At 49.0% G+C, this 72,089-nt stretch overlaps 5 non-coding genes across 5 annotated transcripts; all 5 read right to left on the bottom strand.

The window, feature by feature from the left end:
- Positions 1–2,428: 2,428 nt before the first annotated feature.
- Trnaa-ggc (transfer RNA alanine (anticodon GGC)) lies at positions 2,429–2,501 on the bottom strand. Its single transcript has one exon. It is a non-coding gene; the product is annotated as a tRNA-Ala (tRNA).
- A 20,376-nt stretch (positions 2,502–22,877) lies between these two features.
- Trnaa-ggc (transfer RNA alanine (anticodon GGC)) lies at positions 22,878–22,950 on the bottom strand. Its single transcript has one exon. It is a non-coding gene; the product is annotated as a tRNA-Ala (tRNA).
- Positions 22,951–33,127: 10,177 nt separating this feature from the next.
- On the bottom strand, positions 33,128–33,201 carry Trnat-ugu (transfer RNA threonine (anticodon UGU)). The gene has a single exon. It is a non-coding gene; the product is annotated as a tRNA-Thr (tRNA).
- Positions 33,202–36,083: 2,882 nt separating this feature from the next.
- Positions 36,084–36,156, bottom strand: Trnaa-ggc (transfer RNA alanine (anticodon GGC)). Its single transcript has one exon. It is a non-coding gene; the product is annotated as a tRNA-Ala (tRNA).
- A 15,075-nt stretch (positions 36,157–51,231) lies between these two features.
- Positions 51,232–51,304, bottom strand: Trnaa-ggc (transfer RNA alanine (anticodon GGC)). Its single transcript has one exon. It is a non-coding gene; the product is annotated as a tRNA-Ala (tRNA).
- Positions 51,305–72,089: the final 20,785 nt, after the last annotated feature.

Raw genomic sequence — 72,089 nt, 5'->3', positions numbered from 1 at the left:
AACTCACTCCATGAATTGATTGCTACGGCATCTGTTATCAGCAGTCACAACTAGCAACACCAGTAGCAGCTGACTGCACGCAAAGAATAGGAATGTGCAGTGGGATTTACGTGAACTCAGCGCAAGGCAGATCTTTCCGACATAGGCTTGAGAATCTTACGGGAACACTTGTACTGTTTCTAAATTAAGTGTAGGCGTGGGAGGAGGGTGCTTCCTGCGCACTAATAACAGCACGCTTGTCTATTGTGGCTGCTAATCATTCGCTTGTATATTCCTAGACACATCTGCTGGTTTTGAATTATTCCACTTGCATGGCAAGGTGCGCATGTAGGTGTGTTAAAAATTCTGGAGGCACTGGGTATAGATCCCAGTACCTCTCGCATACTAAGCGAGCGCTCTACCATCTGAGCTACGCCCGCCTCCCAGAAGACTGATGGTGCTACATACAGCCTTATAGACGACACAGACCCTTGCACTTCCATTATTCAGCAGACAAACACTACTCTCTATGTATCCGTTAGGGTGTCTTTCAGGTTTCGTGCATTCTGTATCGAATCGTAGTTGGCCACAATGAAAGTGGCACGTATAACGTCGAAAATAGAATTCGGACACCGCTCTGAGTAAGACCAACGTGTTGTCCACCCTCTGGACTTCAATGAGGTTAAGCCGCGATACCTAAGACAGATCTGCACTCGATGACACCTCGATAACAGCCGGTCCCCACACTTACATCTTGCTCTCCTTACGTCAGTATACATCATGTCAGTCTGTGACGCTGGCTTTGCAACATCTTGCGTGCCTTTAGGTTCGCCGCGACCAACACTTACCATGCACTGACCACAAAAAATGGAGGCGCCGCGGCTTGAACCCTGGACCTTTCACATGCGAAGCGAACGCTCTACCAACTGAGCTACGCCCCATGCACGAGTAAAATGCGCTATTCCCCATTCTTTGCGACTCAGATGCGCACGGACACGATGGTTGGTTGGTTTGTAGCGGTGAAGGGAGCAGAGTACAAAGGCGCGGACCCGTTCATATACACAAAACTTCCAAGTAGTTTCGATGCTCTGGCATTACAAATGCAAATTCCGTCTGTTTTTAACGTCTTAAATTGAAAGAGCCATCACAAATTGCATCGTTTTCACTCCTTGTCAACAATCATACAGCACCTGAGGTAACAAACACATCTCGAGCCCCATTGTGCACTCCATTATTCATGCCAACTCAGTGGCTCGCTCTTTACTACTGCGTACCAATCTTGTCGTCCAACTGCAAAACACTGGGCCACAACAAGTTTCCGCGTCTCCATTGCACTGCGCATACTACGAAACGCTCCCCAAACTTGGCACTCACCCTCGCAGCCGACTTTCCACGACGCTCACGCAACGCTCACGCTAGTGACAGCATTATGTATAGTTCGACGCCGCGCCAAAGCGAATGAGCACATTTCGCCTACGGCTTAGGCCGCCCTCCTAGTGTGGCTGCTCGGTGTCTGCAGGCAGCGAGGGTCTCCAAGCTTCCTGTGTTCGCACCTATGTCACCTGTGCTTGCTTGTCAGAGACAGACTATCGCAAAACATACAACTCACTCCATGAATTGATTGCTACGGCATCTGTTATCAGCAGTCACAACTAGCAACACCAGTAGCAGCTGACTGCACGCAAAGAATAGGAATGTGCAGTGGGATTTACGTGAACTCAGCGCAAGGCAGATCTTTCCGACATAGGCTTGAGAATCTTACGGGAGCACTTGTAGTGTTTCTAAATTAAGTGTATTCGTGGGAGGAGGGTGCTTCCTGCGCACTAATAACAGCACGCTTGTCTATTGTGGCTGCTAATCATTCGCTTGTATCTTCCTAGACACATCTGCTGGTTGTGAATTATTCCACTTGCATGGCAAGGTGCGCATGTAGGTGTGTTAAAAATTCTGGAGGCACTGGGTATAGATCCCAGTACCTCTCGCATACTAAGCGAGCGCTCTACCATCTGAGCTACGCCCGCCCCCCGGAAGACTGATGGTGCTACATACAGCCATATAGACGACACAGACCCTTGCACTCCCATTATTCAGCAGACAAACACTACTCTCTATGTATCCGTTAGGGTGTCTTTCAGGTTTCGTGCATTCTGTATCGAATCGTAGTTGGCCACAATGAAAGTCGCACGTATAACGTCGAAAATAGAATTCGGACACCGCTCTGAGTAAGACCAACGTGTTGTCCACCCTCTAGACTTCAATGAGGTTAAGCCGCGATACCTAAGACAGATCTGCACTCGATGACACCTCGATAACAGACGGTCCCCACACTTACATCTTGCTCTCCTTACGTCAGTATACATCATATCAGTCTGTGACGCTGGCTTTGCAACATCTTGCGTGCCTTTAGATTCGCCGCGACCAACACTTACCATGCACTGACCACAAAAAATTGAGGCGCCGCGGCTTGAACCCTGGACCTTTCACATGCCAAGCGAACGCTCTACCAACTGAGCTACGCCCCATGCACGAGCAAACGGCGCTATTCCCCATTCTTTGCGACTCATATGCGAACGGACACGATGGTTGTTGGTTTGTAGCGGTGAAGGGAGCAGAGTACAAAGGCGCGGACCCGTTCATATACACAAAAGTTCCAAGTAGTTTCGATGCTCTGGTATTACAAATGCAAATTCCGTCTGTTTTTATAGTCTTAAATTGAAAGAGCCGTCACAAATTGCTCCGTTTTCACTCCTTGACGACAATCATACAGCACCTGAGGTAACAAACACATCTCGAGCCCCATTGTGCACTCCATTATTCATGCCAACTCAGTGCCTCGCTCTTTACTACTGTGTACCAATCTTGTCGTCCAACTGCAAAACACTGGGCCACAACAAGTTTCCGCGTCTCCATTTCACTGCGCATACTACGAAACGCTCCCCAAACTTGGCACTCACCTTCGCAGCCGACTTTCCACGACGCTCACGCAACGCTCACGCTAGTGACAGCATTATTATTAGTTCGACGTCGCGCCAAAGCGAATGAGCACATTTCGCCTACGGCTTAGGCCGCCCTCCTCGTGTAGCTGCTCGGTGTCTTTAGGCAGCGAGGGTATGCAAGCTTCCTGTGTTCGCACCTATGTCACCTGTGCTTGCTTGTCAGAGACAGACTATCGCAAAACATACAACTCACTCCATGAATTGATTGCTACGGCATCTGTTATCAGCAGTCACAACTAGCAACACCAGTAGCAGCTGACTGCACGCAAAGAATAGGAATGTGCAGTGGGATTTACGTGAACTCAGCGCAAGGCAGATCTTTCCGACATAGGCTTGAGAATTTTACGGGAACACTTGTTGTGTTTCTAAATTAAGTGTAGGCGTGGGAGGAGTGTGCTTCCTGCGCACTAATAACAGCACGATTGTCAATTGTGGATGCTAATCAATCGCTTGTATCTTCCTAGACACATCTGCTGGTTGTGAATTATTCCACTTGCATGGCAAGGTGCGCATGTAGGTGTGTTAAAAATTCTGGAGGCACTGGGTATAGATCCCAGTACCTCTCGCATACTAAGCGAGGGCTCTACCATCTGAGCTACACCCGCCCCCCCCTCGAAGACTGATGGTGCTACATACAGCCATATAGACGACACAGACCTTTGCACTCCCATTATTCAGCAGACAAACACTACTCTCTATGTATCCGTTAGAGCGTCTTTCAGGTTTCGTGCATTCTGTATCGAATCGTAGTTGGCCACAATGAAAGTGGCACGTATAACGTCGAAAATAGAATTCGGACACCGCTCTGAGTAAGACCAACGTGTTGTCCACCCTCTAGACTTCAATGAGGTTAAGCCGCGATACCTAAGACAGATCTGCACTCGATGACACCTCGATAACAGCCGGTCCCCACACTTACATCTTGCTCTCCTTACGTCAGTATACATCATATCAGTCTGTGACGCTGGCTTTGCAACATCTTGCGTGCCTTTAGGTTCGCCGCGACCAACATTTACCATGCACTGACCACAAAAAATGGACACACCGCTGCATGAACGCTGGACCTTTCACATGCCAAGCGAACGCGCTACCAACTGAGCTACGCCCCATGCACGAGCAAACTGCGCTATTCCCCATTCTTTGCGACTCAGATGCGCACGGACACGATGGTTGGTTGGTTTGTAGCGGTGAAGGGAGCAGAGTACAAAGGCGCGGACCCGTTCATATACACAAAACTTCCAAGTAGTTTCGATGCTCTGGTATTACAAATGCAAATTCCGTCTGTTTTTAACGTCTTAAATTGAAAGAGCCATCACAAATTGCTCCGTTTTCACTCCTTGTCGACAATCATACAGCACCTGAGGTAACAAACACATCTCGAGCCCCATTGTGCACTCCATTATTCATGCCAACTCAGTGGCTCGCTCTTTACTACTGTGTACCAATCTTGTCGTCCAACAGCAAAACACTGGGCCACAACAAGTTTCCGCGTCTCCATTGCACTGCGCATACTACGAAACGCTCCCCAAACTTGGCACTCACCCTCGCAGCCGACTTTCCACGACGCTCACGCAACGCTCACGCTAGTGACAGCATTATTTATAGTTCGACGTCGCGCCAAAGCGATTGAGCACATTTCGCCTACGGCTTAGGCCGCCCTCCTAGTGTGGCTGCTCGGTGTCTGCAGGCAGCGAGGGTCTGCAAGCTTCCTGTGTTCGCACCTATGTCACCTGTGCTTGCTTGTCAGAGACAGACTATCGCAAAACATATAACTCACTCCATGAATTGATTGCTACGGCATCTGTTATCAGCAGTCGCAACTAGCAACACCAGTAGCAGCTGACTGCACGCAAAGAATAGGAATGTGCAGTGGGATTTACGTGAACTCAGCGCAAGGCAGATCTTTCCGACATAGGCTTGAGAATTTTACGGGAACACTTGTACTGTTTCTAAATTAAGTGTAGGCGTGGGAGGAGGGTGCTTCGTGCGCACTAATAACAGCACGCTTGTCAATTGTGGATGCTAATCATTCGCTTGTATCTTCCTAGACACATCAGCTGGTTGTGAATTATTCCACTTGCATGGAAAAGTGCGCATGAAGGTGTGTAAAAAATTCCGGAGGCACTGGGTACTGATCCCAGGACCTCTCGCATACTAAGCGAGCGCTCTACCATCTGAGCTACGCCCGCCCCCCCCGAAGACTAATGGTGCTACATACAGCCATATAGACGACACAGACCCTTGCACTCCCATTATTCAGCAGACAAACACTACTCTCTATGTATCCGTTAGGGTGTCTTTCAGGTTTCGTGCATTCTGTATCGAATCGTAGTTGGCCACAATGAAAGTGGCACGTATAACGTCGAAAATAGAATTCGGACACCGCTCTGAGTAAGACCAACGTGTTGTCCACCCTCTAGACTTCAATGAGGTTAAGCCGCGATACCTAAGACAGATCTGCACTCGATGACACCTCGATAACAGCCGGTCCCCACACTTACATCTTGCTCTCCTTACGTCAGTATACATCATATCAGTCTGTGACGCTGGCTTTGCAACATCTTGCGTGCCTTTAGGTTCGCCGCGACCAACACTTACCATGCACTGACCACAAAAAATGGAGACGCCGCGGCTTGAACCCTGGACCTTTCACATGCGAAGCGAACGCCCTACCAACTGAGCTACGCCCCATGCACGAGCAAACTGCGCTATTCCCCATTCTTTGCGACTCAGATGCGCACGGACACGATGGTTGGTTGGTTTGTAGCGGTGAAGGGAGCAGAGTACAAAGGCGCGGACCCGTTCATATACACAAAACTTCCAAGTAGTTTCGATGCTCTGGTATTACAAATGCAAATTCCGTCTGTTTTTAACGTCTTAAATTGAAAGAGCCATCACAAATTGCTCCGTTTTCACTCCTTGTCGACAATCATACAGCACCTGAGGTAACAAACACATCTCGAGCCCCATTGTGCACTCCATTATTCATGCCAACTCAGTGCCTCGCTCTTTACTACTGTGTACCAATCTTGTCGTCCAACTGCGAAACATTGGGCCACAACAAGTTTCCGCGTCTCCATTGCACTGTGCATACTACGAAACGCTCCCCAAACTTGGCACTCACCCTCGCAGCCGACTTTTCCGACTTTCCACGACTCTCACGCTAGTGACAGCATTATTTATAGTTCGACGTCGCGCCAAAGCGAATGAGCACATTTCGCCTACGGCTTAGGCCGCCCTCCTAGTGTGGCTGCTCGGTGTCTGCATGCAGCGAGGGTCTGCAAGCTTCCTGTGTTCGCACCTATGTCACCTGTGCTTGCTTGTCAGAGACAGACTATCGCAAAACATACAACTCACTCCATGAATTGATTGCTACGGCATCTGTTATCAGCAGTCACAACTAGCAACACCAGTAGCAGCTGACTGCACGCAAAGAATAGGAATGTGCAGTGGGATTTACGTGAACTCAGCGGAAGGCAGATCTTTCCGACATAGGCTTGAGAATCTTACGGGAACACTTGTACTGTTTCTAAATTATGTGTATTCGTGGGAGGAGGGTGCTTCCTGCGCACTAATAACAGCACGCTTGTCAATTGTGGATGCTAATCATTCGCTTGTATCTTCCTAGACACATCTGCTGGTTGTGAATTATTCCACTTGCATGGCAAGGTGCGCATGTAGGTGTGTTAAAAATTCTGGAGGCACTGGGTATAGATCCCAGTACCTCTCGCATACTAAGCGAGCGCCCTACCATCTGAGCTACGCCCGCCCCCCCCCCCCCCCCCCCCCCCGAAGACTAATGGTGCTACATACAGCCATATAGACGACACAGACCCTTGCACTCCCATTATTCAGCAGACAAACTCTACTCTCTATGTATCCGTTATGGTGTCTTTCAGGTTTCGTGCATTCTGTATCGAATCGTAGTTGGCCACAATGAAAGTGGCACGTATAACGTCGAAAATAGAATTCGGACACCGCTCTGAGTAAGACCAACGTGTTGTCCACCCTCTAGACTTCAATGAGGTTAAGCCGCGATACCTAAGACAGATCTGCACTCGATGACATCTCGATAACAGCCGGTCCCCACACTTACATCTTGCTCTCCTTACGTCAGTATACATCATATCAGTCTGTGACGCTGGCTTTGCAACATCTTGCGTGCCTTTAGGTTCGCCGCGACCAACACTTACCATGCACTGACCACAAAAAATGGAGGCGCAGCGGCTTGAACCCTGCACCTTTCACATGCCAAGCGACGCTCTACCAACTGAGCTACGCCCCATGCACGAGCAAACGGCGCTATTCCCCATTCTTTGCGAATCAGATGCGCAAGGACACGTTGGTTGTTGGTTTGTAGCGGTGAAGGGAGCAGAGTACAAAGGCGCGGACCCGTTCATATACACAAAAGTTCCAAGTAGTTTCGATGCTCTGGTATTACAAATGCAAATTCCGTCTGTTTTTAACGTCTTAAATTGAAAGAGCCGTCACAAATTGCTCCGTTTTCACTCCTTGACGACAATCATACAGCACCTGAGGTAACAAACACATCTCGAGCCCCATTGTGCACTCCATTATTCATGCCAACTCAGTGCCTCGCTCTTTACTACTGTGTACCAATCTTGTCGTCCAACTGCAAAACACTAGGCCACAACAAGTTTCCGCGTCTCCATTGCACTGCGCATACTACAAAACGCTCCCCAAACTTGGCACTCACCCTCGCAGGCGACTTTTCCGACATTCCACGACGCTCACGCAACGCTCACGCTAGTGACAGCATTATTTATAGTTCGACGTCGCGCCAAAGCGAATGAGCACATTTCGCCTACGGCTTAGGCCGCCCTCCTAGTGTGGCTGCTCGGTGTCTGCAGGCAGCGAGGGTCTGCAAGCTTCCTGTGTTCGCACCTATGTCACCTGTGCTTGCTTGTCGGAGACAGACTATCGCAAAACATACAACTCACTCCATGAATTGATTGCTACGGCATCTGTTATCAGCAGTCACAACTAGCAACACCAGTAGCAGCTGACTGCACGCAAAGAATAGGAATGTGCAGTGGGATTTACGTGAACTCAGCGCAAGGCAGATCTTTCCGACATAGGCTTGAGAATCTTACGGGAACACTTGTATTGTTTCTAAATTAAGTGTAGGCGTGGGAGGAGGGTGCTTCCTGCGCACTATTAACAGCACGCTTGTCAATTGTGGCTGCTAATCATTCGCTTGTATCTTCCTAGACACATCTGCTGGTTGTGAATTATTCCACTTGCATGGCAAGGTGCGCATGTAGGTGTGTTAAAAATTCTGGAGGCACTGGTTATTGATCCCAGTACCTTTCGCAAGACAGGTAAGACAGAGATTTAGGAACCAGGTTTTAAGTTGTAAGACATTTCCAGGGGCAGATGTGGACTCTGACCACAATCTATTGGTTATGACCTGTAGATTAAAACTGAAGAAACTGCAAAAATGTGGGAAATTAAGGAGATGGGACCTGGGTAAACTGAAAGAACCAGAGGTTGTACAGAGTTTCAGGGAGAGCATAAGGGAACAATTGACAGGAATAGGGGAAAGAAATACAGTAGAAGAAGAATGGGTAGCTCTGAGGGATGTAGTAGTGAAGGCAGCAGAGGATAAAGTAGGTACAAAGAAGAGGGCTGCTAGAAATCCTTGGGTAACAGAAGAAATATTGAATTTAATTGATGAAAGGAGAAAGTATAAAAATGCAGTAAATGAAGCAGGCAAAAAGGAATACAAACGTCTCAAAAATGAGATCGACAGGAAGTGCAAAATGGCTAAACAGGGATGGCTAGAGGACAAATGTAAGGATGTAGAAGCTTATCTCACTAGGGGAAAGATAGATACTGCCTACAGGAAAATTAAAGAGACCTTTGGAGAGAAGAGAACCACGTGTATGAATATCAAGAGCTCAGATGGCAGCCCAGTTCTAAGCAAAGAAGGGAAGGCAGAAAGGTGGAAGGAGTATATAGAAGGTTTATACAAGGGCGATGTACTTGAGGACAATATTATGGAAATGGAAGAGGATGTAGATGAAGACGAAATGGGAGATACGATACTGCGTGAAGAGTTTGACAGAGCACTGAAAGACCTGAGTCAAAACAAGGCCCCCGGAGTAGACAACATTCCATTAGAACTACTGACGGCCTTGGGACAACCAGTCCTGACAAAACTCTACCAGCTGGTGAGCAAGATGTATGAGACAGGCGAAATACCCTCAGACTTCAAGAAGAATATAATAATTCCAATCCCAAAGAAAGCAGGTGCTGACAGATGTGAAAATTACCGAACTATCAGTTTAATAAGCCACGGCTGCAAAATACTAACGCGAATTCTTTACAGACGAATGGAAAAACTGGTAGATGCAGACCTCGGGGAGGATCAGTTTGGATTCCGTAGAAATGTTGGAACACGTGAGGCAATACTGACCTTACGACTTATCTTAGAAGAAAGATTAAGAAAAGGCAAACCTACGTTTCTAGCATTTGTAGACTTAGAGAAAGCTTTTGACAATGTTGACTGGAATACTCTTTTTCAAATTCTAAAGGTGGCAGGGGTAAAATACAGGGAGCGAAAGGCTATTTATAATCTGTACAGAAACCAGATGGCAGTCATAAGAGTCGAGGGGCATGAAAGGGAAGCAGTGGTTGGGAAAGGAGTGAGACAGGGTTGTAGCCTCTCCCCGATGTTATTCAATCTGTATATTGAGCAAGCAGTAAAGGAAACAAATGAAAAATTTGGAGTAGGTATTAAAATTCATGGAGACGAAGTAAAAACTTTGAGGTTCGCCGATGACATTGTAATTCTGTCAGAGACGGCAAAGGACTTGGAAGAGCAGTTGAACGGAATGGACAGTGTCTTGAAAGGAGGATATAAGATGAACATTAACAAAAGCAAAACGAGGATAATGGAATGTAGTCAAATTAAATCAGGTGATGCTGAGGGAATTAGATTAGGAAATGAGACACTTAAAGTAGTAAAGGAGTTTTGCTATTTAGGAAGTAAAATAACTGATGATGGTCGAAGTAGAGAGGATATAAAATGTAGACTGGCAATGGCCAGGAAAGCGTTTCTGAAGAAGAGAAATTTGTTAACATCGAATATAGATTTATGCATCAGGAAGTCGTTTCTGAAAGTATTTGTTTGGAGTGTAGCCATGTATGGAAGTGAAACATGGACGATAACTAGTTTGGACAAGAAGAGAATACAAGCTTTCGAAATGTGGTGCTACAGAAGAATACTGAAGATAAGGTGGATAGATCACGTAACTAATGAGGAGGTATTGAATAGGATTGGGGAGAAGAGAAGTTTGTGGCACAACTTGACTAGAAGAAGGGATCGGTTGGTAGGACATGTTTTGAGGCATCAAGGGATCACAAATTTAGCATTGGAGGGCAGCGTGGAGGGTAAAAATCGTAGAGGGAGACCGAGAGATGAGTACACTAAGCAGATTCAGAAGGATGTAGGTTGCAGTAGGTACTGGGAGATGAAGCAGCTTGCACAGGATAGAGTAGCATGGAGAGCTGCATCAAACCAGTCTCAGGACTGAAGACAACAACAACAACAACCTCTCGCATACTAAGCGAGCGCTCTACCACCTGAGCTACGCCCGCCCCCCCCGAAGACTAATGGTGCTACATACAGCCATATAGACGACACAGACCCTTGCACTCCCATTATTCAGCAGACAAACACTACTCTCTATGTATCCGTTAGGGTGTCTTTCAGGTTTCGTGCATTCTGTATCGAATCGTAGTTGCCAAAATGAAAGTGGCACGTATAACGTCGAAAATAGAATTCGGACACCGCTCTGAGTAAGACCAACGTGTTGTCCACCCTCTAGACTTCAATGAGGTTAAGCCGCGATACCTAAGACAGATCTGCACTCGATGACACCTCGATAACAGCCGGTCCCCACACTTACATCTTGCTCTCCTTACGTCAGTATACATCATATCAGTCTGTGACGCTGGCTTTGCAACATCTTGCGTGCCTTTAGGTTCGCCGCGACCAACACTTACAAAAGATGGAGGCGCCGCGGCTTGAACCCTGGACCTTTCACATGCCAAGCGAACGCTCTACCAACTGAGCTACGCCCCATGAACGAGTAAACTGCGCTATTCCCCATTCTTTGCAACTCAGATGCGCACGGACACGATGGTTGGTTGGTTTGTAGCGGTGAAGGGAGCAGAGTACAAAGGCGCGGACCTGTTCATATACACAAAACTTCCAAGTAGTTTCGATGCTCTGGTATTACAAATGCAAATTCCGTCTGTTTTTAACGTCTTAAATTGAAAGAGCCATCACAAATTGCTCCGTTTTCACTCCTTGTCGACAATCATACAGCACCTGAGGTAACAAACACATCTCGAGCCCCATTGTGCACACCATTATTCATGCCAACTCAGAGCTCGCTCTTTACGACTGTGTACCAATCTTGTCGTCCAACTGCAAAACACTGGGCCACAACAAGTTTCCGCGTCTCCATTGCACTGCGCATACTACAAAACGCTCCCCAAACTTGGCACTCACCCTCGCAGCCGACTTTTCCGATTTTCCACGACGCTCACGCAACGCTCACGCTAGTGACAGCATTATTTATAGTTCGACGTCGCGCCAAAGCGAATGAGCACATTTCGCCTACGGCTTAGGCCGCCCTCCTAGTGTGGCTGCTCGGTGTCTGCAGGCAGCGAGGGTCTGCAAGCTTCCTGTGTTCGCACCTATGTCACCTGTGCTTGCTTGTCAGAGACAGACTATCGCAAAACATACAACTCACTCCATGAATTGATTGCTACGGCATCTGTTATCAGCAGTCACAACTAGCAACACCAGTAGCAGCTGACTGCACGCAAAGAATAGGAATGTGCAGTGGGATTTACGTGAACTCAGCGCAAGGCAGATCGTTCCGACATAGGCTTGAGAATCTTACGGGAACACTTGTACTGTTTCTAAATTAAGTGTAGGCGTGGGAGGAGGGTGCTTCCTGCGCACTAATAACAGCACGCTTGTCAATTGTGGCTGCTAATCATTCGCTTGTATCTTCCTAGACACATCTGCTGGTTGTGAATTATTCCACTTGCATGGCAAGGTGCGCATGTAGGTGTGTTAAAAATTCTGGAGGCACTGGGTATTGATCCCAGTACCTCTCGCATACTAATCGAGCGCTCTACCATCTGAGCTACGCCCGCCCTCCCGAAGACTAATGGTGCTACATACAGCCATATAGACGACGCAGACCCTTGCACTCCCATTATTCATCAGACAAACACTACTCTCTATGTATCCGTTAGGGTGTCTTTCAGGTTTCGTGCATTCTGTATCGAATCGTAGTTGGCCACAATGAAAGTGGCACGTATAACGTCGAAAATAGAATTCGGACACCGCTCTGAGTAAGACCAACGTGTTGTCCACCCTCTAGACTTCAATGAGGTTAAGCCGCGATACCTAAGACAGATCTGCACTCGATGACACCACGATAACAGCCGGTCCCCACACTTACGTCTAGCTCTCCTTTCGTCAGTATACATCATATCAGTCTGTGACGCTGGCTGTGCAACATCTTGCGTGCCTTTAGGTTCGCCGCGACCAACACTTACCATGCACTGACCACAAAAAATGGAGGCGCTGCGGCTTGAACCCTGGACTTTTCACATGCCAAGCGAACGCTCTAACAACTGAGCTACGCCCCATGCACGAGCAAACTGCGCTATTCCCCATTCTTTGCGACTCAGATGCGCACGGACACGATGGTTGGTTGGTTTGTAGCGGTGAAGGGAGCAGAGTACAAAGGCGCGGACCCGTTCATATACACAAAACTTCCAAGTAGTTTCGATGCTCTGGTATTACAAATGCAAATTCCGTCTGTTTTTAACGTCTTAAATTGAAAGAGCCATCACAAATTGCTCCGTTTTCACTCCTTGTCGACAATCATACAGCACCTGAGGTAACAAACGAATCTCGAGCCCCATTGTGCACTCCATTATTCATGCCAACTCAGTGCCTCGCTCTTTACTACTGTGTACCAATCTTGTCGTCCAACTGCAAAACACTGGGCCACAACAAGTTTCCGCGTCTCCATTGCACTGCGCATACTACGAAACGCTCCCCAAACTTGGCACTCACCCTCGCAGCCGACTTTCCACGACGCTCACGCAACGTTCACGCTAGTGACAGCATTATTTATAGTTCGACGTCGCGCCAAAGCGAATGAGCACATTTCGCCTACGGCTTAGGCCGCCCTCCTAGTGTGGCTGCTCGGTGTCTGCAGGCAGCGAGGGTCTGCAAGCTTCCTGTGTTCGCACCTATGTCACCTGTGCTTGCTTGTCAGAGACAGACTATCGCAAAACATACAACTCACTCCATGAATTGATTGCTACGGCATCTGTTATCAGCAATCACAACTAGCAACACCAGTAGCAGCTGACTGCACGCAAAGAATAGGAATGTGCAGTGGGATTTACGTGAACTCAGCGCAAGGCAGATCTTTCCGACATAGGCTTGAGAATCTTACGGGAACACTTGTACTGTTTCTAAATTAAGTGTAGGCGTGGGAGGAGGGTGCTTCCTGCGCACTAATAACAGCACGCTTGTCAATTGTGGATGCTAATCATTCGCTTGTATCTTCCTAGACACATCTGCTGGTTGTGAATTATTCCACTTGCATGGCAAGGTGCGCATGTAGGTGTGTTAAAAATTCTGGAGGCACTGCGTATTGATCCCAGTACCTCTCGCATACAAAGCGAGCGCTCTACCATCTGAGCTACGCCCGCCCCCCCGAAGACTAATGGTGCTACATACAGCCATATAGACGACACAGACCCTTGCACTCCCATTATTCAGCAGACAAACACTACTCTCTATGTATCCGTTAGGGTGTCTTTCAGGTTTCGTGCATTCTGTATCGAATCGTAGTTGGCCACAATGAAAGTGGCACGTATAACGTCGAAAATAGAATTCGGACGCCGCTCTGAGTAAGACCAACGTGTTGTCCACCCTCTAGACTTCAATGAGGTTAAGCCGCGATACCTAAGACAGATCTGCACTCGATGACACCTCGATAACAGCCGGTCCCCACACTTACATCTTGCTCTCCTTACGTCAGTATACATCATATCAGTCTGTGACGCTGGCTTTGCAACATCTTGCGTGCCTTTAGGTTCGCCGCGACCAACACTTACCATGCACTGACCACAAAAAATGGAGGCGCCGCGGCTTGAACCCTGGACCTTTCACATGCCAAGCGAACGCTCTACCAACTGAGCTACGCCCCATGCACGAGCAAACGGCGCTATTCCCCATTCTTTGCGACTCAGATGCGCACGGACACGATGGTTGTTGGTTTGTAGCGGTGAAGGGAGCAGAGTACAAAGGCGCGGACCCGTTCATATACACAAAAGTTCCAAGTAGTTTCGATGCTCTGGTATTACAAATGCAAATTGCGTCTGTTTTTAACGTCTTAAATTGAAAGAGCCGTCACAAATTGCTCCGTTCTCACTCCTTGTCGACCATCATACAGCACCTGAGGTAACAAACGCATCTCGAGCCCCATTGTGCACTCCATTATTCATGCCAACTCAGTGCCTCGCTCTTTACTACTGTGTACCAATCTTGTCGTCCAACTGCAAAACACTGGGCCACAACAAGTTTCCGCGTCTCCATTGCACTGCGCATACTACGAAACGCTCCCCAAACTTGGCACTCACCCTCGCAGCCGACTTTTCCGACTTTCCACGACTCTCACGCTAGTGACAGCATTATTTATAGTTCGACGTCGCGCCAAAGCGAATGAGCACATTTCGCTTACGGCTTAGGCCGCCCTCCTAGTGTGGCTGCTCGGTGTCTGCAGGCAGCGAGGGTCTGCAAGCTTCCTGTGTTCGCACCTATGTCACCTGTGCTTGCTTGTCAGAGACAGACTATCGCAAAACATACAACTCACTCCATGAATTGATTGCTACGGCATCTGTTATCAGCAATCACAACTAGCAACACCAGTAGCAGCTGACTGCACGCAAAGAATAGGAATGTGCAGTGGGATTTACGTGAACTCAGCGCAAGGCAGATCTTTCCGACATAGGCTTGAGAATCTTACGGGAACACTTGTACTGTTTCTAAATTAAGTGTAGGCGTGGGAGGAGGGTGCTTCGTGCGCACTAATAACAGCACGCTTGTCAATTGTGGATGCTAATCATTCGCTTGTATCTTCCTAGACACATCTGCTGGTTGTGAATTATTCCACTTGCATGGCAAGGTGCGCATGTAGGTGTGTTAAAAATTCTGGAGGCACTGCGTATTGATCCCAGTACCTCTCGCATACAAAGCGAGCGCTCTACCATCTGAGCTACGCCCGCCCCCCCGAAGACTAATGGTGCTACATACAGCCATATAGACGACACAGACCCTTGCACTCCCATTATTCAGCAGACAAACACTACTCTCTATGTATCCGTTAGGGTGTCTTTCAGGTTTCGTGCATTCTGTATCGAATCGTAGTTGGCCACAATGAAAGTGGCACGTATAACGTCGAAAATAGAATTCGGACACCGCTCTGAGTAAGACCAACGTGTTGTCCACCCTCTAGACTTCAATGAGGTTAAGCCGCGATACCTAAGACAGATCTGCACTCGATGACACCTCGATAACAGCCGGTCCCCACACTTACATCTTGCTCTCCTTACGTCAGTATACATCATATCAGTCTGTGACGCTGGCTTTGCAACATCTTGCGTGCCTTTAGGTTCGCCGCGACCAACACTTACCATGCACTGACCACAAAAAATGGAGGCGCCGCGGCTTGAACCCTGGACCTTTCACATGCCAAGCGAACGCTCTACCAACTGAGCTACGCCCCATGCACGAGCAAACGGCGCTATTCCCCATTCTTTGCGACTCAGATGCGCACGGACACGATGGTTGTTGGTTTGTAGCGGTGAAGGGAGCAGAGTACAAAGGCGCGGACCCGTTCATATACACAAAAGTTCCAAGTAGTTTCGATGCTCTGGTATTACAAATGCAAATTGCGTCTGTTTTTAACGTCTTAAATTGAAAGAGCCGTCACAAATTGCTCCGTTCTCACTCCTTGTCGACCATCATACAGCACCTGAGGTAACAAACGCATCTCGAGCCCCATTGTGCACTCCATTATTCATGCCAACTCAGTGCCTCGCTCTTTACTACTGTGTACCAATCTTGTCGTCCAACTGCAAAACACTGGGCCACAACAAGTTTCCGCGTCTCCATTGCACTGCGCATACTACGAAACGCTCCCCAAACTTGGCACTCACCCTCGCAGCCGACTTTTCCGACTTTCCACGACTCTCACGCTAGTGACAGCATTATTTATAGTTCGACGTCGCGCCAAAGCGAATGAGCACATTTCGCTTACGGCTTAGGCCGCCCTCCTAGTGTGGCTGCTCGGTGTCTGCAGGCAGCGAGGGTCTGCAAGCTTCCTGTGTTCGCACCTATGTCACCTGTGCTTGCTTGTCAGAGACAGACTATCGCAAAACATACAACTCACTCCATGAATTGATTGCTACGGCATCTGTTATCAGCAATCACAACTAGCAACACCAGTAGCAGCTGACTGCACGCAAAGAATAGGAATGTGCAGTGGGATTTACGTGAACTCAGCGCAAGGCAGATCTTTCCGACATAGGCTTGAGAATCTTACGGGAACACTTGTACTGTTTCTAAATTAAGTGTAGGCGTGGGAGGAGGGTGCTTCGTGCGCACTAATAACAGCACGCTTGTCAATTGTGGATGCTAATCATTCGCTTGTATCTTCCTAGACACATCTGCTGGTTGTGAATTATTCCACTTGCATGGCAAGGTGCGCATGTAGGTGTGTTAAAAATTCTGGAGGCACTGCGTATTGATCCCAGTACCTCTCGCATACAAAGCGAGCGCTCTACCATCTGAGCTACGCCCGCCCCCCCGAAGACTAATGGTGCTACATACAGCCATATAGACGACACAGACCCTTGCACTCCCATTATTCAGCAGACAAACACTACTCTCTATGTATCCGTTAGGGTGTCTTTCAGGTTTCGTGCATTCTGTATCGAATCGTAGTTGGCCACAATGAAAGTGGCACGTATAACGTCGAAAATAGAATTCGGACACCGCTCTGAGTAAGACCAACGTGTTGTCCACCCTCTAGACTTCAATGAGGTTAAGCCGCGATACCTAAGACAGATCTGCACTCGATGACACCTCGATAACAGCCGGTCCCCACACTTACATCTTGCTCTCCTTACGTCAGTATACATCATATCAGTCTGTGACGCTGGCTTTGCAACATCTTGCGTGCCTTTAGGTTCGCCGCGACCAACACTTACCATGCACTGACCACAAAAAATGGAGGCGCCGCGGCTTGAACCCTGGACCTTTCACATGCCAAGCGAACGCTCTACCAACTGAGCTACGCCCCATGCACGAGCAAACGGCGCTATTCCCCATTCTTTGCGACTCAGATGCGCACGGACACGATGGTTGTTGGTTTGTAGCGGTGAAGGGAGCAGAGTACAAAGGCGCGGACCCGTTCATATACACAAAAGTTCCAAGTAGTTTCGATGCTCTGGTATTACAAATGCAAATTGCGTCTGTTTTTAACGTCTTAAATTGAAAGAGCCGTCACAAATTGCTCCGTTCTCACTCCTTGTCGACCATCATACAGCACCTGAGGTAACAAACGCATCTCGAGCCCCATTGTGCACTCCATTATTCATGCCAACTCAGTGCCTCGCTCTTTACTACTGTGTACCAATCTTGTCGTCCAACTGCAAAACACTGGGCCACAACAAGTTTCCGCGTCTCCATTGCACTGCGCATACTACGAAACGCTCCCCAAACTTGGCACTCACCCTCGCAGCCGACTTTTCCGACTTTCCACGACTCTCACGCTAGTGACAGCATTATTTATAGTTCGACGTCGCGCCAAAGCGAATGAGCACATTTCGCTTACGGCTTAGGCCGCCCTCCTAGTGTGGCTGCTCGGTGTCTGCAGGCAGCGAGGGTCTGCAAGCTTCCTGTGTTCGCACCTATGTCACCTGTGCTTGCTTGTCAGAGACAGACTATCGCAAAACATACAACTCACTCCATGAATTGATTGCTACGGCATCTGTTATCAGCAGTCACAACTAGCAACACCAGTAGCAGCTGACTGCACGCAAAGAATAGGAATGTGCAGTGGGATTTACGTGAACTCAGCGCAAGGCAGATCTTTCCGACATAGGCTTGAGAATCTTACGGGAACACTTGTACTGTTTCTAAATTAAGTGTAGGCGTGGGAGGAGGGTGCTTCCTGCGCACTAATAACAGCACGCTTGTCAATTGTGGATGCTAATCATTCGCTTGTATCTTCCTAGACACATCTGCTGGTTGTGAATTATTCCACTTGCATGGCAAGGTGCGCATGTAGGTGTGTTAAAAATTCTGGAGGCACTGGGTATTGGTCCCAGTACCTCTCGCATACTAAGCGAGCGCTGTACCATCTGAGCTACGCCCGCCCCCCGAAGACTAATGGTGCTACATACAGCCATATAGACGACACAGACCCTTGCACTCCCATTATTCATCAGACAGACACTACTCTCTATGTATCCGTTAGGGTGTCTTTCAGGTTTCGTGCATTCTGTATCGAATCGTAGTTGGCCACAATGAAAGTGGCACGTATAACGTCGAAAATAGAATTCGGACACCGCTCTGAGTAAGACCAACGTGTTGTCCACCCTCTAGACTTCAATGAGGTTAAGCCGCGATACCTAAGACAGATCTGCACTCGATGACACCTCGATAACAGCCGGTCCCCACACTTACATCTTGCTCTCCTTACGTCAGTATACATCATATCAGTCTGTGACGCTGGCTTTGCAACATCTTGCGTGCCTTTAGGTTCGCCGCGACCAACACTTACCATGCACTGACCACAAAAAATGGAGGCGCCGCAGCTTGAACCCTGGACCTTTCACATGCCAAGCGAACGCTCTACCAACTGAGCTACGCCCCATGCACGAGCAAACGGAGCTATTCCCCATTCTTTGCGGCTCAGATGCGCACGGACACGATGGTTGTTGGTTTGTAGCGGTGAAGGGAGCAGAGTACAAAGGCGCGGACCCGTTCATATACACAAAAGTTCCAAGTAGTTTCGATGCTCTGGTATTACAAATGCAAATTCCGTCTGTTTTTAACGTCTTAAATTGAAAGAGCCGTCACAAATTGCTCCGTTTTCACTCCTTGTCGACAATCATACAGCACCTGAGGTAACAAACGCATCTCGAGCCCCATTGTGCACTCCATTATTCATGCCAACTCAGTGCCTCGCTCTTTACTACTGTGTACCAATCTTGTCGTCCAACTGCAAAACACTGGGCCACAACAAGTTTCCGCGTCTCCATTGCACTGCGCATACTACGAAACGCTCCCCAAACTTGGCACTCACCCTCGCAGCCGACTTTTCCGACTTTCCACGACGCTCACGCTGGTGACAGCATTATTTATAGTTCGACGTCGCGCCAAAGCGAATGAGCACATTTCGCCTACGGCTTAGGCCGCCCTCCTAGTGTGGCTGCTCGGTGTCTGCAGGCAGCGAGGGTCTGCAAGCTTCCTGTGTTCGCACCTATGTCACCTGTGCTTGCTTGTCAGAGACAGACTATCGCAAAACATACAACTCACTCCATGAATTGATTGCTACGGCATCTGTTATCAGCAGTCACAACTAGCAACACCAGTAGCAGCTGACTGCACGCAAAGAATAGGAATGTGCAGTGGGATTTACGTGAACTCAGCGCAAGGCAGATCTTTCCGACATAGGCTTGAGAATCTTACGGGAACACTTGTACTGTTTCTAAATTAAGTGTAGGCGTGGGAGGAGGGTGCTTCCTGCGCACTAATAACAGCACGCTTGTCAATTGTGGATGCTAATCATTCGCTTGTATCTTCCTAGACACATCTGCTGGTTGTGAATTATTCCACTTGCATGGCAAGGGGCGCATGTAGGTGTGTTAAAAATTCTGGAGGCACTGGGTATAGATCCCAGTACCTCTCGCATACAAAGCGAGCGCTCTACCATCTGAGCTACGCTAGCCCCCCGAAGACTAATGGTGCTACATACAGCCATATAGACGACACAGACCCTTGCACTCCCATTATTCAGCAGACAAACACTACTCTCTATGTATCCGTTAGGGTGTCTTTCAGGTTTCGTGCATTCTGTATCGAATCGTAGTTGGCCACAATGAAAGTGGCACGTATAACGTCGAAAATAGAATTCGGACACCGCTCTGAGTAAGACCAACGTGTTGTCCACCCTCTATACTTCAATGAGGTTAAGCCGCGATACCTAAGACAGATCTGCACTCGATGACACCTCGATAACAGCCGGTCCCCACACTTACATCTTGCTCTCCGACCAACACTTACCATGCACTGACCACAAAAAATGGAGGCGCCGCAGCTTGAACCCTGGACCTTTCACATGCCAAGCGAACGCTCTACCAACTGAGCTACGCCCCATGCACGAGCAAACGGCGCTATTCCCCATTCTTTGCGGCTCAGATGCGCACGGACACGATGGTTGTTGGTTTGTAGCGGTGAAGGGAGCAGAGTACAAAGGCGCGGACCCGTTCATATACACAAAAGTTCCAAGTAGTTTCGATGCTCTGGTATTACAAATGCAAATTCCGTCTGTTTTTAACGTCTTAAATTGAAAGAGCCGTCACAAATTGCTCCGTTTTCACTCCTTGTCGACAATCATACAGCACCAGAGGTAACAAACACATCTCGAGCCCCATTGTGCACTCCATTATTCATGCCAACTCAGTGCCTCGCTCTTTACTACTGTGTACCAATCTTGTCGTCCAACTGCAAAACACTGGGCCACAACATGTTTCCGCGTCTCCATTGCACTGCGCATACTACGAAACGCTCCCCAAACTTGGCACTCACCCTCGCAGCCGACTTTTCCGACTTTCCACGACGCTCACGCTAGTGACAGCATTATTTATAGTTCGACGTCGCGCCAAAGCGAATGAGCACATTTCGCCTACGGCTTAGGCAGCCCTCCTAGTGTGGCTGCTCGGTGTCTGCAGGCAGCGAGGGTCTGCAAGCTTCCTGTGTTCGCACCTATGTCACCTGTGCTTGCCTGTCAGAGACAGACTATCGCAAAACATACAACTCACTCCATGAATTGATTGCTACGGCATCTGTTATCAGCAGTCACAACTAGCAACACCAGTAGCAGCTGACTGCACGCAAAGAATAGGAATGTGCAGTGGGATTTACGTGAACTCAGCGCAAGGCAGATCTTTCCGACATAGGCTTGAGAATCTTACGGGAACACTTGTACTGTTTCTAAATTAAGTGTAGGCGTGGGAGGAGGGTGCTTCGTGCGCACTAATAACAGCACGCTTGTCAATTGTGGATGCTAATCATTCGCTTGTATCTTCCTAGACACATCTGCTGGTTGTGAATTATTCCACTTGCATGGCAAGGTGCGCATGTAGGTGTGTTAAAAATTCTGGAGGCACTGGGTATTGATCCCAGTACCTCTCGCATACTAAGCGAGCGCTCTACCATCTGAGCTACGCCCGCCCTCCCGAAGACTAATGGTGCTACATACAGCCATATAGACGACACAGACCCTGGAACTCCCATTATTCAGCAGACAAACACTACTCTCTATGTATCCGTTAGGGTGTCTTTCAGGTTTCGTGCATTCTGTATCGAATCGTAGTTGGCCACAATGAAAGTGGCACGTATAACGTCGAAAATAGAATTCGGACACCGCTCTGAGTAAGACCAACGTGTTGTCCACCCTCTAGACTTCAATGAGGTTAAGCCGCGATACCTAAGACAGATCTGCACTCGATGACAGCATTATTTATAGTTCGACGTCGCGCCAAAGCGAATGAGCACATTTCGCCTACGGCTTAGGCCGCCCTCCTAGTGTGGCTGCTCGGTGTCTGCAGGCAGCGAGGGTCTGCAAGCTTCCTGTGTTCGCACCTATGTCACCTGTGCTTGCTTGTCAGAGACAGACTATCGCAAAACATACAACTCACTCCATGAATTGATTACTACGGCATCTGTTATCAGCAGTCATAACTAGCAACACCAGTAGCAGCTGACTGCACGCAAAGAATAGGAATGTGCAGTGGGATTTACGTGAACTCAGCGCAAGGCAGATCTTTCTGACATAGGCTTGAGAATCTTACGGGAACACTTGTACTGTTTCTAAATTAAGTGTAGGCGTGGGAGGAGGGTGCTTCCTGCGCACTAATAACAGCACGCTTGTCAATTGTGGATGCTAATCATTCGCTTGTATCTTCCTAGACACATCTGCTGGTTGTGAATTATTCCACTTGCATGGCAAGGTGCACATGTAGGTGTGTTAAAAATTCTGGAGGCACTGGGTATTGATCCCAGTACCTCTCGCATACTAAGCGAGCGCTCTACCATATGAGCTACGCCCGCCCCCCCGAAGACTAATGGTGCTACATACAGCCATATAGACGGCACAGACCCTTGCACTCCCATTATTCAGCAGACAAACGCTACTCTCTATGTATCCGTTAGGGTGTCTTTCACGTTTCGTGCATTCTGTATCGAATCGTAGTTGGCCACAATGAAAGTGGCACGTATAACGTCGAAAATAAAATTCGGACACCGCTCTGAGTAAGACCAACGTGTTGTCCACCCTCTAGACTTCAATGAGGTTAAGCCGCGATACCTAAGACAGATCTGCACTCGATGACACCTCGATAACAGCCGGTCCCCATACTTACATCTTGCTCTCCTTACGTCAGTATACATCATATCAGTCTGTGACGCTGGCTTTGCAACATCTTGCGTGCCTTTAGGTTCGCCGCGACCAACACTTACCATGCACTGACCACAAAAAATGGAGGCGCCGCGGCTTGAACCCTGGACCTTTCACATGCCAAGCGAACGCTCTACCAACTGAGCTACTCCCCCTGCACGAGCAAACGGCGCTCTTCCCCATTCTTTGCGACTCAGATGCGCACGGACACGATGGTTGTTGGTTTGTAGCGGTGAAGGGAGCAGAGCACAAAGGCGCGGACCCGTTCATATACACAAAAGTTCCAAGTAGTTTCGATGCTCTGGTATTACAAATGCAAATTCCGTCTGTTTTTAACGTCTTAAATTGAAAGAGCTGTCACAAATTGCTCCGTTTTCACTCCTTGTCGACAATCATACAGCACCTGAGGTAACAAACGCATCTCGAGCCCCATTGTGCACTCCATTATTCATGCCAACTCAGTGCCTCGCTCTTTACTACTGTGTACCAATCTTGTCGTCCAACTGCAAAACACTGGGCCACAACAAGTTTCCGCGTCTCCATTGCACTGCGCATACTACGAAACGCTCCCCAAACTTGGCACTCACCCTCGCAGCCGACTTTTCCGACTTTATACGACGCTCACGCAACGCTCACGCTGGTGACAGCATTATTTATAGTTCGACGTCGCGCCAAAGCGAATGAGCACATTTCGCCTACGGCTTAGGCCGCCCTCCTAGTGTGGCTGCTCGGTGTCTGCAGGCAGCGAGGGTCTGCAAGCTTCCTGTGTTCGCACCTATGTCACCTGTGCTTGCTTGTCAGAGACAGACTATCGCAAAACATACAACTCACTCCATGAATTGATTGCTACGGCATCTGTTATCAGCAGTCACAACTAGCAACACCAGTAGCAGCTGACTGCACGCAAAGAATAGGAATGTGCAGTGGGATTTACGTGAACTCAGCGCAAGGCAGATCTTTCCGACATAGGCTTGAGAATCTTACGGGAACACTTGTACTGTTTCTAAATTAAGTGTAGGCGTGGGAGGAGGGTGCTTCCTGCGCACTAATAACAGCACGCTTGTCAATGGTGGATGCTAATCATTCGCTTGTATCTTCCTAGACACATCTGCTGGTTGTGAATTATTCCACTTGCATGGCAAGGGGCGCATGTAGGTGTGTTAAAAATTCTGGAGGCACTGGGTATAGATCCCAGTATCTCTCGCATACTAAGCGAGCGCTCCACCATCTGAGCTACGCCCGCCCCCCCGAAGACTAATGGTGCTACATACAGCGATATAGACGACACAGACCCTTGCACTCCCATTATTCAGCAGACAAACACTACTCTCTATGTATCCATTAGGGTGTCTTTCAGGTTTCGTGCATTCTGTATCGAATCGTAGTTGGCCACAATGAAAGTGGCACGTATAACGTCGAAAATAGAATTCGGACACCGCTCTGAGTAAGACCAACGTGTTGTCCACCCTCTAGACTTCAATGAGGTTAAGCCGCGATACCTAAGACTGATCTGCACTCGATGACACCTCGATAACAGCCGGTCCCCACACTTACATCTTGCTCTCCGACCAACACTTACCATGCACTGACCACAAAAAATGGAGGCGCCGCAGCTTGAACCCTGGACCTTTCACATGCCAAGCGAACGCTCTACCAACTGAGCTACGCCCCATGCACGAGCAAACGGCGCTATTCCCCATTCTTTGCGGCTCAGATGCGCACGGACACGATGGTTGTTGGTTTGTAGCGGTGAAGGGAGCAGAGTACAAAGGCGCGGACCCGTTCATATACACAAAAGTTCCAAGTAGTTTCGATGCTCTGGTATTACAAATGCAAATTCCGTCTGTTTTTAACGTCTTAAATTGAAAGAGCCGTCACAAATTGCTCCGTTTTCACTCCTTGTCGACAATCATACAGCACCTGAGGTAACAAACGCATCTCGAGCCCCATTGTGCACTCCATTATTCATGCCAACTCAGTGCCTCGCTCTTTACTACTGTGTACCAATCTTGTCGTTCAACTGCAAAACACTGGGCCACAACAAGTTTCCGCGTCTCCATTGCACTGCGCATACTACGAAACGCTCCCCAAACTTGGCACTCACCCTCGCAGCCGACTTTTCCGACTTTCCACGACGCTCACGCAACGCTCACGCTGGTGACAGCATTATTTATAGTTCGACGTCGCGCCAAAGCGAATGAGCACATTTCGCCTACGGCTTAGGCCGCCCTCCTAGTGTGGCTGCTCGGTGTCTGCAGGCAGCGAGGGTCTGCAAGCTTCCTGTGTTCGCACCTATGTCACCTGTGCTTGCTTGTCAGAGACAGACTATCGCAAAACATACAACTCACTCCATGAATTGATTGCTACGGCATCTGTTATCAGCAGTCACAACTAGCAACACCAGTAGCAGCTGACTGCACGCAAAGAATAGGAATGTGCAGTGGGATTTACGTGAACTCAGCGCAAGGCAGATCTTTCCGACATAGGCTTGAGAATCTTACGGGAACACTTGTACTGTTTCTAAATTAAGTGTAGGCGTGGGAGGAGGGTGCTTCCTGCGCACTAATAACAGCACGCTTGTCAATTGTGGATGCTAATCATTCGCTTGTATCTTCCTAGACACATCTGCTGGTTGTGAATTATTCCACTTGCATGGCAAGGGGCGCATGTAGGTGTGTTAAAAATTCTGGAGGCACTGGGTATAGATCCCAGTACCTCTCACATACAAAGCGAGCGCTCTACCATCTGAGCTACGCCCGCCCCCCCCGAAGACTAATGGTGCTACATACAGCCATATAGACGACACAGACCCTTGCACTCCCATTATTCAGCAGACAAACACTACTCTCTATGTATCCATTAGGGTGTCTTTCAGGTTTCGTGCATTCTGTATCGAATCGTAGTTGGCCACAATGAAAGTGGCACGTATAACGTCGAAAATAGAATTCGGACACCGCTCTGAGTAAGACCAACGTGTTGTCCACCCTCTAGACTTCAATGAGGTTAAGCCGCGATACCTAAGACAGATCTGCACTCGATGACACCTCGATAACAGCCGGTCCCCACACTTACATCTTGCTCTCCGACCAACACTTACCATGCACTGACCACAAAAAATGGAGGCGCCGCGGCTTGAACCCTGGACCTTTCACATGCCAAGCGAACGCTCTACCAACTGAGCTACGCCCCATGCACGAGCAAACGGCGCTATTCCCCATTCTTTGCGGCTCAGATGCGCACGGACACGATGGTTGTTGGTTTGTAGCGGTGAAGGGAGCAGAGTACAAAGGCGCGGACCCGTTCATATACACAAAAGTTCCAAGTAGTTTCGATGCTCTGGTATTACAAATGCAAATTCCGTCTGTTTTTAACGTCTTAAATTGAAAGAGCCGTCACAAATTGCTCCGTTTTCACTCCTTGTCGACAATCATACAGCACCTGAGGTAACAAACGCATCTCGAGCCCCATTGTGCACTCCATTATTCATGCCAACTCAGTGCCTCGCTCTTTACTACTGTGTACCAATCTTGTCGTTCAACTGCAAAACACTGGGCCACAACAAGTTTCCGCGTCTCCATTGCACTGCGCATACTACGAAACGCTCCCCAAACTTGGCACTCACCCTCGCAGCCGACTTTTCCGACTTTCCACGACGCTCACGCAACGCTCACGCTGGTGACAGCATTATTTATAGTTCGACGTCGCGCCAAAGCGAATGAGCACATTTCGCCTACGGCTTAGGCCGCCCTCCTAGTGTGGCTGCTCGGTGTCTGCAGGCAGCGAGGGTCTGCAAGCTTCCTGTGTTCGCACCTATGTCACCTGTGCTTGCTTGTCAGAGACAGACTATCGCAAAACATACAACTCACTCCATGAATTGATTGCTACGGCATCTGTTATCAGCAGTCACAACTAGCAACACCAGTAGCAGCTGACTGCACGCAAAGAATAGGAATGTGCAGTGGGATTTACGTGAACTCAGCGCAAGGCAGATCTTTCCGACATAGGCTTGAGAATCTTACGGGAACACTTGTACTGTTTCTAAATTAAGTGTAGGCGTGGGAGGAGGGTGCTTCCTGCGCACTAATAACAGCACGCTTGTCAATTGTGGATGCTAATCATTCGCTTGTATCTTCCTAGACACATCTGCTGGTTGTGAATTATTCCACTTGCATGGCAAGGGGCGCATGTAGGTGTGTTTAAAATTCTGGAGGCACTGGGTATAGATCCCAGTACCTCTCGCATACAAAGCGAGCGCTCCACCATCTGAGCTACGCCCGCCCCCCCGAAGACTAATGGTGCTACATACAGCGATATAGACGACACAGACCCTTGCACTCCCATTATTCAGCAGACAAACACTACTCTCTATGTATCCATTAGGGTGTCTTTCAGGTTTCGTGCATTCTGTATCGAATCGTAGTTGGCCACAATGAAAGTGGCACGTATAACGTCGAAAATAGAATTCGGACACCGCTCTGAGTAAGACCAACGTGTTGTCCACCCTCTAGACTTCAATGAGGTTAAGCCGCGATACCTAAGACTGATCTGCACTCGATGACACCTCGATAACAGCCGGTCCCCACACTTACATCTTGCTCTCCGACCAACACTTACCATGCACTGACCACAAAAAATGGAGGCGCCGCAGCTTGAACCCTGGACCTTTCACATGCCAAGCGAACGCTCTACCAACTGAGCTACGCCCCATGCACGAGCAAACGGCGCTATTCCCCATTCTTTGCGGCTCAGATGCGCACGGACACGATGGTTGTTGGTTTGTAGCGGTGAAGGGAGCAGAGTACAAAGGCGCGGACCCGTTCATATACACAAAAGTTCCAAGTAGTTTCGATGCTCTGGTATTACAAATGCAAATTCCGTCTGTTTTTAACGTCTTAAATTGAAAGAGCCGTCACAAATTGCTCCGTTTTCACTCCTTGTCGACAATCATACAGCACCTGAGGTAACAAACGCATCTCGAGCCCCATTGTGCACTCCATTATTCATGCCAACTCAGTGCCTCGCTCTTTACTACTGTGTACCAATCTTGTCGTTCAACTGCAAAACACTGGGCCACAACAAGTTTCCGCGTCTCCATTGCACTGCGCATACTACGAAACGCTCCCCAAACTTGGCACTCACCCTCGCAGCCGACTTTTCCGACTTTCCACGACGCTCACGCAACGCTCACGCTGGTGACAGCATTATTTATAGTTCGACGTCGCGCCAAAGCGAATGAGCACATTTCGCCTACGGCTTAGGCCGCCCTCCTAGTGTGGCTGCTCGGTGTCTGCAGGCAGCGAGGGTCTGCAAGCTTCCTGTGTTCGCACCTATGTCACCTGTGCTTGCTTGTCAGAGACAGACTATCGCAAAACATACAACTCACTCCATGAATTGATTGCTACGGCATCTGTTATCAGCAGTCACAACTAGCAACACCAGTAGCAGCTGACTGCACGCAAAGAATAGGAATGTGCAGTGGGATTTACGTGAACTCAGCGCAAGGCAGATCTTTCCGACATAGGCTTGAGAATCTTACGGGAACACTTGTACTGTTTCTAAATTAAGTGTAGGCGTGGGAGGAGGGTGCTTCCTGCGCACTAATAACAGCACGCTTGTCAATTGTGGATGCTAATCATTCGCTTGTATCTTCCTAGACACATCTGCTGGTTGTGAATTATTCCACTTGCATGGCAAGGGGCGCATGTAGGTGTGTTAAAAATTCTGGAGGCACTGGGTATAGATCCCAGTACCTCTCGCATACAAAGCGAGCGCTCTACCATCTGAGCTACGCCCGCCCCCCCGAAGACTAATGGTGCTACATACAGCCATATAGACGACACAGACCCTTGCACTCCCATTATTCAGCAGACAAACACTACTCTCTATGTATCCATTAGGGTGTCTTTCAGGTTTCGTGCATTCTGTATCGAATCGTAGTTGGCCACAATGAAAGTGGCACGTATAACGTCGAAAATAGAATTCGGACACCGCTCTGAGTAAGACCAACGTGTTGTCCACCCTCTAGACTTCAATGAGGTTAAGCCGCGATACCTAAGACAGATCTGCACTCGATGACACCTCGATAACAGCCGGTCCCCACACTTACATCTTGCTCTCCGACCAACACTTACCATGCACTGACCACAAAAAATGGAGGCGCCGCGGCTTGAACCCTGGACCTTTCACATGCCAAGCGAACGCTCTACCAACTGAGCTACGCCCCATGCACGAGCAAACGGCGCTATTCCCCATTCTTTGCGGCTCAGATGCGCACGGACACGATGGTTGTTGGTTTGTAGCGGTGAAGGGAGCAGAGTACAAAGGCGCGGACCCGTTCATATACACAAAAGTTCCAAGTAGTTTCGATGCTCTGGTATTACAAATGCAAATTCCGTCTGTTTTTAACGTCTTAAATTGAAAGAGCCGTCACAAATTGCTCCGTTTTCACTCCTTGTCGACAATCATACAGCACCTGAGGTAACAAACGCATCTCGAGCCCCATTGTGCACTCCATTATTCATGCCAACTCAGTGCCTCGCTCTTTACTACTGTGTACCAATCTTGTCGTCCAACTGCAAAACACTGGGCCACAACAAGTTTCCGCGTCTCCATTGCACTGCGCATACTACGAAACGCTCCCCAAACTTGGCACTCACCCTCGCAGCCGACTTTTCCGACTTTCCACGACGCTCACGCTGGTGACAGCATTATTTATAGTTCGACGTCGCGCCAAAGCGAATGAGCACATTTCGCCTACGGCTTAGGCCGCCCTCCTAGTGTGGCTGCTCGGTGTCTGCAGGCAGCGAGGGTCTGCAAGCTTCCTGTGTTCGCACCTATGTCACCTGTGCTTGCTTGTCAGAGACAGACTATCGCAAAACATACAACTCACTCCATGAATTGATTGCTACGGCATCTGTTATCAGCAGTCACAACTAGCAACACCAGTAGCAGCTGACTGCACGCAAAGAATAGGAATGTGCAGTGGGATTTACGTGAACTCAGCGCAAGGCAGATCTTTCCGACATAGGCTTGAGAATCTTACGGGAACACTTGTACTGTTTCTAAATTAAGTGTAGGCGTGGGAGGAGGGTGCTTCCTGCGCACTAATAACAGCACGCTTGTCAATTGTGGATGCTAATCATTCGCTTGTATCTTCCTAGACACATCTGCTGGTTGTGAATTATTCCACTTGCATGGCAAGGGGCGCATGTAGGTGTGTTAAAAATTCTGGAGGCACTGGGTATAGATCCCAGTACCTCTCGCATACAAAGCGAGCGCTCTACCATCTGAGCTACGCTAGCCCCCCGAAGACTAATGGTGCTACATACAGCCATATAGACGACACAGATCCTTGCACTCCCATTATTCAGCAGACAAACACTACTCTCTATGTATCCGTTAGGGTGTCTTTCAGGTTTCGTGCATTCTGTATCGAATCGTAGTTGGCCACAATGAAAGTGGCACGTATAACGTCGAAAATAGAATTCGGACACCGCTCTGAGTAAGACCAACGTGTTGTCCACCCTCTATACTTCAATGAGGTTAAGCCGCGATACCTAAGACAGATCTGCACTCGATGACACCTCGATAACAGCCGGTCCCCACACTTACATCTTGCTCTCCGACCAACACTTACCATGCACTGACCACAAAAAATGGAGGCGCCGCAGCTTGAACCCTGGACCTTTCACATGCCAAGCGAACGCTCTACCAACTGAGCTACGCCCCATGCACGAGCAAACGGCACTATTCCCCATTCTTTGCGGCTCAGATGCGCACGGACACGATGGTTGTTGGTTTGTAGCGGTGAAGGGAGCAGAGTACAAAGGCGCGGACCCGTTCATATACACAAAAGTTCCAAGTAGTTTCGATGCTCTGGTATTACAAATGCAAATTCCGTCTGTTTTTAACGTCTTAAATTGAAAGAGCCGTCACAAATTGCTCCGTTTTCACTCCTTGTCGACAATCATACAGCACCTGAGGTAACAAACGCATCTCGAGCCCCATTGTGCATTCCATTATTCATGCCAACTCAGTGCCTCGCTCTTTACTACTGTGTACCAATCTTGTCGTCCAACTGCAAAACACTGGGCCACAACAAGTTTCCGCGTCTCCATTGCACTGCGCATACTACGAAACGCTCCCCAAACTTGGCACTCACCCTCGCAGCCGACTTTTCCGACTTTCCACGACGCTCACGCAACGCACACGCTAGTGACAGCATTATTTATAGTTCGACGTCGCGCCAAAGCGAATGAGCACATTTCGCCTACGGCCTAGGCCGCCCTCCTAGTGTGGCTGCTCGGTGTCTGCAGGCAGCGAGGGTCTGCAAGCTTCCTGTGTTCGCACCTATGTCACCTGTGCTTGCTTGTCAGAGACAGACTATCGCAAAACATACAACTCACTCCATGAATTGATTGCTACGGCATCTGTTATCAGCAGTCACAACTAGCAACACCAGTAGCAGCTGACTGCACGCAAAGAATAGGAATGTGCAGTGGGATTTACGTGAACTCAGCGCAAGGCAGATCTTTCCGACATAGGCTTGAGAATCTTACGGGAACACTTGTACTGTTTCTAAATTAAGTGTAGGCGTGGGAGGAGGGTGCTTCCTGCGCACTAATAACAGCACGCTTGTCAATTGTGGATGCTAATCAATCGCTTGAATCTTCCTAGACACATCTGCTGGTTGTGAATTATTCCACTTGCATGGCAAGGGGCGCATGTAGGTGTGTTAAAAATTCTGGAGGCACTGGGTATTGATCCCAGCACCTCTCACATACAAAGCGAGCGCTCTACCATCTGAGCTACGCCCGCCCCCCGAAGACTAATGGTGCTATATACAGCCATATAGACGACACAGACCCTTGCACTCCCATTATTCAGCAGACAAACACTACTCTCTATGTATCCGTTAGGGTGTCTTTCAGGTTTCGTGCATTCTGTATCGAATCGTAGTTGGCCACAATGAAAGTGGCACGTATAACGTCGAAAATAGAATTCGGACACCGCTCTGAGTAAGACCAACGTGAGGTCCACCCTCTAGACTTCAATGAGGTTAAGCCGCGATACCTAAGACAGATCTGCACTCGATGACACCTCGATAACAGCCGGTCCCCACACTTACATCTTGCTCTCCTGACGTCAGTGTACATCATATCAGTCTGTGACGCTGGCTTTGCAACATCTTGCGTGCCTTTAGGTTCGCCGCGACCAACACTTACCATGCACTGACCACAAAAAATGGAGGCGCCGCAGCTTGAACCCTGGACCTTTCACATGTCAAGCGAACGCTCTACCAACTGAGCTACGCCCCATGCACGAGCAAACGGCGCTATTCAACATTCTTTGCGACTCAGATGCGCACGGACACGATGGTTGTTGGTTTGTAGCGGTGAAGGGAGCAGAGTACAAAGGCGCGGACCCGTTAATATACACAAAAGTTCCAAGTAGTTTCGATGCTCTGGTATTACAAATGCAAATTCCGTCTGTTTTTAACGTCTTAAATTGACAGAGCCGTCACAAATTGCTCCGTTTTCACTCCTTGTCGACAATCATACAGCACCTGAGGTAACAAACGCATCTCGAGCCCCATTGTGCATTCCATTATTCATGCCAACTCAGTGCCTCGCTCTTTACTACTGTGTACCAATCTTGTCGTCCAACTGCAAAACACTGGGCCACAACAAGTTTCCGCGTCTCCATTGCACTGCGCATACTACGAAACGCTCCCCAAACTTGGCACTCACCCTCGCAGCCGACTTTTCCGACTTTCCACGACGCTCACGCAACGCACACGTTAGTGACAGCATTATTTATAGTTCGACGTCGCGCCAAAGCGAATGAGCATATTTCGCCTACGGCTTAGGCCGCCCTCCTAGTGTGGCTGCTCGGTGTCTGCAGGCAGCGAGGGTCTGCAAGCTTCCTGTGTTCGCACCTATGTCACCTGTGCTTGCTTGTCAGAGACAGACTATCGCAAAACATACAACTCACTCCATGAATTGATTGCTACGGCATCTGTTATCAGCAGTCACAACTAGCAACACCAGTAGCAGCTGACTGCACGCAAAGAATAGGAATGTGCAGTCGGATTTACGTGAACTCAGCGCAAGGCAGATCTTTCCGACATAGGCTTGAGAATCTTACGGGAACACTTGTACTGTTTCTAAATTAAGTGTAGGCGTGGGAGGAGGGTGCTTCCTGCGCACTAATAACAGCACGCTTGTCAATTGTGGATGCTAATCATTCGCTTGTATCTTCCTAGACACATCTGCTGGTTGTGAATTATTCCACTTGCATGGCAAGGGGCGCATGTAGGTGTGTTAAAAATTCTGGAGGCACTGGGTATTGATCCCAGCACCTCTCGCATACAAAGCGAGCGCTCTACCATCTGAGCTACGCCCGCCCCCGAAGACTAATGGTGCTATATACAGCCATATAGACGACACAGACCCTTGCACTCCCATTATTCAGCAGACAAACACTACTCTCTATGTATCCGTTAGGGTGTCTTTCAGGTTTCGTGCATTCTGTATCGAATCGTAGTTGGCCACAATGAAAGTGGCACGTATAACGTCGAAAATAGAATTCGGACACCGCTCTGAGTAAGACCAACGTGTTGTCCACCCTCTAGACTTCAATGAGGTTAAGCCGCGATACCTAAGACAGATCTGCACTCGATGACACCTCGATAACAGCCGGTCCCCACACTTACATCTTGCTCTCCTTACGTCAGTATACATCATATCAGTCTGTGACGCTGGCTTTGCAACATCTTGCGTGCCTTTAGGTTCGCCGCGACCAACACTTACCATATACTGACCACAAAATATGGAGGCGCCGCGGCTTGAACCCTGGACCTTTCACATGCCAAGCGAACGCTCTACCAACTGAGCTACGCCCCATGCACGAGCAAACGGCGCTATTCCCCATTCTTTGCGACTCAGATGCGCACGGACACGATGGTTGTTGGTTTGTAGCGGTGAAGGGAGCAGAGTACAAAGGCGCGGACCCGTTCATATACACAAAAGTTCCAAGTAGTTTCGATGCTCTGGTATTACAAATGCAAATTCCGTCTGGTTTTAACGTTTTAAATTGAAAGAGCCGTCACAAATTGCTCCGTTTTCACTCCTTGTCGACAATCATACAGCACCTGAGGTAACAAACGCATCTCGAGCCCCATTGTGCACTCCATTATTCATGCCAACTCAGTGCCTCGCTCTTTACTACTGTGTACCAATCTTGTCGTCCAACTGCAAAACACTGGGCCACAACAAGTTTCCGCGTCTCCATTGCACTGCGCATACTACGAAACGCTCCCCAAACTTGGCACTCACCCTCGCAGCCGACTTTTCCGACTTTCCACGACGCTCACGCTAGTGACAGCATTATTTATAGTTCGACGTCGCGCCAAAGCGAATGAGCACATTTCGCCTACGGCTTAGGCAGCCCTCCTAGTGTGGCTGCTCGGTGTCTGCAGGCAGCGAGGGTCTGCAAGCTTCCTGTGTTCGCACCTATGTCACCTGTGCTTGCCTGTCGGAGACAGACTATCGCAAAACATACAACTCACTCCATGAATTGATTGCTACGGCATCTGTTATCAGCAGTCACAACTAGCAACACCAGTAGCAGCTGACTGCACGCAAAGAATAGGAATGTGCAGTGGGATTTACGTGAACTCAGCGCAAGGCAGATCTTTCCGACATAGGCTTGAGAATCTTACGGGAACACTTGTACTGTTTCTAAATTAAGTGTAGGCGTGGGAGGAGGGTGCTTTGTGCGCACTAATAACAGCACGCTTGTCAATTGTGGATGCTAATCATTCGCTTGTATCTTCCTAGACACATCTGCTGGTTGTGAATTATTCCACTTGCATGGCAAGGTGCGCATGTAGGTGTGTTAAAAATTCTGGAGGCACTGGGTATTGATCCCAGTACCTCTCGCATACTAAGCGAGCGCTCTACCATCTGAGCTACGCCCGCCCTCCCGAAGACTAATGGTGCTACATACAGCCATATAGACGACACAGACCCTGGCACTCCCATTATTCAGCAGACAAACACTACTCTCTATGTATCCGTTAGGGTGTCTTTCAGGTTTCGTGCATTCTGTATCGAATCGTAGTTGGCCACAATGAAAGTGGCACGTATAACGTCGAAAATAGAATTCGGACACCGCTCTGAGTAAGACCAACGTGTTGTCCACCCTCTAGACTTCAATGAGGTTAAGCCGCGATACCTAAGACAGATCTGCACTCGATGACAGCATTATTTATAGTTCGACGTCGCGCCAAAGCGAATGAGCACATTTCGCCTACGGCTTAGGCCGCCCTCCTAGTGTGGCTGCTCGGTGTCTGCAGGCAGCGAGGGTCTGCAAGCTTCCTGTGTTCGCACCTATGTCACCTGTGCTTGCTTGTCAGAGACAGACTATCGCAAAACATACAACTCACTCCATGAATTGATTACTACGGCATCTGTTATCAGCAGTCATAACTAGCAACACCAGTAGCAGCTGACTGCACGCAAAGAATAGGAATGTGCAGTGGGATTTACGTGAACTCAGCGCAAGGCAGATCTTTCTGACATAGGCTTGAGAATCTTACGGGAACACTTGTACTGTTTCTAAATTAAGTGTAGGCGTGGGAGGAGGGTGCTTCCTGCGCACTAATAACAGCACGCTTGTCAATTGTGGATGCTAATCATTCGCTTGTATCTTCCTAGACACATCTGCTGGTTGTGAATTATTCCACTTGCGTGGCAAGGTGCACATGTAGGTGTGTTAAAAATTCTGGAGGCACTGGGTATTGATCCCAGTACCTCTCGCATACTAAGCGAGCGCTCTACCATATGAGCTACGCCCGCCCCCCCGAAGACTAATGGTGCTACATACAGCCATATAGACGGCACAGACCCTTGCACTCCCATTATTCAGCAGACAAACGCTACTCTCTATGTATCCGTTAGGGTGTCTTTCACGTTTCGTGCATTCTGTATCGAATCGTAGTTGGCCACAATGAAAGTGGCACGTATAACGTCGAAAATAAAATTCGGACACCGCTCTGAGTAAGACCAACGTGTTGTCCACCCTCTAGACTTCAATGAGGTTAAGCCGCGATACCTAAGACAGATCTGCACTCGATGACACCTCGATAACAGCCGGTCCCCATACTTACATCTTGCTCTCCTTACGTCAGTATACATCATATCAGTCTGTGACGCTGGCTTTGCAACATCTTGCGTGCCTTTAGGTTCGCCGCGACCAACACTTACCATGCACTGACCACAAAAAACGGAGGCGCCGCGGCTTGAACCCTGGACCTTTCACATGCCAAGCGAACGCTCTACCAACTGAGCTACTCCCCCTGCACGAGCAAACGGCGCTCTTCCCCATTCTTTGCGACTCAGATGCGCACGGACACGAAGGTTGTTGGTTTGTAGCGGTGAAGGGAGCAGAGCACAAAGGCGCGGACCCGTTCATATACACAAAAGTTCCAAGTAGTTTCGATGCTCTGGTATTACAAATGCAAATTCCGTCTGTTTTTAACGTCTTAAATTGAAAGAGCTGTCACAAATTGCTCCGTTTTCACTCCTTGTCGACAATCATACAGCACCTGAGGTAACAAACGCATCTCGAGCCCCATTGTGCACTCCATTATTCATGCCATCTGAGTGCCTCGCTCTTTACTACTGTGTACCAATCTTGTCGTCCAACTGCAAAACACTGGGCCACAACAGGTTTCCGCGTCTCCATTGCACTGCGCATACTACGAAACGCACCCCAAACTTGGCATTCACCCTCGCAGCCGACTTTTCCGACTTTCCACGACGCTCACGCTAGTGACAGCATTATTTATAGTTCGACGTCGCGCCAAAGCGAATGAGCACATTTCGCCTACGGCTTAGGCCGCCCTCCTAGTGTGGCTGCTCGGTGTCTGCAGGCAGCGGAGGTCTGCAAGCTTCCTGTGTTCGCACCTATGTCACCTGTGCTTGCTTGTCAGAGACAGACTATAGCAAAACATACAACTCACTCCATGAATTGATTGCTACGGCATCTGTTATCAGCAGTCACAACTAGCAACACCAGTAGCAGCTGACTGCACGCAAAGAATAGGAATGTGCAGGGGGATTTACGTGAACTCAGCGGAAGGCAGATCTTTCCGACATAGGCTTGAGAATCTTACGGGAACACTTGTACTGTTTCTAAATTAAGTGTAGGCGTGGGAAGATTGTGCTTCCTGCGCACTAATAACAGCACGCTTGTCAATTGTGGCTGCTAATCATTCGCTTGTATCTTCCTAGACACATCTGCTGGTTGTGAATTATTCCACTTGCATGGCAAGGTGCGCATGTAGGTGTGTTAAAAATTCTGGAGGCACCGGGTATTGATCCCAGCACCTCTCGCATACTAAGCGAGCGCTCTACCATATTAGCTACGCCCCCCCCCCCCCCCCCCCCCCCGAAGACTAATGGTGCTACATACAGCCATATAGACGACACAGACCCTTGCACTCCCATTATTCAGCAGACAAACACTACTCTCTATGTATCCGTTAGGGTGTCTTTCAGGTTTCGTGCATTCTGTATCGAATCGTAGTTGGCCACAATGAAAGTGGCACGTATAACGTCGAAAATAGAATTCGGACACCGCTCTGAGTAAGACCAACGTGTTGTCCACCCTCTAGACTTCAATGAGGTTAAGCCGCGGTACCTAAGACAGATCTGCACTCGATGACACCTCGATAACAGCCGGTCCTCACACTTACATCTTGCTCTCCTTACGTCAGTATACATCATATCAGTCTGTGACGCTGGCTTTGCAACATCTTGCGTGCCTTTAGGTTCGCCGCGACCAACACTTACCATGCACTGACCACAAAAAAATGGAGGCGCCGCGGCTTGAACCCTGGACCTTTCCAATGCCAAGCGAACGCTCTACCAACTGAGCTACGCCCCATGCACGAGCTAATTGCGCTATTCCCCATTCTTTGCGACTCAGATGCGCACGGACACGATGGTTGTTGGTTTGTAGCGGTGAAGGGAGCAGAGTACAAAGGCGCGGACCCGTTCATATACACAAAAGTTCCAAGTAGTTTCGATGCTCTGGTATTACAAATGAAAATTCCGTCTGTTTTTAACGTCTTAAATTGAAAGAGCCGTCACAAATTGCTCCGTTTTCACTCCTTGTCGACAATCATACAGCACCAGAGGTAACAAACACATCTCGAGCCCCATTGTGCACTCCATGATTCATGCCAACTCAGTGCCTCGCTCTTTACTACTGTGTACCAATCTTGTCGTCCAACTGCAAAACACTGGACCACAACATGTTTCCGCGTCTCCATTGCACTGCGCATACTACGAAACGCTGCCCAAACTTGGCACTCACCCTCGCAGCCGACTTTTCCGACTTTCCACGACGCTCACGCAACGCTCACGCTGGTGACAGCATTATTTATAGTTCGACGTCGCGCCAAAGCGAATGAGCACATTTCGCCTACGGCTTAGGCCGCCCTCCTAGTGTGGCTGCTCGGTGTCTGCAGGCAGCGAGGGTCTGCAAGCTTCCTGTGTTCGCACCTATGTCACCTGTGCTTGCTTGTCAGAGACAGACTATCGCAAAACATACAACTCACTCCATGAATTGATTGCTACGGCATCTGTTATCAGCAGTCACAACTAGCAACACCAGTAGCAGCTGACTGCACGCAAAGAATAGGAATGTGCAGTGGGATTTACGTGAACTCAGCGCAAGGCAGATCTTTCCGACATAGGCTTGAGAATCTTACGGGAACACTTGTACTGTTTCTAAATTAAGTGTAGGCGTGGGAGGAGGGTGCTTCCTGCGCACTAATAACAGCACGCTTGTCAATTGTGGATGCTAATCATTCGCTTGTATCTTCCTAGACACATCTGCTGGTTGTGAATTATTCCACTTGCATGGCAAGGTGCGCATGTAGGTGTGTTAAAAATTCTGGAGGCATTGGGTATTGATCCCAGTACCTCTCGCATACTAAGCGAGCGCTCTACCATCTGAGCTACGCCCGCCCTCCCGAAGACTAATGGTGCTACATACAGCCATATAGACGACACAGACCCTGGCACTCCCATTATTCAGCAGACAAACACTACTCTCTGTGTATCCGTTAGGGTGTCTTTCAGGTTTCGTGCATTCTGTATCGAATCGTAGTTGGCCACAATGAAAGTGGCACGTATAACGTCGAAAATAGAATTCGGACACCGCTCTGAGTAAGACCAACGTGTTGTCCACCCTCTAGACTTCAATGAGGTTAAGCCGCGATACCTAAGACAGATCTGCACTCGATGACACCTCGATAACAGCCGGTCCCCACACTTACATCTTGCTCTCCTTACGTCAGTATACATCATATCAGTCTGTGACGCTGGCTTTGCAACATCTTGCGTGCCTTTAGGTTCGCCGCGACCAACACTTACCATATACTGACCACAAAATATGGAGGCGCCGCGGCTTGAACCCTGGACCTTTCACATGCCCAGCGAACGCTCTACCAACTGAGCTACGCCCCATGCACGAGCAAACTGCGCTATTCCCCATTCTTTGCGACTCAGATGCGCACGGACACGATGGTTGGTTGGTTTGTAGCGGTGAAGGGAGCAGAGTACAAAGGCGCGGACCCGTTCATATACACAAAAGTTCCAAGTAGTTTCGATGCTCTGGTATTACAAATGCAAATTCCGTCTGTTTTTAACGTCTTAAATTGAAAGAGCCGTCACAAATTGCTCCGTTTTCACTCCTTGTCGACAATCATACAGCACCTGAGGTAACAAACACATCTCGAGCCCCCTTGTGCACTCCATGATTCATGCCAACTCAGTGCCTCGCTCTTTACTACTGTGTACCAATCTTGTCGTCCAACTGCAAAACACTGGGCCACAACAAGTTTCCGCGTCTCCATTGCACTGTGCATACTACGAAACGCTCCCCAAACTTGGCACTCACCCTCGCAGCCGACTTTTCCGACTTTCCACGACGCTCACGCTAGTGACAGCATTATTTATAGTTCGACGTCGCGCCAAAGCGAATGAGCACATTTCGCCTACGGCTTAGGCCGCCCTCCTAGTGTGGCTGCTCGGTGTCTGCAGGCAGCGGAGGTCTGCAAGCTTCCTGTGTTCGCACCTATGTCACCTGTGCTTGCTTGTCAGAGACAGACTATAGCAAAACATACAACTCACTCCATGAATTGATTGCTACGGCATCTGTTATCAGCAGTCACAACTAGCAACACCAGTAGCAGCTGACTGCACGCAAAGAATAGGAATGTGCAGGGGGATTTACGTGAACTCAGCGGAAGGCAGATCTTTCCGACATAGGCTTGAGAATCTTACGGGAACACTTGTACTGTTTCTAAATTAAGTGTAGGCGTGGGAAGATTGTGCTTCCTGCGCACTAATAACAGCACGCTTGTCAATTGTGGCTGCTAATCATTCGCTTGTATCTTCCTAGACACATCTGCTGGTTGTGAATTATTCCACTTGCATGGCAAGGTGCGCATGTAGGTGTGTTAAAAATTCTGGAGGCACCGGGTATTGATCCCAGCACCTCTCGCATACTAAGCGAGCGCTCTACCATATTAGCTACGCCCGCCCCCCCCCCCCCCCCCCCCCCCCGAAGACTAATGGTGCTACATACAGCCATATAGACGACACAGACCCTTGCACTCCCATTATTCAGCAGACAAACACTACTCTCTATGTATCCGTTAGGGTGTCTTTCAGGTTTCGTGCATTCTGTATCGAATCGTAGTTGGCCACAATGAAAGTGGCACGTATAACGTCGAAAATAGAATTCGGACACCGCTCTGAGTAAGACCAACGTGTTGTCCACCCTCTAGACTTCAATGAGGTTAAGCCGCGGTACCTAAGACAGATCTGCACTCGATGACACCTCGATAACAGCCGGTCCTCACTCTTACATCTTGCTCTCCTTACGTCAGTATACATCATATCAGTCTGTGACGCTGGCTTTGCAACATCTTGCGTGCCTTTAGGTTCGCCGCGACCAACACTTACCATGCACTGACCACAAAAAAATGGAGGCGCCGCGGCTTGAACCCTGGACCTTTCCAATGCCAAGCGAACGCTCTACCAACTGAGCTACGCCCCATGCACGAGCTAATTGCGCTATTCCCCATTCTTTGCGACTCAGATGCGCACGGACACGATGGTTGTTGGTTTGTAGCGGTGAAGGGAGCAGAGTACAAAGGCGCGGACCCGTTCATATACACAAAAGTTCCAAGTAGTTTCGATGCTCTGGTATTACAAATGAAAATTCCGTCTGTTTTTAACGTCTTAAATTGAAAGAGCCGTCACAAATTGCTCCGTTTTCACTCCTTGTCGACAATCATACAGCACCAGAGGTAACAAACACATCTCGAGCCCCATTGTGCACTCCATGATTCATGCCAACTCAGTGCCTCGCTCTTTACTACTGTGTACCAATCTTGTCGTCCAACTGCAAAACACTGGACCACAACATGTTTCCGCGTCTCCATTGCACTGCGCATACTACGAAACCCTGCCCAAACTTGGCACTCACCCTCGCAGCCGACTTTTCCGACTTTCCACGACGCTCACGCAACGCTCACGCTGGTGACAGCATTATTTATAGTTCGACGTCGCGCCAAAGCGAATGAGCACATTTCGCCTACGGCTTAGGCCGCCCTCCTAGTGTGGCTGCTCGGTGTCTGCAGGCAGCGAGGGTCTGCAAGCTTCCTGTGTTCGCACCTATGTCACCTGTGCTTGCTTGTCAGAGACAGACTATCGCAAAACATACAACTCACTCCATGAATTGATTGCTACGGCATCTGTTATCAGCAGTCACAACTAGCAACACCAGTAGCAGCTGACTGCACGCAAAGAATAGGAATGTGCAGTGGGATTTACGTGAACTCAGCGCAAGGCAGATCTTTCCGACATAGGCTTGAGAATCTTACGGGAACACTTGTACTGTTTCTAAATTAAGTGTAGGCGTGGGAGGAGGGTGCTTCCTGCGCACTAATAACAGCACGCTTGTCAATTGTGGATGCTAATCATTCGCTTGTATCTTCCTAGACACATCTGCTGGTTGTGAATTATTCCACTTGCATGGCAAGGTGCGCATGTAGGTGTGTTAAAAATTCTGGAGGCATTGGGTATTGATCCCAGTACCTCTCGCATACTAAGCGAGCGCTCTACCATCTGAGCTACGCCCGCCCTCCCGAAGACTAATGGTGCTACATACAGCCATATAGACGACACAGACCCTGGCACTCCCATTATTCAGCAGACAAACACTACTCTCTGTGTATCCGTTAGGGTGTCTTTCAGGTTTCGTGCATTCTGTATCGAATCGTAGTTGGCCACAATGAAAGTGGCACGTATAACGTCGAAAATAGAATTCGGACACCGCTCTGAGTAAGACCAACGTGTTGTCCACCCTCTAGACTTCAATGAGGTTAAGCCGCGATACCTAAGACAGATCTGCACTCGATGACACCTCGATAACAGCCGGTCCCCACACTTACATCTTGCTCTCCTTACGTCAGTATACATCATATCAGTCTGTGACGCTGGCTTTGCAACATCTTGCGTGCCTTTAGGTTCGCCGCGACCAACACTTACCATATACTGACCACAAAATATGGAGGCGCCGCGGCTTGAACCCTGGACCTTTCACATGCCCAGCGAACGCTCTACCAACTGAGCTACGCCCCATGCACGAGCAAACTGCGCTATTCCCCATTCTTTGCGACTCAGATGCGCACGGACACGATGGTTGGTTGGTTTGTAGCGGTGAAGGGAGCAGAGTACAAAGGCGCGGACCCGTTCATATACACAAAAGTTCCAAGTAGTTTCGATGCTCTGGTATTACAAATGCAAATTCCGTCTGTTTTTAACGTCTTAAATTGAAAGAGCCGTCACAAATTGCTCCGTTCTCACTCCTTGTCGACAATCATACAGCACCTGAGGTAACAAACACATCTCGAGCCCCCTTGTGCACTCCATGATTCATGCCAACTCAGTGCCTCGCTCTTTACTACTGTGTACCAATCTTGTCGTCCAACTGCAAAACACTGGGCCACAACAAGTTTCCGCGTCTCCATTGCACTGTGCATACTACGAAACGCTCCCCAAACTTGGCACTCACCCTCGCAGCCGACTTTTCCGACTTTCCACGACGCTCACGCTAGTGACAGCATTATTTATAGTTCGACGTCGCGCCAAAGCGAATGAGCACATTTCGCCTACGGCTTAGGCAGCCCTCCTAGTGTGGCTGCTCGGTGTCTGCAGGCAGCGAGGGTCTGCAAGCTTCCTGTGTTCGCACCTATGTCACCTGTGCTTGCTTGTCAGAGACAGACTATCGCAAAACATACAACTCACTCCATGAATTGATTGCTACGGCATCTGTTATCAGCAGTCACAACTAGCAACACCAGTAGCAGCTGACTGCACGCAAAGAATAGGAATGTGCAGTGGGATTTACGTGAACTCAGCGCAAGGCAGATCTTTCCGACATAGGCTTGAGAATCTTACGGGAACACTTGTACTGTTTCTAAATTAAGTGTAGGCGTGGGAGGAGGGTGCTTCGTGCGCACTAATAACAGCACGCTTGTCAATTGTGGATGCTAATCATTCGCTTGTATCTTCCTAGACACATCTGCTGGTTGTGAATTATTCCACTTGCATGGCAAGGTGCGCATGTAGGTGTGTTAAAAATTCTGGAGGCACTGGGTATTGATCCCAGTAACTCTCGCATACTAAGCGAGCGCTCTACCATCTGAGCTACGCCCGCCCTCCCGAAGACTAATGGTGCTACATACAGCCATATAGACGACACAGACCCTGGCACTCCCATTATTCAGCAGACAAACACTACTCTCTATGTATCCGTTAGGGTGTCTTTCAGGTTTCGTGCATTCTGTATCGAATCGTAGTTGGCCACAATGAAAGTGGCACGTATAACGTCGAAAATAGAATTCGGACACCGCTCTGAGTAAGACCAACGTGTTGTCCACCCTCTAGACTTCAATGAGGTTAAGCCGCGATACCTAAGACAGATCTGCACTCGATGACGTCATTATTTATAGTTCGACGTCGCGCCAAAGCGAATGAGCACATTTCGCCTACGGCTTAGGCCGCCCTCCTAGTGTGGCTGCTCGGTGTCTGCAGGCAGCGAGGGTCTGCAAGCTTCCTGTGTTCGCACCTATGTCACCTGTGCTTGCTTGTCAGAGACAGACTATCGCAAAACATACAACTCACTCCATGAATTGATTGCTACGGCATCTGTTATCAGCAGTCATAACTAGCAACACCAGTAGCAGCTGACTGCACGCAAAGAATAGGAATGTGCAGTGGGATTTACGTGAACTCAGCGCAAGGCAGATCTTTCTGACATAGGCTTGAGAATCTTACGGGAACACTTGTACTGTTTCTAAATTAAGTGTAGGCGTGGGAGGAGGGTGCTTCGTGCGCACTAATAACAGCACGCTTGTCAATTGTGGATGCTAATCATTCGCTTGTATCTTCCTAGACACATCTGCTGGTTGTGAATTATTCCACTTGCATGGCAAGGTGCGCATGTAGGTGTGTTAAAAATTCTGGAGGCACTGGGTATTGATCCCAGTACCTCTCGCATACTAAGCGAGCGCTCTACCATATGAGCTACGCCCGCCCCCCCGAAGACTAATGGTGCTACATACAGCCATATAGACGGCACAGACCCTTGCACTCCCATTATTCAGCAGACAAACGCTACTCTCTATGTATCCGTTAGGGTGTCTTTCACGTTTCGTGCATTCTGTATCGAATCGTAGTTGGCCACAATGAAAGTGGCACGTATAACGTCGAAAATAGAATTCGGACACCGCTCTGAGTAAGACCAACGTGTTGTCCACCCTCTAGACTTCAATGAGGTTAAGCCGCGATACCTAAGACAGATCTGCACTCGATGACACCTCGATAACAGCCGGTCCTCACACTTACATCTTGCTCTCCTTACGTCAGTATACATCATATCAGTCTGTGACGCTGGCTTTGCAACATCTTGCATGCCTTTAGGTTCGCCGCGACCAACACTTATCATGCACTGACCACAAAAAAATGGAGGCGCCGCGGCTTGAACCCTGGACCTTTCCAATGCCAAGCGAACGCTCTACCAACTGAGCTACGCCCCATGCACGAGCTAATTGCGCTATTCCCCATTCTTTGCGACTCAGATGCGCACGGACACGATGGTTGTTCGTTTGTAGCGGTGAAGGGAGCAGAGTACAAAGGCGCGGACCCGTTCATATACACAAAAGTTCCAAGTAGTTTCGATGCTCTGGTATTACAAATGAAAATTCCGTCTGTTTTTAACGTCTTAAATTGAAAGAGCCGTCACAAATTGCTCCGTTTTCACTCCTTGTCGACAATCATACAGCACCAGAGGTAACAAACACATCTCGAGCCCCATTGTGCACTCCATGATTCATGCCAACTCAGTGCCTCGCTCTTTACTACTGTGTACCAATCTTGTCGTCCAACTGCAAAACACTGGACCACAACATGTTTCCGCGTCTCCATTGCACTGCGCATACTACGAAACGCTGCCCAAACTTGGCACTCACCCTCGCAGCCGACTTTTCCGACTTTCCACGACGCTCACGCTGGTGACAGCATTATTTATAGTTCGACGTCGCGCCAAAGCGAATGAGCACATTTCGCCTACGGCTTAGGCCGCCCTCCTAGTGTGGCTGCTCGGTGTCTGCAGGCAGCGAGGGTCTGCAAGCTTCCTGTGTTCGCACCTATGTCACCTGTGCTTGCTTGTCAGAGACAGACTATCGCAAAACATACAACTCACTCCATGAATTGATTGCTACGGCATCTGTTATCAGCAGTCATAACTAGCAACACCAGTAGCAGCTGACTGCACGCAAAGAATAGGAATGTGCAGTGGGATTTACGTGAACTCAGCGCAAGGCAGATCTTTCTGACATAGGCTTGAGAATCTTACGGGAACACTTGTACTGTTTCTAAATTAAGTGTAGGCGTGGGAGGAGGGTGCTTCCTGCGCACTAATAACAGCACGCTTGTCAATTGTGGATGCTAATCATTCGCTTGTATCTTCCTAGACACATCTGCTGGTTGTGAATTATTCCACTTGCATGGCAAGGTGCACATGTAGGTGTGTTAAAAATTCTGGAGGCACTGGGTATTGATCCCAGTACCTCTCGCATACTAAGCGAGCGCTCTACCATATGAGCTACGCCCGCCCCCCCGAAGACTAATGGTGCTACATACAGCCATATAGACGGCACAGACCCTTGCACTCCCATTATTCAGCAGACAAACGCTACTCTCTATGTATCCGTTAGGGTGTCTTTCACGTTTCGTGCATTCTGTATCGAATCGTAGTTGGCCACAATGAAAGTGGCACGTATAACGTCGAAAATAGAATTCGGACACCGCTCTGAGTAAGACCAACGTGTTGTCCACCCTCTAGACTTCAATGAGGTTAAGCCGCGATACCTAAGACAGATCTGCACTCGATGACACCTCGATAACAGCCGGTCCCCACACTTACATCTTGCTCTCCTTACGTCAGTATACATCATATCAGTCTGTGACGCTGGCTTTGCAACATCTTGCGTGCCTTTAGGTTCGCCGCGACCAACACTTACCATGCACTGACCACAAAAAATGGAGGCGCCGCGGCTTGAACCCTGGACCTTTCACATGCCAAGCGAACGCTCTACCAACTGAGCTACTCCCCTGCACGAGCAAACGGCGCTCTTCCCCATTCTTTGCGACTCAGATGCGCACGGACACGATGGTTGTTGGTTTGTAGCGGTGAAGGGAGCAGAGTACAAAGGCGCGGACCCGTTCATATACACAAAACTTCCAAGTAGTTTCGATGCTCTGGTATTACAAATGCAAATTCCGTCTGTTTTTAACGTCTTAAATTGAAAGAGCCATCACAAATTGCTCCGTTTTCACTCCTTGTCGACAATCATACAGCACCTGAGGTAACAAACGCATCTCGAGCCCCATTGTGCACTCCATTATTCATGCCATCTGAGTGCCTCGCTCTTTACTACTGTGTACCAATCTTGTCGTCCAACTGCAAAACACTGGGCCACAACAAGTTTCCGCGTCTCCATTGCACTGCGCATACTACGAAACGCACCCCAAACTTGGCATTCACCCTCGCAGCCGACTTTTCCGACTTTCCACGACGCTCACGCTAGTGACAGCATTATTTATAGTTCGACGTCGCGCCAAAGCGAATGAGCACATTTCGCCTACGGCTTAGGCCGCCCTCCTAGTGTGGCTGCTCGGTGTCTGCAGGCAGCGGAGGTCTGCAAGCTTCCTGTGTTCGCACCTATGTCACCTGTGCTTGCTTGTCAGAGACAGACTATAGCAAAACATACAACTCACTCCATGAATTGATTGCTACGGCATCTGTTATCAGCAGTCACAACTAGCAACACCAGTAGCAGCTGACTGCACGCAAAGAATAGGAATGTGCAGGGGGATTTACGTGAACTCAGCGGAAGGCAGATCTTTCCGACATAGGCTTGAGAATCTTACGGGAACACTTGTACTGTTTCTAAATTAAGTGTAGGCGTGGGAAGATTGTGCTTCCTGCGCACTAATAACAGCACGCTTGTCAATTGTGGCTGCTAATCATTCGCTTGTATCTTCCTAGACACATCTGCTGGTTGTGAATTATTCCACTTGCATGGCAAGGTGCGCATGTAGGTGTGTTAAAAATTCTGGAGGCACCGGGTATTGATCCCAGCACCTCTCGCATACTAAGCGAGCGCTCTACCATATTAGCTTCGCCCGCCCCCCCCCCCCCCCCCCGAAGACTAATGGTGCTACATACAGCCATATAGACGACACAGACCCTTGCACTCCCATTATTCAGCAGACAAACACTACTCTCTATGTATCCGTTAGGGTGTCTTTCAGGTTTCGTGCATTCTGTATCGAATCGTAGTTGGCCACAATGAAAGTGGCACGTATAACGTCGAAAATAGAATTCGGACACCGCTCTGAGTAAGACCAACGTGTTGTCCACCCTCTAGACTTCAATGAGGTTAAGCCGCGGTACCTAAGACAGATCTGCACTCGATGACACCTCGATAACAGCCGGTCCCCACACTTACATCTTGCTCTCCTTACGTCAGTATACATCATATCAGTCTGTGACGCTGGCTTTGCAACATCTTGCGTGCCTTTAGGTTCGCCGCGACCAACACTTACCATGCACTGACCACAAAAAAATGGAGACGCCGCGGCTTGAACCCTGGACCTTTCCAATGCCAAGCGAACGCTCTACCAACTGAGCTACGCCCCATGCACGAGCTAATTGCGCTATTCCCCATTCTTTGCGACTCAGATGCGCACGGACACGATGGTTGTTGGTTTGTAGCGGTGAAGGGAGCACAGTACAAAGGCGCGGACCCGTTCATATACACAAAAGTTCCAAGTAGTTTCGATGCTCTGGTATTACAAATGAAAATTCCGTCTGTTTTTAACGTCTTAAATTGAAAGAGCCGTCACAAATTGCTCCGTTTTCACTCCTTGTCGACAATCATACAGCACCAGAGGTAACAAACACATCTCGAGCCCCATTGTGCACTCCATGATTCATGCCAACTCAGTGCCTCGCTCTTTACTACTGTGTACCAATCTTGTCGTCCAACTGCAAAACACTGGACCACAACATGTTTCCGCGTCTCCATTGCACTGCGCGTACTACGAAACGCTGCCCAAACTTGGCACTCACCCTCGCAGCCGACTTTTCCGACTTTCCACGACGCTCACGCTGGTGACAGCATTATTTATAGTTCGACGTCGCGCCAAAGCGAATGAGCACATTTCGCCTACGGCTTAGGCCGCCCTCCTAGTGTGGCTGCTCGGTGTCTGCAGGCAGCGAGGGTCTGCAAGCTTCCTGTGTTCGCACCTATGTCACCTGTGCTTGCTTGTCAGAGACAGACTATCGCAAAACATACAACTCACTCCATGAATTGATTGCTACGGCATCTGTTATCAGCAGTCACAACTAGCAACACCAGTAGCAGCTGACTGCACGCAAAGAATAGGAATGTGCAGTGGGATTTACGTGAACTCAGCGCAAGGCAGATCTTTCCGACATAGGCTTGAGATTCTTACGGGAACACTTGTACTGTTTCTAAATTAAGTGTAGGCGTGGGAGGAGGGTGCTTCCTGCGCACTAATAACAGCACGCTTGTCAATTGTGGTTGCTAATCATTCGCTTGTATCTTCCTAGACACATCTGCTGGTTTTGAATTATTCCACTTGCATGGCAAGGTGCGCATGTAGGTGTGTTAAAAATTCTGAAGGCACTGGGTATTGATCCCAGTACCTCTCGCATACTAAGCGAGCGCTCTACCATCTGAGCTACGCCCGCCCCTCCGACGACTAATGGTGCTACATACAGCCATATAGACGACACAGACCCTTGCACTCCCATTATTCAGCAGACAAACACTACTCTCTATGTACCCGTTAGGGTGTCTTTCAGGTTTCGTGCATTCTGTATCGAATCGTAGTTGGCCACAATGAAAGTGGCACGTATAACGTCGAAAATAGAATTCGGACACCGCTCTGAGTAAGACCAACGTGTTGTCCACCCTCTAGACTTCAATGAGGTTAAGCCGCGATACCTAAGACAGATCTGCACTCGATGACACCTCGATAACAGCCGGTCCCCACACTTACATCTTGCTCTCCTTACGTCAGTATACATCATATCAGTCTGTGACGCTGGCTTTGCAACATCTTGCGTGCCTTTAGGTTCGCCGCGACCAACTCTTACCATGCACTGACCACAAAAAATGGAGGCGCCGCGGCTTGAACCCTGGACCTTTCAAACGCCAAGCGAACGCTCTACCAACTGAGCTACGCTCCAGGCACGAGCAAACTGCGCTATTCCCCATTCTTTGCGACTCAGATGCGCACGGACACGATGGTTGGTTGGTTTGTAGCGGTGAAGGGAGCAGAGTACAAAGGCGCGGACCCGTTCATATACACAAAAGTTCCAAGTAGTTTCGATTCTCTGGTATTACAAATGCAAATTCCGTCTGTTTTTAACGTCTTAAATTGAAAGAGCCGTCACAAATTGCTACGTTTTCACTCCTTGTCGACAATCATACAGCACCTGAGGTAACAAACACATCTCGAGCCCCATTGTGCACTCCATTATTCATGCCAACTCAGTGCCTCGCTCTTTACTACTGTGTACCAATCTTGTCGTCCAACTGCAAAACACTGGGCCACAACAAGTTTCCGCGTCTCCATTGCACTGCGCATACTACGAAACGCTCCCCAAACTTGGCACTCACCCTCGCAGCCGACTTTTCCGACTTTCCACGACGCTCACGCTAGTGACAGCATTATTTATAGTTCGACGTCGCGCCAAAGCGAATGAGCACATTTCGCCTACGGCTTAGGCCGCCCTCCTAGTGTGGCTGCTCGGTGTCTGCAGGCAGCGAGGGTCTGCAAGCTTCCTGTGTTCGCACCTATGTCACCTGTGCTTGCTTGTCAGAGACAGACTATCGCAAAACATACAACTCACTCCATGAATTGATTGCTACGGCATCTGTTATCAGCAGTCATAACTAGCAACACCAGTAGCAGCTGAGTGCACGCAAAGAATAGGAATGTGCAGTGGGATTTACGTGAACTCAGCGCAAGGCAGATCTTTCCGACATAGGCTTGAGAATCTTACGGGAACACTTGTACTGTTTCTAAATTAAGTGTAGGCGTGGGAGGAGGGTGCTTCCTGCGCACTAATAACAGCACGCTTGTCAATTGTGGATGCTAATCATTCGCTTGTATCTTCCTAGACACATCTGCTGGTTGTGAATTATTCCACTTGCATGGCAAGGTGCGCATGTAGGTGTGTTAAAAATTCTGGAGGCACTGGGTATTGATCCCAGTACCTCTCGCATACTAAGAGAGGGCTCTACCATCTGAGCTACGCCCGCCCCCCGAAGACTAATGGTGCTATATACAGCCATATAGACGACACAGATCCTTGCACTCCCATTATTCAGCAGACAAACACTACTCTCTATGTATCCGTTAGGGTGTCTTTCAGGTTTCGTGCATTCTGTATCGAATCGTAGTTGGCCACAATGAAAGTGGCACGTATAACGTCGAAAATAGAATTCGGACACCGCTCTGAGTAAGACCAACGTGTTGTCCACCCTCTAGACTTCAATGAGGTTAAGCCGCGATACCTAAGACAGATCTGCACTCGATGACACCTCGATAACAGCCGGTCCCCACACTTACATCTTGCTCTCCTTACGTCAGTATACATCATATCAGTCTGTGACGCTGGCTTTGCAACATCTTGCGTGCCTTTAGGTTCGCCGCGACCAACACTTACCATGCACTGACCACAAAAAATGGAGGCGCCGCGGCTTGAACCCTGGACCTTTCACATGCCAAGCGAACGCTCTACCAACTGAGCTACTCCCCCTGCACGAGCAAACGGCGCTCTTCCCCATTCTTTGCGACTCAGATGCGCACGGACACGATGGTTGTTGGTTTGTAGCGGTGAAGGGAGCAGAGCACAAAGGCGCGGACCCGTTCATATACACAAAAGTTCCAAGTAGTTTCGATGCTCTGGTATTACAAATGCAAATTCCGTCTGTTTTTAACGTCTTAAATTGAAAGAGCCGTCACAAATTGCTACGTTTTCACTCCTTGTCGACAATCATACAGCACCTGAGGTAACAAACACATCTCGAGCCCCATTGTGCACTCCATTATTCATGCCAACTCAGTGCCTCGCTCTTTACTACTGTGTACCAATCTTGTCGTCCAACTGCAAAACACTGGGCCACAACAAGTTTCCGCGTCTCCATTGCACTGCGCATACTACGAAACGCTCCCCAAACTTGGCACTCACCCTCGCAGCCGACTTTTCCGACTTTCCACGACGCTCACGCTAGTGACAGCATTATTTATAGTTCGACGTCGCGCCAAAGCGAATGAGCACATTTCGCCTACGGCTTAGGCCGCCCTCCTAGTGTGGCTGCTCGGTGTCTGCAGGCAGCGAGGGTCTGCAAGCTTCCTGTGTTCGCACCTATGTCACCTGTGCTTGCTTGTCAGAGACAGACTATCGCAAAACATACAACTCACTCCATGAATTGATTGCTACGGCATCTGTTATCAGCAGTCATAACTAGCAACACCAGTAGCAGCTGAGTGCACGCAAAGAATAGGAATGTGCAGTGGGATTTACGTGAACTCAGCGCAAGGCAAATCTTTCCGACATAGGCTTGAGAATCTTACGGGAACACTTGTACTGTTTCTAAATTAAGTGTAGGCGTGGGAGGAGGGTGCTTCCTGCGCACTAATAACAGCACGCTTGTCAATTGTGGATGCTAATCATTCGCTTGTATCTTCCTAGACACATCTGCTGGTTGTGAATTATTCCACTTGCATGGCAAGGTGCGCATGTAGGTGTGTTAAAAATTCTGGAGGCACTGGGTATTGATCCCAGTACCTCTCGCATACTAAGAGAGGGCTCTACCATCTGAGCTACGCCCGCCCCCCGAAGACTAATGGTGCTATATACAGCCATATAGACGACACAGATCCTTGCACTCCCATTATTCAGCAGACAAACACTACTCTCTATGTATCCGTTAGGGTGTCTTTCAGGTTTCGTGCATTCTGTATCGAATCGTAGTTGGCCACAATGAAAGTGGCACGTATAACGTCGAAAATAGAATTCGGACACCGCTCTGAGTAAGACCAACGTGTTGTCCACCCTCTACACTTCAATGAGGTTAAGCCGCGATACCTAAGACAGATCTGCACTCGATGACACCTCGATAACAGCCGGTCCCCACACTTACATCTTGCTCTCCTTACGTCAGTATACATCATATCAGTCTGTGACGCTGGCTTTGCAACATCTTGCGTGCCTTTAGGTTCGCCGCGACCAACACTTACCATGCACTGACCACAAAAAATGGAGGCGCCGCGGCTTGAACCCTGGACCTTTCACATGCCAACCGAACGCTCTACCAACTGAGCTACTCCCCCTGCACGAGCAAACGGCGCTCTTCCCCATTCTTTGCGACTCAGATGCGCACGGACACGATGGTTGTTGGTTTGTAGCGGTGAAGGGAGCAGAGCACAAAGGCGCGGACCCGTTCATATACACAAAAGTTCCAAGGAGTTTCGATGCTCTGGTATTACAAATGCAAATTCCGTCTGTTTTTAACGTCTTAAATTGAAAGAGCCGTCACAAATTGCTCCGTTTTCACTCCTTGTCGACAATCATACAGCACCTGAGGTAACAAACGCATCTCGAGCCCCATTGTGCACTCCATTATTCATGCCATCTGAGTGCCTCGCTCTTTACTACTGTGTACCAATCTTGTCGTCCAACTGCAAAACACTGGGCCACAACAAGTTTCCACGTCTCCATTGCACTGCGCATACTACGAAACGCACCCCAAACTTGGCATTCACCCTCGCAGCCGACTTTTCCGACTTTCCACGACGCTCACGCAACGCTCACGCTAGTGACAGCATTATTTATAGTTCGACGTCGCGCCAAAGCGAATGAGCACATTTCGCCTACGGCTTAGGCCGCCCTCCTAGTGTGGCTGCTCGGTGTCTGCAGGCAGCGGAGGTCTGCAAGCTTCCTGTGTTCGCACCTATGTCACCTGTGCTTGCTTGTCAGAGACAGACTATAGCAAAACATACAACTCACTCCATGAATTGATTGCTACGGCATCTGTTATCAGCAGTCACAACTAGCAACACCAGTAGCAGCTGACTGCACGCAAAGAATAGGAATGTGCAGGGGGATTTACGTGAACTCAGCACAAGGCAGATCTTTCCGACATAGGCTTGAGAATCTTACGGGAACACTTGTACTGTTTCTAAATTAAGTGTAGGCGTGGGAAGATTGTGCTTCCTGCGCACTAATAACAGCACGCTTGTCAATTGTGGCTGCTAATCATTCGCTTGTATCTTCCTAGACACATCTGCTGGTTGTGAATTATTCCACTTGCATGGCAAGGTGCGCATGTAGGTGTGTTAAAAATTCTGGAGGCACCGGGTATTGATCCCAGCACCTCTCGCATACTAAGCGAGCGCTCTACCATATTAGCTACGCCCGCCCCCCCCCGAAGACTAATGGTGCTACATACAGCCATATAGACGACACAGACCCTTGCACTCCCATTATTCAGCAGACAAACACTACTCTCTATGTATCCGTTAGGGTGTCTTTCAGGTTTCGTGCATTCTGTATCGAATCGTAGTTGGCCACAATGAAAGTGGCACGTATAACGTCGAAAATAGAATTCGGACACCGCTCTGAGTAAGACCAACGTGTTGTCCACCCTCTAGACTTCAATGAGGTTAAGCCGCGGTACCTAAGACAGATCTGCACTCGATGACACCTCGATAACAGCCGGTCCTCACACTTACATCTTGCTCTCCTTACGTCAGTATACATCATATCAGTCTGTGACGCTGGCTTTGCAACATCTTGCGTGCCTTTAGGTTCGCCGCGACCAACACTTACCATGCACTGACCACAAAAAAATGGAGGCGCCGCGGCTTGAACCCTGGACCTTTCCAATGCCAAGCGAACGCTCTACCAACTGAGCTACGCCCCATGCACGAGCTAATTGCGCTATTCCCCATTCTTTGCGACTCAGATGCGCACGGACACGATGGTTGTTGGTTTGTAGCGGTGAAGGGAGCAGAGTACAAAGGCGCGGACCCGTTCATATACACAAAAGTTCCAAGTAGTTTCGATGCTCTGGTATTACAAATGAAAATTCCGTCTGTTTTTAACGTCTTAAATTGAAAGAGCCGTCACAAATTGCTCCGTTTTCACTCCTTGTCGACAATCATACAGCACCAGAGGTAACAAACACATCTCGAGCCCCATTGTGCACTCCATGATTCATGCCAACTCAGTGCCTCGCTCTTTACTACTGTGTACCAATCTTGTCGTCCAACTGCAAAACACTGGACCACAACATGTTTCCGCGTCTCCATTGCACTGCGCATACTACGAAACGCTCCCCAAACTTGGCACTCACCCTCGCAGCCGACTTTTCCGACTTTCCACGACGCTCACGCTGGTGACAGCATTATTTATAGTTCGACGTCGCGCCAAAGCGAATGAGCACATTTCGCCTACGGCTTAGGCCGCCTTCCTAGTGTGGCTGCTCGGTGTCTGCAGGCAGCGAGGGTCTGCAAGCTTCCTGTGTTCGCACCTATGTCACCTGTGCTTGCTTGTCAGAGACAGACTATCGCAAAACATACAACTCACTCCATGAATTGATTGCTACGGCATCTGTTATCAGCAGTCACAACTAGCAACACCAGTAGCAGCTGACTGCACGCAAAGAATAGGAATGTGCAGTGGGATTTACGTGAACTCAGCGCAAGGCAGATCTTTCCGACATAGGCTTGAGAATCTTACGGGAACACTTGTACTGTTTCTAAATTAAGTGTAGGCGTGGGAGGAGGGTGCTTCCTGCGCACTAATAACAGCACGCTTGTCAGTTGTGGATGCTAATCATTCGCTTGTATCTTCCTAGACACATCTGCTGGTTGTGAATTATTCCACTTGCATGGCAAGGTGCGCATGTAGGTGTGTTAAAAATTCTGGAGGCACTGGGTATTGATCCCAGTACCTCTCGCATACTAAGCGAGCGCTCTACCATCTGAGCTACGCCCGCCCTCCCGAAGACTAATGGTGCTACATACAGCCATATAGACGACACAGACCCTGGCACTCCCATTATTCAGCAGACAAACACTACTCTCTGTGTATCCGTTAGGGTGTCTTTCAGGTTTCGTGCATTCTGTATCGAATCGTAGTTGGCCACAATGAAAGTGGCACGTATAACGTCGAAAATAGAATTCGGACACCGCTCTGAGTAAGACCAACGTGTTGTCCACCCTCTAGACTTCAATGAGGTTAAGCCGCGATACCTAAGACAGATCTGCACTCGATGACACCTCGATAACAGCCGGTCCCCACACTTACATCTTGCTCTCCTTACGTCAGTATACATCATATCAGTCTGTGACGCTGGCTTTGCAACATCTTGCGTGCCTTTAGGTTCGCCGCGACCAACACTTACCATATACTGACCACAAAATATGGAGGCGCCGCGGCTTGAACCCTGGACCTTTCACATGCCCAGCGAACGCTCTACCAACTGAGCTACGCCCCATGCACGAGCAAACTGCGCTATTCCCCATTCTTTGCGACTCAGATGCGCACGGACACGATGGTTGGTTGGTTTGTAGCGGTGAAGGGAGCAGAGTACAAAGGCGCGGACCCGTTCATATACACAAAAGTTCCAAGTAGTTTCGATGCTCTGGTATTACAAATGCAAATTCCGTCTGTTTTTAACGTCTTAAATTGAAAGAGCCGTCACAAATTGCTCCGTTTTCACTCCTTGTCGACAATCATACAGCACCTGAGGTAACAAACACATCTCGAGCCCCCTTGTGCACTCCATGATTCATGCCAACTCAGTGCCTCGCTCTTTACTACTGTGTACCAATCTTGTCGTCCAACTGCAAAACACTGGGCCACAACAAGTTTCCGCGTCTCCATTGCACTGCGCATACTGCGAAACGCTCCCCAAACTTGGCACTCACCCTCGCAGCCGACTTTTCCGACTTTCCACGACGCTCACGCTAGTGACAGCATTATTTATAGTTCGACGTCGCTCCAAAGCGAATGAGCACATTTCGCCTACGGCTTAGGCCGCCTTCCTAGTGTGGCTGCTCGGTGTCTGCAGGCAGCGAGGGTCTGCAAGCTTCCTGTGTTCGCACCTATGTCACCTGTGCTTGCTTGTCAGAGACAGACTATCGCAAAACATACAACTCACTCCATGAATTGATTGCTACGGCATCTGTTATCAGCAGTCACAACTAGCAACACCAGTAGCAGCTGACTGCACGCAAGGAAAAGGACTATGCAGTGGGATTTACGTGAACTCAGCGCAAGGCAGATCTTTCCGACATAGGCTTGAGATTCTTACGGGAACACTTGTACTGTTTCTAAATTAAGTGTAGGCGTGGGAGGAGGGTGCTTCCTGCGCACTAATAACAGCACGCTTGTCAATTGTGGTTGCTAATCATTCGCTTGTATCTTCCTAGACACATCTGCTGGTTTTGAATTATTCCACTTGCATGGCAAAGTGCGCATGTAGGGGTGTTAAAAATTCTGAAGGCACTGGGTATTGATCCCAGTACCTCTCGCATACTAAGCGAGCGCTCTACCATCTGAGCTACGCCCGCCCCTCCGACGACTAATGGTGCTACATACAGCCATATAGACGACACAGACCCTTGCACTCCCATTATTCAGCAGACAAACACTACTCTCTATGTACCCGTTAGGGTGTCTTTCAGGTTTCGTGCATTCTGTATCGAATCGTAGTTGGCCACAATGAAAGTGGCACGTATAACGTCGAAAATAGAATTCGGACACCGCTCTGAGTAAGACCAACGTGTTGTCCACCCTCTAGACTTCAATGAGGTTAAGCCGCGATACCTAAGACAGATCTGCACTCGATGACACCTCGATAACAGCCGGTCCCCACACTTACATCTTGCTCTCCTTACGTCAGTATACATCATATCAGTCTGTGACGCTGGCTTTGCAACATCTTGCGTGCCTTTAGGTTCGCCGCGACCAACACTTACCATGCACTGACCACAAAATATGGAGGCGCCGCGGCTTGAAACCTGGACCTTTCACACGCCAAGCGAACGCTCTACCAACTGAGCTACGCCCCAGGCACGAGCAAACTGCGCTATTCCCCATTGTTTGCGACTCAGATGCGCACGGACACGATGGTTGGTTGGTTTGTAGCGGTGAAGGGAGCAGAGTACAAAGGCGCGGACCCGTTCATATACACAAAAGTTCCAAGTAGTTTCGATGCTCTGGTATTACAAATGCAAATTCCGTCTGTTTTTAACGTCTTAAATTGAAAGAGCCGTCACAAATTGCTCCGTTTTCACTCCTTGACGACAATCATATAGCACCTGAGGTAACAAACACATCTCGAGCCCCATTGTGCACTCCATTATTCATGCCAACTCAGTGCCTCGCTCTTTACTACTGTGTACCAATCTTGTCGTCCAACTGCGAAACACTGGGCCACAACAAGTTTCCGCGTCTCCATTGCACTGCGCATACTGCGAAACGCTCCCCAAACTTGGCACTCACCCTCGCAGCCGACTTTTCCGACTTTCCACGACGCTCACGCTAGTGACAGCATTATTTATAGTTCGACGTCGCTCCAAAGCGAATGAGCACATTTCGCCTACGGCTTAGGCCGCCTTCCTAGTGTGGCTGCTCGGTGTCTGCAGGCAGCGAGGGTCTGCAAGCTTCCTGTGTTCGCACCTATGTCACCTGTGCTTGCTTGTCAGAGACAGACTATCGCAAAACATACAACTCACTCCATGAATTGATTGCTACGGCATCTGTTATCAGCAGTCACAACTAGCAACACCAGTAGCAGCTGACTGCACGCAAGGAAAAGGACTATGCAGTGGGATTTACGTGAACTCAGCGCAAGGCAGATCTTTCCGACATAGGCTTGAGATTCTTACGGGAACACTTGTACTGTTTCTAAATTAAGTGTAGGCGTGGGAGGAGGGTGCTTCCTGCGCACTAATAACAGCACGCTTGTCAATTGTGGTTGCTAATCATTCGCTTGTATCTTCCTAGACACATCTGCTGGTTTTGAATTATTCCACTTGCATGGCAAGGTGCGCATGTAGGGGTGTTAAAAATTCTGAAGGCACTGGGTATTGATCCCAGTACCTCTCGCATACTAAGCGAGCGCTCTACCATCTGAGCTACGCCCGCCCCTCCGACGACTAATGGTGCTACATACAGCCATATAGACGACACAGACCCTTGCACTCCCATTATTCAGCAGACAAACACTACTCTCTATGTACCCGTTAGGGTGTCTTTCAGGTTTCGTGCATTCTGTATCGAATCGTAGTTGGCCACAATGAAAGTGGCACGTATAACGTCGAAAATAGAATTCGGACACCGCTCTGAGTAAGACCAACGTGTTGTCCACCCTCTAGACTTCAATGAGGTTAAGCCGCGATACCTAAGACAGATCTGCACTCGATGACACCTCGATAACAGCCGGTCCCCACACTTACATCTTGCTCTCCTTACGTCAGTATACATCATATCAGTCTGTGACGCTGGCTTTGCAACATCTTGCGTGCCTTTAGGTTCGCCGCGACCAACACTTACCATGCACTGACCACAAAATATGGAGGCGCCGCGGCTTGAAACCTGGACCTTTCACACGCCAAGCGAACGCTCTACCAACTGAGCTACGCCCCAGGCACGAGCAAACTGCGCTATTCCCCATTGTTTGCGACTCAGATGCGCACGGACACGATGGTTGGTTGGTTTGTAGCGGTGAAGGGAGCAGAGTACAAAGGCGCGGACCCGTTCATATACACAAAAGTTCCAAGTAGTTTCGATGCTCTGGTATTACAAATGCAAATTCCGTCTGTTTTTAACGTCTTAAATTGAAAGAGCCGTCACAAATTGCTCCGTTTTCACTCCTTGACGACAATCATATAGCACCTGAGGTAACAAACACATCTCGAGCCCCATTGTGCACTCCATTATTCATGCCAACTCAGTGCCTCGCTCTTTACTACTGTGTACCAATCTTGTCGTCCAACTGCGAAACACTGGGCCACAACAAGTTTCCGCGTCTCCATTGCACTGCGCATACTACGAAACGCTCCCCAAACTTGGCACTCACCCTCGCAGCCGACTTTTCCGACTTTCCACGACGCTCACGCAACGCTCACGCTAGTGACAGCATTATTTATAGTTCGACGTCGCGCCAAAGCGAATGAGCACATTTCGCCTACGGCTTAGGCCGCCCTCCTATTGTGGCTGCTCGGTGTCTGCAGGCAGCGAGGGTCTGCAAGCTTCCTGTGTTCGCACCTATGTCACCTGTGCTTGCTTGTCAGAGACAGACTATCGCAAAACATACAACTCACTCCATGAATTGATTGCTACGGCATCTGTTATCAGCAGTCACAACTAGCAACACCAGTAGCAGCTGACTGCACGCAAAGAATAGGAATGTGCAGTGGGATTTACGTGAACTCAGCGCAAGGCAGATCTTTCCGACATAGGCTTGAGAATCTTACGGGAACACTTGTACTGTTTCTAAATTAAGTGTAGGCGTGGGAGGAGGGTGCTTCCTGCGCACTAATAACAGCACGCTTGTCAATTGTGGATGCTAATCATTCGCTTGTATCTTCCTAGACACATCTGCTGGTTGTGAATTATTCCACTTGCATGGCAAGGTGCGCATGTAGGTGTGTTAAAAATTCTGGAGGCACTGGGTATTGATCCCAGTACCTCTCGCATACTAAGCGAGCGCTCTACCATCTGAGCTACGCCCGCCCTCCCGAAGACTAATGGTGCTACATACAGCCATATAGACGACACAGACCCTGGCACTCCCATTATTCAGCAGACAAACACTACTCTCTGTGTATCCGTTAGGGTGTCTTTCAGGTTTCGTGCATTCTGTATCGAATCGTAGTTGGCCACAATGAAAGTGGCACGTATAACGTCGAAAATAGAATTCGGACACCGCTCTGAGTAAGACCAACGTGTTGTCCACCCTCTAGACTTCAATGAGGTTAAGCCGCGATACCTAAGACAGATCTGCACTCGATGACACCTCGATAACAGCCGGTCCCCACACTTACATCTTGCTCTCCTTACGTCAGTATACATCATATCAGTCTGTGACGCTGGCTTTGCAACATCTTGCGTGCCTTTAGGTTCGCCGCGACCAACACTTACCATATACTGACCACAAAATATGGAGGCGCCGCGGCTTGAACCCTGGACCTTTCACATGCCCAGCGAACGCTCTACCAACTGAGCTACGCCCCATGCACGAGCAAACTGCGCTATTCCCCATTCTTTGCGACTCAGATGCGCACGGACACGATGGTTGGTTGGTTTGTAGCGGTGAAGGGAGCAGAGTACAAAGGCGCGGACCCGTTCATATACACAAAAGTTCCAAGTAGTTTCGATGCTCTGGTATTACAAATGCAAATTCCGTCTGTTTTTAACGTCTTAAATTGAAAGAGCCGTCACAAATTGCTACGTTTTCACTCCTTGTCGACAATCATACAGCACCTGAGGTAACAAACACATCTCGAGCCCCCTTGTGCACTCCATGATTCATGCCAACTCAGTGCCTCGCTCTTTACTACTGTGTACCAATCTTGTCGTCCAACTGCAAAACACTGGGCCACAACAAGTTTCCGCGTCTCCATTGCACTGCGCATACTGCGAAACGCTCCCCAAACTTGGCACTCACCCTCGCAGCCGACTTTTCCGACTTTCCACGACGCTCACGCTAGTGACAGCATTATTTATAGTTCGACGTCGCGCCAAAGCGAATGAGCACATTTCGCCTACGGCTTAGGCCGCCCTCCTAGTGTGGCTGCTCGGTGTCTGCAGGCAGCGAGGGTCTGCAAGCTTCCTGTGTTCGCACCTATGTCACCTGTGCTTGCTTGTCAGAGACAGACTATCGCAAAACATACAACTCACTCCATGAATTGATTGCTACGGCATCTGTTATCAGCAGTCACAACTAGCAACACCAGTAGCAGCTGACTGCACGCAAAGAATAGGAATGTGCAGTGGGATTTACGTGAACTCAGCGCAAGGCAGATCTTTCCGACATAGGCTTGAGAATCTTACGGGAACACTTGTACTGTTTCTAAATTAAGTGTAGGCGTGGGAGGAGGGTGCTTCCTGCGCACTAATAACAGCACGCTTGTCAATTGTGGATGCTAATCATTCGCTTGTATCTTCCTAGACACATCTGCTGGTTGTGAATTATTCCACTTGCATGGCAAGGTGCGCATGTAGGTGTGTTAAAAATTCTGGAGGCACTGGGTATTGATCCCAGTACCTCTCGCATACTAAGCGAGCGCTCTACCATCTGAGCTACGCCCGCCCTCCCGAAGACTAATGGTGCTACATACAGCCATATAGACGACACAGACCCTGGCACTCCCATTATTCAGCAGACAAACACTACTCTCTGTGTATCCGTTAGGGTGTCTTTCAGGTTTCGTGCATTCTGTATCGAATCGTAGTTGGCCACAATGAAAGTGGCACGTATAACGTCGAAAATAGAATTCGGACACCGCTCTGAGTAAGACCAACGTGTTGTCCACCCTCTAGACTTCAATGAGGTTAAGCCGCGATACCTAAGACAGATCTGCACTCGATGACACCTCGATAACAGCCGGTCCCCACACTTACATCTTGCTCTCCTTACGTCAGTATACAACATATCAGTCTGTGACGCTGGCTTTGCAACATCTTGCGTGCCTTTAGGTTCGCCGCGACCAACTCTTACCATGCACTGACCACAAAAAATGGAGGCGCCGCGGCTTGAACCCTGGACCTTTCAAACGCCAAGCGAACGCTCTACCAACTGAGCTACGCCCCAGGCACGAGCAAACTGCGCTATTCCCCATTCTTTGCGACTCAGATGCGCACGGACACGATGGTTGGTTGGTTTGTAGCGGTGAAGGGAGCAGAGTACAAAGGCGCGGACCCGTTCATATACACAAAAGTTCCAAGTAGTTTCGATTCTCTGGTATTACAAATGCAAATTCCGTCTGTTTTTAACGTCTTAAATTGAAAGAGCCGTCACAAATTGCTACGTTTTCACTCCTTGTCGACAATCATACAGCACCTGAGGTAACAAACACATCTCGAGCCCCATTGTGCACTCCATTATTCATGCCAACTCAGTGCCTCGCTCTTTACTACTGTGTACCAATCTTGTCGTCCAACTGCAAAACACTGGGCCACAACAAGTTTCCGCGTCTCCATTGCACTGCGCATACTACGAAACGCTCCCCAAACTTGGCACTCACCCTCGCAGCCTACTTTTCCGACTTTCCACGACGCTCACGCTAGTGACAGCATTATTTATAGTTCGACGTCGCGCACAAGCGAATGAGCACATTTCGCCTATGGCTTAGGCCGCCCTCCTAGTGTGGCTGCTCGGTGTCTGCAGGCAGCGAGGGTCTGCAAGCTTCCTGTGTTCGCACCTATGTCACCTGTGCTTGCTTGTCAGAGACAGACTATCGCAAAACATACAACTCACTCCATGAATTGATTGCTACGGCATCTGTTATCAGCAGTCATAACTAGCAACACCAGTAGCAGCTGAGTGCACGCAAAGAATAGGAATGTGCAGTGGGATTTACGTGAACTCAGCGCAAGGCAGATCTTTCCGACATAGGCTTGAGAATCTTACGGGAACACTTGTACGGATTCTAAATTAAGTGTAGGCGTGGGAGGAGGGTGCTTCCTGCGCACTAATAACAGCACGCTTGTCAATTGTGGATGCTAATCATTCGCTTGTATCTTCCTAGACACATCTGCTGGTTGTGAATTATTCCACTTGCATGGCAAGGTGCGCATGTAGGTGTGTTAAAAATTCTGGAGGCACTGGGTATTGATCCCAGTACCTCTCGCATACTAAGCGAGCGCTCTACCATATGAGCTACGCCCGCCCCCCTGAAGACTAATGGTGCTACATACAGCCATATAGACGACACAGACCCTTGCACTCCCATTATTCAGCAGACAAACACTACTCTCTATGTATCCGTTAGGGTGTCTTTCAGGTTTCGTGCATTCTGTATCGAATCGTAGTTGGCCACAATGAAAGTGGCACGTATAACGTCGAAAATAGAATTCGGACACCGCTCTGAGTAAGACCAACGTGTTGTCCACCCTCTAGACTTCAATGAGGTTAAGCCGCGATACCTAAGACAGATCTGCACTCGATGACACCTCGATAACAGCCGGTCCCCACACTTACATCTTGCTCTCCTTACGTCAGTATACATCATATCAGTCTGTGACGCTGGCTTTGCAACATCTTGCGTGCCTTTAGGTTCGCCGCGACCAACTCTTACCATGCACTGACCACAAAAAATGGAGGCGCCGCGGCTTGAACCCTGGACCTTTCAAACGCCAAGCGAACGCTCTACCAACTGAGCTACGCCCCAGGCACGAGCAAACTGCGCTATTCCCCATTCTTTGCGACTCAGATGCGCACGGACACGATGGTTGGTTGGTTTGTAGCGGTGAAGGGAGCAGAGTACAAAGGCGCGGACCCGTTCATATACACAAAAGTTCCAAGTAGTTTCGATTCTCTGGTATTACAAATGCAAATTCCGTCTGTTTTTAACGTCTTAAATTGAAAGAGCCGTCACAAATTGCTACGTTTTCACTCCTTGTCGACAATCATACAGCACCTGAGGTAACAAACACATCTCGAGCCCCATTGTGCACTCCATTATTCATGCCAACTCAGTGCCTCGCTCTTTACTACTGTGTACCAATCTTGTCGTCCATCTGCAAAACACTGGGCCACAACAAGTTTCCGCGTCTCCATTGCACTGCGCATACTACGAAACGCTCCCCAAACTTGGCACTCACCCTCGCAGCCTACTTTTCCGACTTTCCACGACGCTCACGCTAGTGACAGCATTATTTATAGTTCGACGTCGCGCCAAAGCGAATGAGCACATTTCGCCTACGGCTTAGGCCGCCCTCCTAGTGTGGCTGCTCGGTGTCTGCAGGCAGCGAGGGTCTGCAAGCTTCCTGTGTTCGCACCTATGTCACCTGTGCTTGCTTGTCAGAGACAGACTATCGCAAAACATACAACTCACTCCATGAATTGATTGCTACGGCATCTGTTATCAGCAGTCACAACTAGCAACACCAGTAGCAGCTGACTGCACGCAAAGAATAGGACTGTGCAGTAGGATTTACGTGAACTCAGCGCAAGGCAGATCTTTCCGACATAGGCTTGAGAATCTTACGGGAACACTTGTACTGTTTCTAAATTAAGTGTAGGCGTGGGAGGAGGGTGCTTCCTGCGCACTAATAACAGCACGCTTGTCAATTGTGGATGCTAATCATTCGCTTGTATCTTCCTAGACACATCTGCTGGTTGTGAATTATTCCACTTGCATGGCAAGGTGCGCATGTAGGTGTGTTAAAAATTCTGGAGGCACTGGGTATTGATCCCAGTACCTCTCGCATACTAAGCGAGCGCTCTACCACATGAGCTACGCCCGCCTCCCCCGAAGACTAATGGTGCTACATACAGCCAAATAGACGACACAGACCCTTGCACTCCCATTATTCAGCAGACAAACACTACTCTCTATGTATCCGTTAGGGTGTCTTTCAGGTTTCGTGCATTCTGTATCGAATCGTAGTTGGCCACAATGAAAGTGGCACGTATAACGTCGAAAATAGAATTCGGACACCGCTCTGAGTAAGACTAACGTGTTGTCCACCCTCTAGACTTCAATGAGGTTAAGCCGCGATACCTAAGACAGATCTGCACTCGATGACACCTCGATAACAGCCGGTCCCCACACTTACATCTTGCTCTCCTTACGTCAGTATACATCATATCAGTCTGTGACGCTGGCTTTGCAACATCTTGCGTGCCTTTAGGTTCGCCGATATCAACACTTACCATGCACTGACCAGAAAATATGGAGGCGCCGCGGCTTGAACCCTGGACCTTTCACATGCCAAGCGAACGCTCTACCAACTGAGCTACGCCCCAGGCACGAGCAAACTGCGCTATTCCCCATTCTTTGCGACTCAGATGCGCACGGACACGATGGTTGGTTGGCTTGTAGCGGTGAAGGGAGCAGAGTACAAAGGCGCGGACCCGTTCATATACACAAAAGTTCCAAGTAGTTTCGATGCTCTGGTATTACAAATGAAAATTCCGTCTGTTTTTAACGTCTTAAATTGAAAGAGCCGTCACAAATTGCTCCGTTTTCACTCCTTGTCGACAATCATACAGCACCTGAGGTAACAAACACATCTCGAGCCCCATTGTGCACTCCATTATTCATGCCAACTCAGTTCCTCGCTCTTTACTACTGTGTACCAATCTTGTCGTCCAACAGCAAAACACTGGGCCACAACAAGTTTCCGCGTCTCCATTGCAATGCGCATACTACGAAACGCTCCCCAAACTTGGCACTCACCCTCGCAGCCGACTTTTCCGACTTTCCACGACGCTCACGCTAGTGACAGCATTATTTATAGTTCGACGTCGCGCCAAAGCGTATGAGCACATTTCGCCTATGGCTTAGGCCGCCCTCCTAGTGTGGCTGCTCGGTGTCTGCAGGCAGCGAGGGTCTGCAAGCTTCCTGTGTTCGCACCTATGTCATCTGTGCTTGCTTGTCAGAGACAGACTATCGCAAAACATACAACTCACTCCATGAATTGATTGCTACGGCATCTGTTATCAGCAGTCATAACTAGCAACACCAGTAGCAGCTGACTGCACGCAAAGAATAGGAATGTGCAGTGGGATTTACGTGAACTCAGCGCAAGGCAGATCTTTCCGACATAGGCTTGAGAATCTTACGGGAACACTTGTACTGTTTCTAAATTAAGTGTAGGCGTGGGAGGAGGGTGCTTCCTGCGCACTAATAACAGCACGCTTGTCAATTGTGGATGCTAATCATTCGCTTGTATCTTCCTAGACACATCTGCTGGTTGTGAATTATTCCACTTGCATGGCAAGGTGCGCATGTAGGTGTGTTAAACATTCTGGAGGCACTGGGTATTGATCCCAGTACCTCTCGCATACCAAGCGAGCGCTCTACCATATGAGCTACGCCCGCACCCCCCCGGAAGACTAATAGTGCTACATACAGCCATATAGACGACACAGACCCTTGCACTCCCATTATTCAGCAGACAAACACTACTCTCTATGTATCCGTTAGGGTGTCTTTCAGGTTTCGTGCATTCTGTATCGAATCGTAGTTGGCCACAATGAACGTGGCCCGTATAACGTCGAAAATAGAATTCGGACACCGCTCTGAGTAAGACCAACGTGCTGTCCACCCTCTAGACTTCAATGAGGTTAAGCCGCGATACCTAAGACAGATCTGCACTCGATGACACCTCGATAACAGCCGGTCCCCACACTTACATCTTGCTCTCCTTACGTCAGTATACATCATATCAGTCTGTGACGCTGGCTTTGCAACATCTTGCGTGCCTTTAGGTTCGCCGCGACCAACACTTACCATGCACTGACCACAAAAAATGGAGGCGCCGCGGCTTGAACCCTGGACCTTTCACATGTCAAGCGAACGCTCTACCAGCTGAGCTACGCCCCATGCACGAGCAAACTGCGCTATTCCCCATTCTTTGCGACTCAGATGCGCACGGACACGATGGTTGGTTGGTTTGTAGCGGTGAAGGGAGCAGAGTACAAAGGCGCGGACCCGTTCATATACACAAAAGTTCCAAGTAGTTTCGATGCTCTGGTATTACAAATGAAAATTCCGTCTGTTTTTAACGTCTTAAATTGAAAGAGCCGTCACAAATTGCTCCGTTTTCACTCCTTGTCGACAATCATACAGCACCTGAGGTAACAAACACATCTCGAGCCCCATTGTGCACTCCATTATTCATGCCAACTCAGTTCCTCGCTCTTTACTACTGTGTACCAATCTTGTCGTCCAACTGCAAAACACTGGGCCACAACAAGTTTCCACGTCTCCATTGCACTGCGCATACTACGAAACGCTCCCCAAACTTGGCACTCACCCTCGCAGCCGACTTTTCCGACTTTCCACCACGCTCACGCTAGTGACAGCATTATTTATAGTTCGACGTCGCGCCAAAGCGAATGAGCACATTTCGCCTACGGCTTAGGCCGCCCTCCTAGTGTGGCTGCTCGGTGTCTGCAGGCAGCGAGGGTCTGCAAGCTTCCTGTGTTCGCACCTATGTCACCTGTGCTTGCTTGTCAGAGACAGACTATCGCAAAACATACAACTCACTCCATGAATTGATTGCTACGGCATCTGTTATCAGCAGTCACAACTAGCAACACCAGTAGCAGCTGACTGCACGCAAAGAATAGGAATGTGCAGTGGGATTTACGTGAACTCAGCGCAAGGCAGATCTTTCCGACATAGGCTTGAGAATCTTACGGGAACACTTGTACTGTTTCTAAATTAAGTGTAGGCGTGGGAGGAGGGTGCTTCCTGCGCACTAATAACAGCACGCTTGTCAATTGTGGATGCTAATCATTCGCTTGTATCTTCCTAGACACATCTGCTGGTTGTGAATTATTCCACTTGCATGGCAAGGTGCGCATGTAGGTGTGTTAAAAATTCTGGAGGCACTGGGTATTGATCCCAGTACCTCTCGCATACTAAGCGAGCGCTCTACCACATGAGCTACGCCCGTCTCCCCCGAAGACTAATGGTGCTACATACAGCCAAATAGACGACACAGACCCTTGCACTCCCATTATTCAGCAGACAAACACTACTCTCTATGTATCCGTTAGGGTGTCTTTCAGGTTTCGTGCATTCTGTATCGAATCGTAGTTGGCCACAATGAAAGTGGCACGTATAACGTCGAAAATAGAATTCGGACACCGCTCTGAGTAAGACCAACGTGTTGTCCACCCTCTAGACTTCAATGAGGTTAAGCCGCGATACCTAAGACAGATCTGCACTCGATGACACCTCGATAACAGCCGGTCCCCACACTTACATCTTGCTCTCCTTACGTCAGTATACATCATATCAGTCTGTGACGCTGGCTTTGCAACATCTTGCGTGCCTTTAGGTTCGCCGCGACCAACTCTTACCATGCACTGACCACAAAAAATGGAGGCGCCGCGGCTTGAAACCTGGACCTTTCAAACGCCAAGCGAACGCTCTACCAACTGAACTACGCCCCAGGCACGAGCAAACTGCGCTATTCCACATTCTTTGCGACTCAGATGCGCACGGACACGATGGTTGGTTGGTTTGTAGCGGTGAAGGGAGCAGAGTACAAAGGCGCGGACCCGTTCATATACACAAAAGTTCCAAGTAGTTTGGATGCTCTGGTATTACAAATGCAAATTCCGTCTGTTTTTAACGTCTTAAATTGAAAGAGCCGTCACAAATTGCTCCGTTTTCACTCCTTGACGACAATCATACAGCACCTGAGGTAACAAACACATCTCGAGCCCCATTGTGCACTCCATTATACATGCCAACTCAGTGCCTCGCTCTTTACTACTGTGTACCAATCTTGTCGTCCAACTGCAAAACACTGGGCCACAACAAGTTTCCGCGTCTCCATTGCACTGCGCATACTACGAAACGCTCCCCAAACTTGGCACTCACCCTCGCAGCCGACTTTTCCGACTTTCCACGACGCTCACGCTAGTGACAGCATTATTTATAGTTCGACGACGCGCCAAAGCGAATGAGCACATTTCGCCTACGGCTTAGGCCGCCCTCCTAGTGTGGCTGCTCGGTGTCTGCAGGCAGCGAGGGTCTGCAAGCTTCATGTGTTCGCACCTATGTCACCTGTGCTTGCTTGTCAGAGACAGACTATCGCAAAACATACAACTCACTCCATGATTTGATTGCTACGGCATCTGTTATCAGCAGTCACAACTAGCAACACCAGTAGCAGCTGACTGCACGCAAAGAATAGGAATGTGCAGTGGGATTTACGTGAACTCAGCGGAAGGCAGATCTTTCCGACATAGGCTTGAGAATCTTACGGGAACACTTGTACTGTTTCTAAATTAAGTGTAGGCGTGGGAGGAGGGTGCTTCCTGCGCACTAATAACAGCACGCTTGTCAATTGTGGATGCTAATCATTCGCTTGTATCTTCCTAGACACATCTGCTGGTTGTGAATTATTCCACTTGCATGGCAAGGTGCGCATGTAGGTGTGTTAAAAATTCTGGAGGCACTGGGTATTGATCCCAGTACCTCTCGCATACTAAGCGAGCGCTCTACCACATGAGCTACGCCCGTCTCCCCCGAAGACTAATGGTGCTACATACAGCCAAATAGACGACACAGACCCTTGCACTCCCATTATTCAGCAGACAAACACTACTCTCTATGTATCCGTTAGGGTGTCTTTCAGGTTTCGTGCATTCTGTATCGAATCGTAGTTGGCCACAATGAAAGTGACACGTATAACGTCGAAAATAGAATTCGGACACCGCTCTGAGTAAGACCAACGTGTTGTCCACCCTCTAGACTTCAATGAGGTTAAGCCGCGATACCTAAGACAGATCTGCACTCGATGACACCTCGATAACAGCCGGTCCCCACACTTACATCTTGCTCTCCTTACGTCAGTATACATCATATCAGTCTGTGACGCTGGCTTTGCAACATCTTGCGTGCCTTTAGGTTCGCCGCGACCAACTCTTACCATGCACTGACCACAAAAAATGGAGGCGCCGCGGCTTGAAACCTGGACCTTTCAAACGCCAAGCGAACGCTCTACCAACTGAACTACGCCCCAGGCACGAGCAAACTGCGCTATTCCCCATTCTTTGCGACTCAGATGCGCACGGACACGATGGTTGGTTGGTTTGTAGCGGTGAAGGGAGCAGAGTACAAAGGCGCGGACCCGTTCATATACACAAAAGTTCCAAGTAGTTTGGATGCTCTGGTATTACAAATGCAAATTCCGTCTGTTTTTAACGTCTTAAATTGAAAGAGCCGTCACAAATTGCTCCGTTTTCACTCCTTGACGACAATCATACAGCACCTGAGGTAACAAACACATCTCGAGCCCCATTGTGCACTCCATTATACATGCCAACTCAGTGGCTCGCTCTTTACTACTGTGTACCAATCATGTCGTCCAACTGCAAAACACTGGGCCACAACAAGTTTCCGCGTCTCCATTGCACTGCGCATACTACGAAACGCTCCCCAAACTTGGCACTCACCCTCGCAGCCGACTTTTCCGACTTTCCACGACGCTCACGCTAGTGACAGCATTATTTATAGTTCGACGACGCGCCAAAGCGAATGAGCACATTTCGCCTACGGCTTAGGCCGCCCTCCTAGTGTGGCTGCTCGGTGTCTGCAATCAGCGAGGGTCTGCAAGCTTCCTGTGTTCGCACCTATGTCACCTGTGCTTGCTTGTCAGAGACAGACTATCGCAAAACATACAACTCACTCCATGAATTGATTGCTACGGCATCTGTTATCAGCAGTCACAACTAGCAACACCAGTAGCAGCTGACTGCACGCAAAGAATAGGAATGTGCAGTGGGATTTACGTGAACTCAGCGCAAGGCAGATCTTTCCGACATAGGCTTGAGAATCTTACAGGAACACTTGTACTGTTTCTAAATTAAGTGTAGGCGTGGGAGGAGGGTGCTTCCTGCGCACTAATAACAGCACGCTTGTCAATTGTGGATGCTAATCATTCGCTTGTATCTTCCTAGACACATCTGCTGGTTGTGAATTATTCCACTTGCATGGCAAGGTGCGCATGTAGGTGTGTTAAAAATTCTGGAGGCACTGGGTATTGATCCCAGTTCCTCTCGCATACTAAGCGAGCGCTCTACCATATGAGCTACACCCGCCCCCCCGAAGACTAATGGTGCTACATACAGCCATATAGACGACACAGACCCTTGCACTCCCATTATTCAGCAGACAAACACTACTCTCTATGTATCCGTTAGGGTGTCTTTCAGGTTTCGTGCATTCTGTATCGAATCGTAGTTGGCCACAATGAAAGTGGCACGTATAACGTCGAAAATAGAATTCGGACACCGCTCTGAGTAAGACTAACGTGTTGTCCACCCTCTAGACTTCAATGAGGTTAAGCCGCGATACCTAAGACAATCTGCACTCGATGACACCTCGATAACAGCCGGTCCCCACACTTACATCTTGCTCTCCTTACGTCAGTATACATCATATCAGTCTGTGACGCTGGCTTTGCAACATCTTGCGTGCCTTTAGGTTCGCCGATATCAACACTTACCATGCACTGACAACAAAATATGGAGGCGCCGCGGCTTGAACCCTGGACCTTTCACATGTCAAGCGAACGCTCTACCAACTGAGCTACGCCCCAGGCACGAGCAAACTGCGCTATTCCCCATTCTTTGCGACTCAGATGCGCACGGACACGATGGTTGGTTGGTTTGTAGCGGTGAAGGGAGCAGAGTACAAAGGCGCGGACCCGTTCATATACACAAAAGTTCCAAGTAGTTTCGATGCTCTGGTATTACAAATGAAAATTCCGTCTGTTTTTAACGTCTTAAATTGAAAGAGCCGTCACAAATTGCTCCGTTTTCACTCCTTGT

Source organism: Schistocerca gregaria, chromosome 9 (assembly GCF_023897955.1).
Source record: "Schistocerca gregaria isolate iqSchGreg1 chromosome 9, iqSchGreg1.2, whole genome shotgun sequence".
Lineage (NCBI taxonomy): Eukaryota > Metazoa > Arthropoda > Insecta > Orthoptera > Acrididae > Schistocerca > Schistocerca gregaria.
Note: the sequence above shows the minus strand (reverse complement) of the source record. Positions and strands in the feature narration are given on the sequence as shown.